Here is a 72,089-nt window from a genome sequence, read left to right as displayed (position 1 = left end):
AGGAAGTCGTTGCTTTGGGTTTGATGTCGACTCTTGAAATGTCATCAAAGAACCTGCTTCTCACTTCTGAGGTCTATCCTGTATTAGTGCAAGCAACTCAGATCAGAACCAGCAGAGGACTCGTCAGTATTTATGCACTTTAGCTCCAGAAATAAAGACTCTGTGCCTTTACTGCACTTTTACTGTAAGACGCTTTTCAAAATATGCAAAATTCAGCATTTTGACAGCTTGGGATGACTTCATTTATTCAGTGTATACTTAGATGTGAAACGTGCAGAAAGGTTCCAAGAAGTTTCCCCAATTCTTTGATTTATGTTTTAATAATGAGCTGCAGATTTTGCTCGTCACACGTTGTGGACAGTCAGTCTCTACATTTCATGTCCCGTTTTATTCTAATATAGACACTGAAACAGTTTAATCTTCTCTGAACACTTTATTGGGTTGAAGTTTGTAACAAATCCCATTACTAACCAGGATTATAAACTACTTAACCAGCTAGGTTGGGCAATTTAAGAAACACAAATTTTACTATATTTTAGATTTGGAGGAGATTTAAACAAAAAAAAGCGTATCCAACCTTTCTGATTAAAACTTTGTCACCACAGAAGCTAAAAAAAACCTATTAGAACGTGTATTGGGGGAAAGTGAGACCATTTTCTTTCCTTGTTCTTGTTATTAAAATATTTACATTTTATATACGGTTTGTTTACATATATATATATATATATATATATATATAAACTCTGTGATTCTGTCCTGGCATCAGTGAATGTAATATCAGTAAACAGCACTTTATTGGAAGCTTTCCTGTTCAAAACAATAAAATGGTGTGATGTGATTGGGCAGACTCTGTATTTTGTTTGTCTTGAGTGGAATCTACGCTGTATTTTTTAACTCAATACAGTTATTTATATAGCGCCAATTCACAACAAAAGTCGTCTCAGTCTGACTTGTTCTAAAACAGATCCGATTACAGTCATTTCATTCAGATTATAATACAACACACTGACATACTTTATAAAATGTCAATTAGTTAAAGTTATTGATATGAGGAAGCCAGTAGATTGTGTCAAATCTTCACTTCATTGCAATCCCCCATCCTGAGCAGCACAGAGGTGACGGTGGAAAAAAAACGACTCCCTTTTTAACAGGAAGAAACCTCCACCAGAACCAGAACCAGAACCAGGCTCAGGATGGGCGGCCATCTGCCTCGACCGGCTGGGCTTTGAGAGGACAGGAAAGAGACACAAACACAGAACGGTTGGTCCAGGTGTAGTTTGTATGGGAAGAAAAAACAAAGAAAAACATGTTAATGATAGAAATTGTTACATATATAAATATGAGCGTGAGAGTAAAGGCAGCAGCCTTCAGGCTTCATTGAAAAGGAGATCTTGTGATCTCAAAGGGACTTGTCTGGTTAAATAAAGGTTCAATAAATAAAAAAAAATAAAGAATGAGGCCCATAGCAGCGTAACTAAGGGATAGCTCAGGAAACCCAAGCCGACCCTAACTATATATGTCTCTTGTTTCTTTTACTCCTTGCCAGTTTGTCGTCTCCTCCTGCTCCCATTCCAGTAACTTTTGGACGGAGTGGAACTCCAGAAATGAGGATAATAAAAACTCTGGGTTAGCTTACCGCAGATTGGAAACTTAATTTTTCTCAACTCAAAGCTGACATGCTTAGAGTGTTCATCTGTTTTTGTTCCTTACTGCTTCCTCGTCATGCATTTGAGTCCTTCACCTCCTTCCTCACCATGGAATATGAGACTGTGTTTGTTTCCAAAGTGTCATCATTTAAGTTACTCTGTCATGATAATTAGGCAAAACCTCAGACTGTAAACAAAGCAAAACATAAACATTTTAACTTTGAAGCATTGACTAACATGTCCAATTAGCTTTAAGTAATGAGAGCTTTTGTTTAGACTGTACTACAAACCAAAACAAAAACTAGCACGAGTACATCAGACATAAGTCTTTCCTGTTGTATCATATTTAATGCAAAAAAGGAGGCAGAGCTGGGTTTCTCTGCTGCCCTTCAGAACTCAGCATTCGTGTCAAAGAAATAAATCGACTTGTGTCCAGATGGATGCTCTGCTAGGAGACTGTGGAAACCATGAGCTACCTTCTTTTCTTAGGAAAACACACACACACACATTAAAACACGCATACACAAGTATTTTCAGCTAGACTCCCCACCACTTTAATCTTCACAGTTCACCAAAGCCTGCAGTGATGCCCAGATACCACTAAGATAAATTATGGAACAATAAACAACATAAGGGGTCAGTTATGCTCCCCCCCCCCCACGGGACCACCCACACAGACACTCGCAAAAATGCGGAGTCAGACAACTGCTGCAAATTCTCTTAGCCTCGTACAAGGGAAGAAGCTTTTATCCAACCAACAGTGCAGACCTCGTGTGATAAAGAGATGGAAAGATTTCCATTCTCGCAGCGATAATAGTTCTTAAAATATCAAATCAAACCGATGAAAAGCTGGTAGCAGGAGGCAGTTTGCTTTCATGAAGCAACTCCTCATTTCTCAGCACCCAACAAGCAGTTATTTCTTTTTCAGTTCAGTTCCAATGTTGTCTTGATCAATTCCTGAAGAAAATATTTGGGGTTTTATCTGCTAATGTTCCGATACGACCAAGGAGTCATGAGGTGTGCCTTTCTCCTGTTGGTCCTGAGGATGTAGTGTACAGCTGACTTTTAAACCTTTATTTTCTGCAAATGATGCTGATAAATTCTGTGAAAGAGAACCAAAACAAGTTTAAGAATAAAATTATGAGCTGAGGATAATCTGCTCAGGGAGGACAATTTCCCTGCATTCATAAAAATTGTCTAAAATGTCATTGCCCAAAACAGATGCATATTTTTAAAAACCTATATTAAATGTTTCCATGTTGAGGGGAGCAAAATTATCTACAAAGTAACAAAAGTAAGTTGGCAATCAAAATCCACTCCTCAGCAGTGCTAGGAAAGATAAAGAAGCAAGAAAACGTAATAGTTATCAGACGAATGAACAGCTATTTAAGACAACTAACAATGAGTTCAATTAAAACAGCAGCTCCTGCTAACCAGTGTCTTAAACACTCACTATTAAGAGATCTATGTGACAAATTTGTCAATTGATGGAAGGAATTAGTAGCATAGATTGCATTTAGCCACAGCTTCATTTGTTCTCCCAGCTATTGACTCCCTGCTAAGGGTTATATATAGTCCACTCTGTTATCTGTGCCTCCGATTGTACAATGAGACCAGTATCCTCTGCCATCTGGAAATACAATCTTCCACAGGAGATCAATAGCATCCTATTTCCCCTGCACTTGTCAATGATTCAATAGAATAGTAGTATGAAACGGACTTCTGTTCGCTTTTTAGTAAAATTCAACGTTTATTCGATACTAAACGCGGGCCGACCTCTGCTCGTATTGATGCGTGTCAGTTCAGTGTCCTCGTGCCGACCTGATCATTTGTTGGGATTATTGTGAACTGCTCCGAGAATCAATGTTCTCTTACAAAGAGGATGACGGGAGCTCGTGTTTGTGCGCCCTCAGCAGAAAAAAGGAAAAGGTAGACTTACTTATTGTGATCTATGCCCGCTTGTCAACTACAAAACGTACACTTCACACTGCGTCACCTCCTTATCACCACAAAGCAGGGATTTTAAGGAAGGAAGAGGAAGAAAAGGGGCTGAAATATGTTGCTCTGAGATCTGTTTGGCGCAGGGATGGTTGAGGGGGATGAACAGAGAGGAATGCTTTCAAACTAGCCTTGGCCACACTGCTGCACCTGACCGAAGTGGGATAAAGTCGGCTGCACTGTACTGGGTTTGACTGCCTGGGGACACGACTCCAGTCAATGAAATTGACCTGAGGAGGAGGCGGCTAAGCAAATGTGAACTGGATTTGGGTGAACTGTTCAGGGCTTATTAGACAACATTGATTGGAATTTGTATGTCCTGGACAACCAGTATGTAGGTGGAATTAACTGAAATAGTTTGGTTAAAAGTTCAAGGCAAGGTACTTCAGGCCAGCCTGCCGTTAAATTACACACAAAAATCTGGTGAAAATGTGACATGAGTGGAATTCTCACTGTGAAGCAGTTTGATTAAATAACCTTCAAGGTTATCATCCTGGAGACATGAACCTAAAGACCGTGTACTACAGGCTCAAAGCAAATACTTTTTTAAAATCATGCAGGATGTATTCTCCAATATAAAGGAAGGAGAGCTTTTTAAAGTGCTGTTGGCAGCACGTCGCAATAAACATTTCTACAATGTTTCTGTGAAGTTTGATGACTTGATGATGATGTGACAATGTCACTTATTACAGCTGGGAAAAGTAGCATTTTTCACTGGAATGGCTGGAAAATAAGCACTGGCTCTGTAATTTTTCAACATAATTTATCATTTTAAACTGAGCCAATAGGAGAAGAACGAGTAGCTCAAATGATAAGCAAGTTTATGTAGCAAAACACATATTCATTGACTAGGTTCCATCCATTTTTCAAACCACTTTGTCCTGTTTAGGGTTACAGAGTGAAAGCCTATCTCACACTGAACGGATTACCAGTCCATCACAGAACGGAGACAAACAACCTGACACTCACAAGGTCAACTTGGAATCACATTTCTACGCCAAAAATCTTTTTCAACACAAGTAAAGTAAGGCCAAGTTCCTCGCGCTGATGCTCTTGTATGAGTCAACGCTGCGCCTGGCTGGAGTTACAAGATTTCTATGCACAACTAATTCAGAAGAAATCAATTTCATTTTTATTTCACTGATTTGAGGCAAGCCCCTTAAATTCCCTACTTTAGCTAAATAATGTGGACGAGTATGTTGCGTGGGAGTTGTTCGGGCATATATTATGTCTGCTCCACCACCAGGGTCACAAGACATCTTAAAAAGAGGGTGATATACATGTTGCTGACAAAGCAATAATAGAGATGCTGAACTGTTGTCTTTTTCTCTCTCCTTTCTTCCATCTCTCGTGTCTTCCTTCCTTCCTTTCTGACACAACCCAATGAAGAAAAAGGGGATGGGGGAGGAAAAGGACAACATCTATGACAAACGTTTAGTTCCTTTACAAAAAGGGTGCATCTGCCGTAAACAGGGTCAGCAGGGGCAGCCCGGCTACTATGAGGTTTATCTTGTGGCCTGATCCTCCTCCTTTGTGTCAGCTACTATCTCTACAATGGAACGCTAATGGGAGGCTTGGTTTTCCCTAAGTGACACTGATTAATGGCTGAGAATGCTGGCACAGATCCTTATTCTCTCTATTATCAGTACGAGCCCGTACTTATTTGGCCTTAAGTCTGAAGTGAAGCGTTCCTTCAAAGGAATGCTCTTTTTTTGTCTTTCTATAAGTTGAGTTAAGGTTTTTATTAAGAGCTGAGAAATATATTGGCCAATTAAAGCTGATCCAATTGATTTTTGGCTCCATAGGACAGCGGAGTTGGCTGAAAACAACAAGCACATCTTATCACCTAATAAAGTTTGGGATATAACATAGTAGACAACAAGTTGCCCATTTATGACTGCAGCAGCATTTATTTAATGATGGCCAATGGTTATCAGAACAACATTCAAATTCAGTCTTAGATTTGGAGGTTTGGTTTCGTTTAGTTTCAACCACTTCCTGAGGGAAATCTTTTCGACTGCATAATGATCTCTTACATTCACCATAGCTTCTGACTGCAGATCATTTGGTCATGGACAGATCGCATGCAAGTACTAAAAAAATTACAAAGTTAAGTGATTATCTGTAGGTTTATGATGTCAAGAAACACTTTCACCATTATGGGATCATCTGATCAACTGTTATCTTGAAAGTACTTCTCAACACAGCTTTGAATGTTTTTTTTTAAAGTTGAAGAAATACTACAGCATTCAATGAGTTACTGTTACTGAGCCTTCAATGTATTCTGTGTCCACTATTTATTGTTTCTTTTAGTGCTGTTTGGAACAGTTTTAAGAAGAAATTTTGCCCCAAATTGAAACTAGTAAAAATAAAAGGCAATTTCTGAGCCTGAACACTAAAACGATGAAGTAAAAAAAGCTAAATCAAGTAGCATAAAAGGGGTTATTTTAAAGTGCAGTTCTGTGGAAAGGTTAGGATAAAAATAATAACTTACTTCTTGTAGATAGCTCTTTGATCTCACTTTAGAGAAACAGAAATGAACTCTGACTGAACTGATGAGCTAACGACTAGTTTGAGCATGTCTAAAGTGGATTGGTGCCATCTTAAAATAACTCCAATCTCAAAACCTTTACAGCAAAAGCAATTAAATAAATCTTCACATTACCGTCAATCTCACCTTATACAGTTGGCAGAAATATTTTATTATACCTTCTGAAAGTGCTCCGTGCTGCTCTGGAAGCATTACAAAGAGCTATCTACAACAGGTAGGACACTAACTGATCATAACCTTTCAGCAGAACCCCACTTCAGTAGATTTGAACCATTTGAACTGAACCGTTCTATGAGTTCATCTCTGTAATTGACTCACTTCATGGTGGACCTGAATATGATGATACGCTTTGGTTTATAGTTAATTATGCAACAGCAGCTAACTCCAAAAGTCTTGGGGATGTTCTGATTTATATATTATTATATAAGGTGAGTTACAGTTTGCTGATATAATGTACAGTAGCAGGTAAGCATATATTGTGTTTAGTTTCTGATTTGTCTTTGTGCTAAAATTTATGAAATGAGCTGCATAACATAAATAAGAAGGTGTCTAACCAAACAGAATGACTTAAAAGCTTATTTATGTTGTTCATTTTAGTAAATACAGATGGTATTACTCATAACGGTTTTCATTCCCAGCACTCGAGTTGTGTGTTATGTACGCTCAAACACCATATTGGCGCTCTGGGAGCCACCACTCATTTTGTCTGGCACGTATCCCTGTTTTTGTCTCTCCGTTTCCCCACATTCTCATGCTTCCCAACCCCCTTAACCCAAAACCTGATATTAAAAAAGGATTACTTTTAAACAACACGGGTAACTTCCTAACATCCTAGGAGCTTCCCCCCCCATTACGAAGACTCTCCCTCCCGCTTACCTTCCCTCTGTGTTGCTAGCAGAGATTTGGAGGGGTGACAACAACAACAATGGGGGAGGGTAAGGTGGCTTTACCAGGGAGGTAGAAGTCCATTTCTTTCTGTCTGCCTCACTCAGCTCCTCCATCCTCTGCCAAAAGAGATTTGGAGAGCGACAACAACAACAGTGGGGGTTATTGAGGAGAAGAGAGAGAGCAGTAGTGTGACTCTCCAGTGACCAACTCTCTGCTCGGGAGGGAAACAAAGGGAATACAATGAAGGCGAGAAGGATGGAGGTGGTGAAGTGGAGGAAAGGTGAAGCATTAGAAAGAGTTGCAGAACAAAAAATAGAATGAAACGTACGCTGAAAACCTTAAAAGTGGATACATCTGACCCACTTTGAATGTTGCTTATTAAACAGACAAAATCACCTGTTATGCTCCTCACACACATACAGTATGAGGATTTATCCACCATAAAGCAACTGGGATTATTTAGAAAATCCTCTGTTCACAGTAAAATGTCTGTAAAATGTTTCTCTATGAAAAGATTCAGTTTTAATCCAGAATATAAAATGATCCGAACCAATTAGTGACTGTTTCATGACTCTTGATGTAAATAAATATGTCTGCCATTAGAAGAACTTAGGAAACACAGTAAAAAGTCACATTTCCAAAGATCTTTGGTTATTTATTATTTGATTTCTCTTTAAGTTTTATCAAAAAGAGATACTTCTTAAAGGTCGTTTGGGTTTTCGATGGCTGTATTTTTTGCCAAAACCCGGATCGTTTCTTGACTCAAACTAGGATGTATTGATGTCTGAACTCAATAGTGTGACTGCTAAGTCAGCATTCATACTATTGTTTACCTGTGTTATATTTTTCTGTTCGATTTTTGCAATCTATGTCTGCATATTTTATGCTATTTTATGCTAGTCATAGGTCAAAATGTTCAGCTCATTCAGGAAAGGAGATGGGTGCAATGACTTTTAGTTGTAACTTTTCTACTTTTCAAAATATTTCACTTTATTGTTAAAATATGTTTTGCCATAAGAAAATACAATGAGTGCTCTTCAGTTCCATCCAAAACATCAGCACACTTGCTCTGTTTTTGCTTTCTTATGCTACTTTTATCTTTTAGCTACTTTTGGCTACCTTTTTGTTAGCCTTTTCCTCCATTTGGCTTTTAGCTAGCATTTTGAACTTTTTAGCTAGTGTTCTGTGTTGTTTTTTAAAATTTAATCCAGTTTCAGCTTCTTCAGCAAATTTCAGCAAAGTCATCTACGCGCTCAGCATTCACACTGCATTTTTTTTTTACCAAAAATGCTGTTTCTTTATTTTATTTTGCTGTCTAAACATAATCAGATTTTGTGGCTGTGATCAAATGTGTTTCCTTTTTAAGGCACACTCTTGAGGAATAACATGACAAAGCTACATCATCAATGTGACCAAACCCACCCATCTTGCTTCTTGCACAATCCAGATCTTAAAGAAACATTTACATCTGAAGTTTGGGGACCACGGCTTCTCGTGAAAAGGATATTCTAAAAGCAGGTGACATGGAGAAAACAGAAAGGAAGGAAAAAGGCTAATGCCAGTTGAATGCAGTACATTTAGGCACTAAGCTGAAACAGAAATAAGCCTTCATGTGTGACTGAAAAAGGCAGCACTTTGTGGTGGCTGGATAACATTAAAACAAGCATAAAACTAAATAAATCATCACAAGGAGAACTGTCAGACTGGAATGAGAAAAGCAAAATAACATTTACTGTGGATCCCACAAGATTTAAACATGATGTTAATCATATTTGTTGGAAGTGTTTCATGCTTCTCAAAGGAAAAATCTTCATTTACTGTTATTAAATCCTTATTTTGGCACAAAACGCTGTGTTTGATGCAGGATTATACAAAAAGCTTTAAACTAACAGCTGATAAAGTCTTGTTTTTTTGTGGCAGATGATAAAACTTTGTGATACTGTCGTGTTAGATTTTCCATGATGTTTGCCCAGTTTTTAGAGAAAAAAAAATTACTCGCAGGAAAGCAGCAGCTATTTTTTCACCCTTTTTTTATGCAAAGCAACTTTCACTGAAAACAGACACACATTACATTAGCAGTTCTATTGAAAACATGTTTTTTGAGTTAAAATAAAAAAAAGAAGGAAGGAGGTTAGTGAAGCCAGAGGAGAGGAGCTGAGGAGGAGATGTCGATTCATCCTCTATCTGTCATGTTTTTCTGTCTCTATGCTGCTATTCAGGAGTCACACTGACCTCGATTCACTGGCTGCTAACAAGGGCTGCAACACCACTCACTGTAACACAACACTCTGGGACTCACACACATGCACGTATTACACAACGGCAACAGAAAACCTTTTCTTAATGCACTTCTGCCCCTGCATTTCAGTTACACGCAATGTTTTTCAAGCATGTTACACAATCCTTTCTTTATCCCTCACATTCTGCAGTGAACTCGCACACTAACAAGCACATACCAGTCGACGCGAACTCTATAGCACGTACTCAGAATTGCAAATAATCTGGATATACATATGCATAAATGTTTCATATGGATGGCCAAATTCTTTTCTTGGATCAGACATGAATGTGTGCGCTCCTTTAGCTGTAAGGACACTCCCCGACACAGTGCATCACAAACCTGAATGTCAAACTCCAACTGTTACTCGAGCTCAAACCTACTTTTAATCCGCAAATACTGTGACTTACCACTGCAGCACCTCAAGAAATAATTCACAAGGACTGTTATGCAAACACTTGCCCACATGCCCATAGGCAAGTAGTTACACTGTATATGCTGCACAACAAACGCCTCCTTTCACAAACAATATTTTATGCTTCCTTCTTTGTTTTTTTGACAGCCCTCTTTCTTTTCCCATCTTCCTCCACAAACACACACATCCACTCTACTTTATGTACAGCGAGACAGCTGCCAAGGTTCTTACATGCATCTCACTGGCATTTATAATGCGCGCATTGTGGCCAAATCCCCCTGGATGAGGAGTGGGCTGAAAAGCGTCTCACTGTGCCTGAGGTCCCACCAGATAAGCCATTGTAAGCCTTTCAGTATGACAATATAGGCTCTCCGTTCTACAAGGCAGGATATGGGTCATTGGGTCAACGGGACTAAGTGCTGTGTATTAAACAGGAATTATGAATGTGCGTACCCTCTCTTCTTCCATATCTACCACAGATAATCACCTGCAGATTATCCCCCATTGAATCCTGCCCTTAATCAAACTCCTCTCAGGGAAAGTAGACGATGTATGTTGACATGTTTTGGTGGTGCCCTAACACGAGTGGGAACTAAGTGTCCAGCTGAGAGATGACCACGAGCAAAACAAGCTATCAGATGTGGGTTAAATGAACAAAACCAGGTATTCAGGGTCAAAGAAAGTAGAGGTGACAGTGACATGGAGATGATTACTGACTCAAGCAACCTCTTTCAAGATAAAACAGAGGTATTTCAGATTAACAAAGAACTGATAAGTTTGTCTAGCTTATCATTTCTCCTTCTTGTTCACTATCTTTCCCTTTTCCTCTCTTTGCCACCACTTTATCTCTGTAGTTGTCAACTTATGACTCTTTGTAGATGCTTTTGAAAAATGTATATTTAGGGTTGTGAGGTTTTACACAAGCCATATGTTTTTAGGATTTTTTTTTTTTCAAATAAATAGGTAAATATGTTGGTTATTATTATTACTTTATTTGTTTTCGAGTTGTGAAGTTGCCCTTTAGCCCTTCTGTACATGTAGCTAAAGCCAGCTTAGCTTATCTGAATATAATGATTGAAACCAGGGCAAAGCAGCAAGCTCAGCTCTGTCCAAAGCTCACTAATATGTTATATCCCATTTGTTTAATCCCGTGGAAAGAAAATCTAGATGTTAAGCCATGTTTATTGGAACTTACATGCTACAACAGTTAGTCAGTGCAGCTAGGCTAACAAGCTGCTAAGCTAATACATTAAGTTACAGCAAAATAAAAAAAAACTTTTTCTGTCACAATTTGTTTAATCCATTATTTATGAAAGTGTGCTGTAATCATTGGTGGTTCTAAGCATGGCCATAGTCAGGACTTTGAGTGGGCTTTTTTAGGAAAAATGGACCTTTCTAGCAGGGGATATGGGGGCCGCTTAGGTCCCCATTGAGGTCCAGGGCCAATGCCCTGGTGGGGGGCCCAGATAGGTGAAGTATTCAAATGTTTATCAAATGAATATTTTGTAAAATAAAAAAATAAAATGTGGAAATTATGTACTTAACAAAATAAGAGCCTAATCTCTTCCTGTTAGCTCACGATGCTCCAATCCTCTGGTCAACAGTTGGACCTTTTTCAGTACTGCAGCTGGTACTGTACATCTACATGTCCCGCATTAAAAATAACTTCACAAAGACATGATAAAGACATGTTACATAGTTAAACGTGTTGCATATTTTACCAAGTTCTCTTAAGATGTCGAACAAAATGAATATGATCAGTGTTACGAGACGACTATATAAACCTAATTAACCTAAACCATTTTCATGGGCAGGTAACCTTATTCCTCCTTTCCCCTCTTTACTTCGGCCTTCCTCCCACCTTCGTATCTCTGCATGTGACCTGGTGAGGTGTAAGGGTCATAGTGAGGGGACGTTAGGGTGTTGAAGAGGAGGCAAGTTCAGGATGTCTGAGCCCTTCTTGTTATAAGCAGCCCCCCCCCCTTTCTGCCGTCTCTTTCAGTAGGGAACAGAAATGAGCTCCATGGGAGGGCGCGGTGCTCCGTTGCAGGCGTCTGCTCGCACCACCCCACCCCAAAAGCTGAGGAGGGCCAGCTAACCATCTGCGCCCTTTGTCTAAGAAGGGGGATAGCTACCCCATTTCTTTTCTGCACGCCCCTTCACACACATACACAAACAGGACGTCCTGCAAAAAAAAAGGGGGGGGGGGGACTTAAAGATTTTACAAGGTGGAGGAGATTTGACCTCTTTCTGTTTGTCGATTATTCTCATCCCGTTCCATCAGAGAAAGAAAGGGGGATGGAAAAAATAAAAATAATCAAATTCCATTCTATTCCTCTGCAGCCACTTTTGTCCAATTTTGTCCCTCGTCTCACTAACTCAGCGTACTATCAACTTTTCTCTCCTCTTTCTTCTGCTTCTCCAATCACTCTGGCACACAATGAAAGGCTGTGTCTGCCTGAGAGTTGCTGATTGACTCTCCAAAATTGTCCACATAGCCTGTTGTCTTTGTCCAGACACTTTTGGTTAAAAAAAATTCCACCTTCCCTAAAATGTGATTCTTAAATTCTCGAACAAAGCTACATTTCTCACAAAACTTACTTTTAGTACGTTGCAAGGACCCAGTTAAATACAACGATGGGGGGAAATGGTGGCATTAACAGGTATCCCATTTCTGCCTTGGAATTGGGATACAAAAACTCTTTCCTGGCTTTTTTTTAACCTCCTTGGGAATAAAATATCCCAGAGCAGGCTTTATGATCAAAGGGCTGAACAAGACACCTCAAATCACTATTCACAGGCCAAAAAAAAAAATGGTAGATGAAAAGGGGAGAGCTGTTTGCTTTTGATAACACTCACATGTCCAGCAGGGAGACATATTTAGACTGCCAAAGAACCACAACTAGATTGCACAGCTCAGCCAAAGGGAGTTCCTCTGCGTGTATTTGTGTCCCCGTGAAGATTTGTGTCGATAAAACCAGACCTCATACATAAATAATTTTTAAACATGTGCTTGCCTGGCACCAGCAATCTCAACGCAGCTGTAAAGTTCTCACTCACTTCTACCCATACACTCACTCACCCCCATCCAGCCCCATTGTCTGAGGAGAATGAAAGACCTAGTTTTGGCTGTAGAGGTTGGAGGACCCTCTCCGCCACTCTTTCCCCTTTGGCTGTCATTGTTTGGCTGGGCCTCTGCTTTGCTCAAGGCTTGTCCTGAACCTATTTACCCAGAAACAACCAACTGCTAGGGTCACCCTTTCACCAGTGGTCAAAGGGAGGAGAGGGACAGATTTGTTACAGTTCTCATAAAGGTTTTTTAAATGGATAATAAAGTTTGTTTATTTGGCACTTGCACATTTCATGGAAATAAAACCCTCTTTAGCTTGTGTACGTGGAAAAAAACACTTGCAAAAAAAACTCTCTTGGTGGACATTTTTATTCTAACAATAACACCTTAAGCTGTGATTTTATTTTGTTAACTACTGAGTCAAAAATACTTATTTACCTGGAAACAGGTTGCAATATTTAAGTGGTTGTTGTTGACTCAATGTTCTCCTCCCAGATTAAACAATCTTCTTCCCTGCAGATATGCTGATATCCTGACTCATAAATCTTCCTGCTAGTTTAAACCAAACCAGCCAAACCTTTCAAGCGGTAGGTGACTAATTTCTGGGACAAAGGGTATCTGCCCATTTTCTGGCCCAATATGTATGGTCTCAATTTGCTTCTAATGCCAGTATTTGAGGAGGTAGTGCTGCTAAAAAAAAACCTTTTGACCAATGCTAAAACACAAAAAGAGATGGCTTCAGTATCTCAGAACATATTCATCAACACCAGGTACCAGCTCTGCATCATTGTCAAACTCATTGTAGCTTGAATGGACTGGACTGATTATACTACCTGTGCATGAAAATTTTGTTGGAAAAACAAAATTCAAAAAACAAAATTCTCAGGAACTGAAGAAAAACAACACAATGTGCAGAGACTCCGCAAGGAGGACTAATGGGGTTGTATTCTTCCATCTCTACAAGATCTTTTTGAGATTTACAGTCAGAACTGGGAGTCAGTCCAACAGTCATCTTTCATGTAGCAGCCTATCAGCTGAGTGCAGTGTTATCAATAAGTAAAAAATTTGAGTAACGGGTCACATATCACATCTAGGACTGATGAGTTAAAGTACAAGCTGCCAACAGAATCCATCAGAGCTGCCTGACAGATGGCTGAAAATCTTGGCATCCCTTTTCTTTACACTATTCCTTAACAGCATTTTTTTCTCCTCCATTTTGCCATCACAGACTCCCATTTAGATTCCTTTTGTGGGGGATTTCTAATGCAGTTGAGCAACAATAAATGATGAAGTCCAGTTCAACCTCCTGGGAAGGTTAGAATAGTTTCAGGGAGGATCCTTGTGTGGATAGATGTGTGTGCCCCAGAAATGACACTTGATCTGTATCTCAGTGGTAACCAAGGATAAAAACACTCATTCTCCTGCCTCAACTTTAACTCCATTACTGGGCTTTTATCTGTGTTCTCCAATATATCCTGTTTATGTGTTTGTTTCAGACTGGAGATTGAGCAGCACAGTAAATACTGTGCTTCCGTTTCCACTTATCCTAACTTGCGTGACCCAGGCATCCTGGAACACCCTCTTCGTGGCAAGAAGGGTTTTTTATTTTGCTGACAATGACTCTGAAGCATTAGACTTACAAGGATTTGGCTGCTGCATTTGTTCAGGGATCTGTTTATGCAGGACATGTGTATAGATGTGTGTGTGTGTGTGTGTGTGTGTGTTCATGAATATCTGCACAAATCTGAGACAGTATTGTCAGGATTCATACTAAATTGGTTGGCGTGTATAAATGTTTAATATGTTTCCCTTAAGGTTTAAATGAGGTTCTTTAGCCATTAGTCAAACCCAACACCCCCCAACATTTTTGGGCACACACATACACACAAAAGGGTGCTAAATGAAGCATTTAAGCTGTCAACTTGATGAGGCCTTTGCGGGAGTTCAGCTGCACGTCATGATGTTGTAGGGAGGCCTTTAAGGTCCACTTCGCCGCACTTCCATGATGATTTATTTACTATTATGCTCCTTTTCTTCCTCTGAGCCTCATCAGAGAAACAGAGGGGGTAAAATATGTAGCTTTGAACTGCCAGTGTTTGTCTAAATGTGGTAATAAACGTCAAGCCCACACACATTTGAATGTTACAGTTTGATTACACACATTGCTCAGTCAGTGAATCTCTTGGTTAAAGTGCATTTATAAGGAAAGATGTTTACCAGAAGAGCTTTGAGGTATTGGATGAACAGGTCTCGCTAGTTTAGCAGGAAATTGAATGCACTTTCTCATATGACTGCAGGGAAATGCTCATTGTGTTAATTGGATTAGATTCATACCTGTTCTCTACAATCAGACCAAAGCAAGCTAAACACATTTCACTTTTAGTCACGGATGTATTTCAGTTGTATAAAATGCTGTTAATGCTTCAGTTTAAAGCTGTGTACTTCGTGGAAGTTTGTACAAGTGAAGACTAATTTGCATTAGATATAAATTTTACTTTTATATGGCATCAATTGAGAACAACTATGCAATCAAAATAATGCAAACATGTTTTTATTCGCATATAAACATTTTCAAACTGGTCTACTGGTTAGTAATTCTCTTTTTAATGTTACAAGACATTTAAAAGAAATGTCTTGTGAATTAGTTGGGTTGCTCTCTTTGCATTGAATGGGAGTGCATATAATTTGATTTTAGTTATAAAATCAATAAAGATTCACTTTATGAAATGACTTACTGTATGAGCAAACTTAACCACTGGTCACCTTTAAATGATGCATCCAACTCAGGTATCAGATGTTCAAAGTCCTACTTTTCCATCTGCGTTTTAACAGAGACTCAGCAAAAAAGACAAAATGTCAGTGAACTATAATTTAGTTTAGTGATTTCTCAAAACTTCAGCAAATTCACACACATTATTTACAGTAGTTGCAATGTAACCCCATGTAGAAATCATGGTTTCGAAGTCTTGATTCATTACAGTTTGGTCCAGCAGAGGGAAGGTCTTTTTTGCACTAAGGATCTCTTGCGTTTACTGTTGTAACCAGAATTGGGCCTTAAATTGTTTCTAATTTCCATCCAAACATGTTCTGTTGGAGTCGGACCGCCAGATGTGGGCTTGTGGGTTCAGAAATCAGATGACTTTTCATCTTCCAGATACTTACAACATACTTATGTTAAAACAACACTGAGGTTGCTTGGTTCACATCCGTACCAAACCAGAAGACGCATACCAAAAACAGAAAAGTACAAATACATGTACTATCATACACCTATGTATGAGTCTTCAGTACATCAGTAAACTCAGCGTAAAGTAAAAACTATTTCATCGTGAAGGTGATCATTAAGGGGAATAATATGTGCAGTCGATCATATATAAAATGCAGTTGAACTGGCAACAACTGAGTCATTTACAATTTAAAACCCTCTCCAATCTGCTTGAATGCAGCCATGCTTAAGTTGGATCTTTTATTCTGCGGGACACCCACACCGTACACACAGACACCCAGCACCTCCAGGCAGCATGCCCTCTCCTGCTGGGCCCCGTCTTATCCTAATGGGATTGCCATGGTGGAAGTCTCTCAATAATGAAAACAATGAAATCAGCAAAGACCCAAAGAAAGATTACCACTCCTCTCTCAGGCAGCATCCCCAGCCAGACTGCAAACCTCCCCCCCTGCAGCCTGACAACAGACAGAAAACCACATGGGGGAACCGAGGGGAGGGAGACGAGGACGTTCGCAGACAATCCCAGGGGGGAGGGAGGTGAAGAAGTGCAACATGAAGGAAAAAAAAAATCAGAAGCGTTTGGAAGGAGAGACGAAGATGCACAAAAGGAGGATGAGATAAAGGTGGCTGGTCTGCTGACCCTGTCAGATCAGTCGTTTGTTTCAGCCAAACCAGAACATTCAGAAGGTGAACAGAAGGACTTAACAGTGTTTATTTTCCTTTTCATTACTGCACTGCACGTGTTTTATGTTTTAAATTTCAAAGATAAAGACCATTATTTCTTCACGTATTTTTTTCTCTAAATAAAACAACCTTGTGTGGTAGTACGCTTCACGATTGTCTATTTTTCCTCATGAACTGAGACGAAAATACCACAGGTGTTTGTTTCCCCCAAAATAAAAATGTCCTCAGCAGACCAGACAGAGAAAATAAACGCAAGCTGTAAGTGGAATTGTGGGATGTGTGAGCAGCAGAATAGAGGAGTTCCTCTGGGACAGGAAATGGGAGCAGTGACAACAGGAAGCCGGCGTGAAAACGATAGAGGGCGGATTCCCACAGCATCTCCGTTTGGATCGTTGTGTTCGTCTTTGCCTCTGGCTCCTCTGATCACCTCTCCTTCAGCTTCTGTCTCTGGGGGTCTGAGGCCTCTCACAGCTACAAGAAAGATGAGAGCAATATAAGTGTTAAGTGCATTTCTGTGCGTTGGATAATAAAGTCTTACCGTGTGTTGACAGTGGGGGTTGTTTGAAAATGATTTGATGCTGATTGTGTTTATTACTTCCATCTGAAGGCAAAAAGCAGAAGTATGCGTGGTGGTACTTAAATGTACTAGCATACATCTTTACAACGTATTTGAAGCAATAGCTAATACAGTTCATCACATACAAACCAACTTTAAGAACATTTATTAGGGCACAATATAAACCATTTACAGATAAACTGAAAGGGTTAGCAATCCTTGAAAAAACAATCATATCACCCTTTTAAACAAAGATCACCTCATGTTGAGTAATGACTGAATTAACTCTTTGGTTAAACATTAAAAATAACATTATGTTCAGTGTGACATGATGATGTAATAACTTACACAATATGTTAGCACGTGTGTTGTTAATGACTTTCAGCTACTATCATGTCGGGTTTAAGCTCAGTGTCTGTAAAACTGACTGAGTTATACCCATTTTTGTGTTGCTAAGGTTGCTGAGCTGTGGTGGCCATCTTGAATTGGGTTGACTCCAAATGCTGTTCAGCTGTAGTTATACATTGAGTGATTACTTTCTGAGAGTTTTATTAAAATCCATCCTATAAATGATGAATTATTTTTGGGAACAGACAGACAAGCACACACATGCACACAAACAGGGGCCAAAACACTATCACCCACCTTTCAGCAGTGAACATGGCAGTCTGATTGTTCAAACTATTCTAAAACTGTTCTTGATAATCTGCATTTACATATTTGTATTTTTGACGAAATCCCATAAAAGAATAATCCTCCTGACTGTTTGTGTAAAATCTGTTCCTGTTTATCAGAGAGACAAATATGCATTGTTGCCATAAGGCTGCTAACAACATTTCGGTGTGTCACGCTGTTGCACTGAGTGACATGTTTCATCACCAAAAATTGGAACAGAAACAAATTATGAGTCAAACCCAGAGGCGATATCTACTGTCGATAACTCAGAGCATCAAACATTTATGAAAACTGCTTCGTTGAGGACAGCAAAACAACATCTGTTGATGTTTGAACAGTTTGTATATTTGTTGTTGACATTCTTTTACAGAATTATGTCCCCGGTTCAAGCATAGATGTTCCTCCAGACATTTGGTCAGCTGTTGTTTATGGTGGAAAGTGACATTTTTTTGTTTCTGAGTTCTGAATCGATGCATGCAGGAGCTTTCGTGTTAAGGGCAGCTTTAGGGGCAATTTGAGTCATCCTCAAATTGTTCTGGGGGAATGGACAGAAAAGTACTCGTGCTGTAATGGCACATGCAGTTTTATAACATGGAAGTCTGCAGTCAGCCTTGAGACAGAGTGATTGTTATACTTTTGATGTGCTGATGAGCATTACTGAGTCATACTGAACCTTCAGGTGGCTTCTCTTTGGTAAAAAATGTGCTAAAGTATGTGTTTGTCCCACTGATAGGATTAAACAAGCAACAGGGATGAGGTCAGGTCTCTTCCTTGAGAAGTCCCTTCACATGACTCCCATCACCGGCCCCCTCCCTCCCTCCTGTGCAGCTCATTAGCTCTTTGAACCAGCTGTCTCCCTCTGTCCTGTGCACACCCTCTCTTTCTAATATTCTTCTGCTCCTTCTTTCCTCCTCTCTAATTTGCAGAGGAGATACTGCCCCAAAGCCTTCCTGGCTAATTTGGCAACGTCCCACATCAGAGGGACACAGGCGGGTGGCTCCAAGGAGGGTTGTTTTAATATTGCAGGGGAGTTAGGGTGCCACACCTCCAGTGGAGCTGCAGGGAGGCACAGAGACAGTCGTCTGAAGTCCCTGTGGATAAATGACAGCTTAGCATCCGAGGTATTTTCTAATTGGTGTCTCATAGATGGGCCTGCTGAGAGAGAGGACATGTTTGATGTGTGTTTCCTGCACACTACCTGTCTGTGAAAATGCCTTTCACTGTGTGAAATGGATCCCTTCAACTCTTTATAAACACTTCCACATCTGAATGCCTATATTTTCATAGGGGCTGCCTTTACCAGTGTGTGTGCATCACACTCAGCCTCTCTGCGTGGAACTTCTTCCAAGCCTGGGGGACTGTGTGTGGAATAGTTTGAAAATGTGAGCGTATTTAAGTTATCACTTGCTCTCTGCTTATAGCTGGCCTTCGAGGTAATTTCTGTGCCGAGAGGTTTTGCTTCCTCTTTTATTTTGTGCTTCTTTGTGTGCATGTGCTGATGTGCCATGACTGAGCGTCTATGTATATAATACATCCATAGACTTATGCGCTTGTGTGCACTTGCTCTCCAGATTGGGCTATTGTCACCAGATGTCAGTGCCTGGGAACGTAGGCAAACAATGGTCACTAAGAAGCAAAAGGCAGTTGCCTGGGGAGGGGCAACAGGTTTACGTTTCACCCACCATCTCTTTTCATCAGCATGTTTGGGAGAGAGTGGGTGCTGTGGGTGTTTAGGGTGTGTTCTCCGAGCATGAAAACACTGAAGTGGTAGTTTAAAAAGGGTGGAAAATATGCTCATGGGAGAGTGCCGTGACAGGAAGTGAGAATTGAGATTGAGAGGTGCAGTTGTAGCTGCATCAGCATTGCTGATTTGAGGAACAGGGCAGGGTGTAGCTGTATAATGTGTTGTTTTGATACTGTATCAAAAGGAAAAGCTGAGAATATCCTGGAATGGAGATAATACCCAGAGAAGCATTTCCCCAGCGGCTGCACAGTTCATACCAAACAAAAGAAAAGCCTGACTGCAATCTTGATGGAAGACAGATTAGTATCTCGGACAGAAAGCCCTAACAAAGCAGAGAACCACACAGCTTGTGGCTCTTGGGAAAGTAAGCACGCTGACAGTAGCACAGCCTGCCGTGTCAACACCAGGTCAACAGGAGTGGCTCCAACAAAAAACTGCTTTGTCACTTTCACCCAGACATTTTCCTTGGAGAGAACTGTTCATTCTGTCTGATTGATATCGTTTTGAATGGGCACCAATTAAACCAGGCACCTGCGCCAGCTTGCTCTTCTGTTTCCACGGTCGGTTTTGTAAATAAGAGCCGTCTGAAACGCATAATTTTTTTTTGCCATGTAGCTAGGACAACCAAAGCAGGGATTTATGGATTTGTGCGTGCAAATGTAATGAAACCCTGCGACAGGTTCACATGTAAGCCATGAATTATAGCTGTTGATCTGTGGAAGGGAAGAGACAGTGAGCACGAGTTGTATTTACTGTTGGTGTGATCAGGCTCGACCTCCCACATAGAGCAAATACCTTTTGTTTCTAATGAGAAGAGGACATAAAGATTAACAATGAGAGTCTTGTTAAGCTCACTATGCAAAAACAAAGAAGGAAACTTGCTTTAGAGTCATTTATGGGAGTGCTTCTCTGCAGCTACAGCTCACTTGTCTTGCATCTTTGACCAAACCATTAAAATCTCTGCACAAAACTTTTAATTTAGTGGTATTTAATGTTATGTTACTGTTTTTTTTTTTTAAGCAGAAGTCTTTTTCCTTCAATTACAGTTTACGTTCGTACTCAATCACAATATGAAAACAGCGTAGTTTATAGTCAACAGAATTGGTGAATGGAAAGCAAAAGGGTTTCTCTGATAAGCTTTAAAAAGGTCAGCAGCATGAATGGCGACTCTCCAAAGCTCTGTTCATCCTCAGTTTGAACAAAAAGGTTATTCTGGACAGAACTGGATGATTATAAAGCTGATTTTTGTACATTTTATTTCCAACTATTACTCTTTTTTTTTCTTTCAACCCCATTAAACATGCTTCTGATTTTTTTTTTCTTCGTACCACTCAATCCAATTTCTTTGGTTCCCTTTTACTCCCACTCAACCACCCTGAGTGCCAAATTTTGTGTAGTTGACGTTATATAATTACCCATGATCAAGCTCCAGCTGAAATGGTCCTCTGGGAATGATGTAAATCCGTGACATTTATGAAAATGTCAGTGAGTTTTCAGGGGAAGCAATAGGGAGTGGTAGAAAACCATTATAGCGAACCATTTTATTGTGGCAATATGTCTCCCATTCCTGTGTTATTGTCTTCAAAAGATTTGAGAGTTTCATTTAGGGGGTTTATTTTGTTAAAACAGGCAGTCTACTGAGACTCAGTAGATGAACTCGAAGCAAAATGGATTCTGCAAGATAAACTATTAAATTAGCAAAAGAGTGTCTCATGACAAAATGAAACTAGAGTAATAATATATATTCAGATTGGGCCTTATTGGTGAAATAATTAAGGAAGTGTTTGCAACAGTTGTTCAAATGTTTTAAAAACATATGGTGGCAGAAAAAGTAATTGCCAAAATAACTTGGATCTGTTGTTTGTTCAGTTCACAGCGGGTTAGGGTCAGTGTTAACCAGCACCAAGTTGGAGGAATCAAATTTAATTAAAAAATGATTGCTTTGGCATATTTATCTATTACAATAAATATTTTAAAAAGCAGTCTTAAATCCAATCGTAGATAAAAACAAGTACTGACTGTGTGGTTTGTATTTTGTTTTCATTATGCTCTTCAGTTGGCCTGTTAATATTTGTATCCCTCAACCAGGAACAGTTGGGTTGCAAGTCTCTGCCAGTTTTGTTTTATGGCTCTGAAACTTAAAAATATGGGAACCACTGGTATGAAACATCTGGGACTAAAAAAAAAAACCATGGATCTAAAAGTGATGGCAATCGATTGACCAATAAAGTTGAGATGAGACGAGTTGATACTTCAGCTGTAGTCTCAGGAGTTCCTCTGTAGCCTGCAGCTATTCAGATAATGGTAAAGAATATTTTAAATATGTGATAAGAAGCTTAATTGTTATCAAACAATTGATTTAAGTACCCATATTGTGAATCTTATCTAATGAAAAATAGTCAGTTTTATGAACCAACAAACTTATTAGGGGTTGGTTGGGTGCCTGTATTAAGTCTTCCTGCTATTTTAAAATTAGATTTTCTTTGACTATAAAGACAAGCTAAAGTCATCCGGTTATGTTTAGAAAATAAATTACTTGGTTATGATTTGGGAACATAATGTGCTTTGGCTTTAACCTCCTAGGACCTGGCGTCCACATAGAAATGTTGTTCCACTTTATTGGAATAAAATGGAACAACATTTTCTGCTGAGTGGGCTGAATATTCATAAGTAGATACAGTATATGTATGTTTATGGTTGGAAAGGGTCCCTTGAAACTCAAACAACTAAGTTGATGTGTTCACAGTTCAGTTCACTTTTGTCTTGCTGCACAATTAAAAAACAGGGCATTTGAAACAGGGGTTTTTATGCTTGAACCCCTTCTAGTCTTTCTGACTAGAACCAGGCAGTTTGTGCTGTATTCACATGTATGTTGAAGAAGTATGCCAGCATTTCAGAACCAGTGTCAGGATATTTGTCTTGTGTCTAAAGCTGGCTTTCTCCCAACCAACTAACATCAAAACATTAATTATTCTCTGTGACTCAAGGCTGCTGCCATTTAAACAACACAGTAAAGAGCAACAAAAGTGCAATATTTCTGTTTGTACTGATCATGTGAAAAAGGACTGGTAACATCTATCTAAACTGCAGTTCATCTCTTCTGAGTTTGATGTTGTTCTTCAAGGCAGCCGGATTTTTGTGAGCTACTGGAGGACACATAAAGAAACCATCTTCCACATTAGGTAAGGTGGACCATCTAACTTGGCAAAGCTTTGTCTCCATCCAGATGAAACTGGGGAGAGGAATCACATCAGCACTGAATAACTGGAATACAGCTATGAAGTTTTAAATTTCTCAATTTGGATTTTTGACTTTGTTCTGGCTGAAAAAAAAACACGAGTAATGAAGATTTTTGATCTTTTTTATTTCGTAAAAAATTCGTAAAAATTAAACTGATATGATTTGACAGATTTCCAGTAATCCAGCTCCTTTAGTGTAGTTTATGTAACTTTTCTATTTGTAAGGTTTCTTTGTTTTTTTTCCAGAACAATTTAAATACCTCAAGGTGGGTATTTTGGGTATTTTCCTATTTTTTTTATTTGCATTTATCATTTTTAGCAGCTTTGCTGTTGTTGTTTTTTGTTTGTTTTTTACAAGAAGCAGATGGAGTTAAATTTAAAGAACAAAGTAATGTAACGTTAGCATGCATTTTGTTTATTACAATTCTTCCCTAACCGATGAGCCACAGCTTGTTGTGGTCAGCCCCTGAGACCTTAAAGAAACGTGTCTGACTTCCCCTGAGTTCAGTGTTTGTCTTTTCATGGTTTGTTTTTGCACGAGCATCGCCTTCAGAGTAAAGAATCGTGGCGTGGCCTTTAATCAGAGTAATAGTGTGAAGAGGAATGATCTGACTAGACTGTGTGCCTGTAGGACATCCATACCCCTAAGCAACGTCTCTCATAAATCTTTACCTTCCCACTGCTACAAGAGCTGCCTACTGGGACACATGACTCAAGCTTTACTTCTGCTTCTCTGCAGCACATGACCTATCTGACCTAAATTCTTAGTCTAAATTAAGTCAGTGCATTCGAACAAAGTTATCCTAAAGATATATGCACTCTAGGAGCACAAAGATAGAGCTCCAGACCATCACCCAGTAACCTAAAATGGCCAATCTGGGCTATAATCCTAAAGAGACTGAAACCAAGTACTTATCAAAGTCCACCTACCCCGACATGTGATGCTCCTGGCAGTTTTCCAACTCAGACGGGTTGCCTTCGTCTGCAGCTACCCCTCTCTGAGGTTGGAGAGGTGAAGGGGCAGGGAAAGGAGGGACCTTCAGAGGTTCCCCCGTGCGTTGGACTTGAAAGTTTCTGTTTCTGTGAACTTTACATCAAACGAATATGGGCTACTGCTGCCTCTTTGAAGTGGCAAAGAGGGGGTTGGATTGCGAGGGAGGGGAATCAGGACTTAACATGGGCCTCTGCCTCGACGTGTTCTCTGTCAAAATGGACTCTGCTGCAGCAGCTCATCAAAAAGTCCACAGGAAATGGCACGAGATCAAGGCGCTGAGTGTATCTCTGAGCTACCTGTTCAATCACATACAGGTGGATGAAGTCAGATCCACATCTGTGGGCCCCTTTCTGTCAGGACCTTTTATTGGCCCCTGTATTTTATGGAAAGTCACTTTAGATTTGTTGTTTTATAAAAATCTAAAATACCAAAGTATCAGCTAACTCAATGTTAAATAACACAGCTAGCTCTTCATATACATGATCAATGACAACTAGAAGAACTCAGAGAGCGCAAACCTCCACCAAGACCACAGTGTGATTAAAAGAATTAAAATTGATTAAAAGATCATAATCTGGATCAGCAGTGAAACTGAATCCATTGTTTTTGGTGACAACCCCAACATTTCCTGAAAATTTCATCTAAATCTGTTTATTAGTTTTTACCTGATGTTTGCTAACAGTCAGACAGACAAACCAGCAGACAGAACCAAAAACAGAACTTCCTTGGCAGAGTAAAGGAAGGAACAGAGACAAGCTTTCACAAAGGGGTTACCTGTGACCGTGACCTTTGACCCCAATGAACCTTGAAATCAACAGGCATCATCTTTGACCCATGAGGTGTCCAGCTGTGCAGTTTTACATTCCTACATGACACTGTTGCAGACTTAGAGCACCAGGTCAACTGTGATTTTGACCTTTGACCCCATGACCTTGAAATCAATGGTGATCACTCTTGACCTAGAAGGTGTCCAACTGTGCAGTTTAGTTTCCCTCTGTTACATGGTTGCATAGTTAGAACACAAGGTCATCTGTGACCTTCACCTTTAACCCCATCACCTTGAAATCAACAGAGATCACCCTTGTCCCCTGAGGTGCCCAGTTTATTCATTCCTGTTATACAGCTGAAGAGTTAGATCACTGGCTGATCTTTACCTTGACCTTTGACCTTGAACTTTAACTGAATCACCACCAAATTGAATCACTTGTTCCTTGTACCATGTTTGACGTCTCCTGAAAATTTCAGAGGTCAGCATTGCTTAATTTTAAGTAAAGAGGCACTCATTTCCTAGCAGCCTATACCTCTACCCATACACCTTCCTCTTCTCAATGGCCCTTTATTTGAAGCCCCAAGGGGGTAATGGTTAAAACAGTCTGCTGTGTAATGAGACGTAAGCCAATATGTCATAAATTGCACCAAAGTCCTTTTATGTAAAAAGATGTGACATCAGCATGCCCATGTCACTAGTTAGCTTGCAACAAACTTGGGCATATGCTATTTTCTGTGTTTGATAAAGAAGATAAACAGAAACACAAAACACCTAAATACATGACGCTAGACATCATAATGGTTGCTGTGACAAATAAATCTGTTAATGGAGAAATACAATCCTATTTTTATTGTTTACATTGTTTATTTGTTCATACTGGTGTTAATAAAAGCCATCTTCTAAATTAACGTCCCAACCGGCAGCGTGAGCTAGATTACATCTCAGGTCTAAAAGGCCACATATGCTGTTTGTGTGCTCTGAAATATGACTCACAGGTGGCTCAACGCTGACAATAAACACTATTAGAAACTGTTTACTTGTCAACAAGCAGGAAGGTCTGTGCAGGGAAGTTCAAGGAGAGACTGAAAAATGTCAATAAGGATAGACGGACGTTTCAGGTTATACCACCCCTTTTTGTTTTTGTGCATCCAGTCTTTCTTTAGACTTCATTAGCTGCCTCCCTTCCTTAACATGGTCAGGATTTCAGAGGAACATTGGTTCTAGCTGAGCGCAATGTTTCTTAAGTCATTCTGTTTTCTTTAAACAAAATGTAAAATTTCTTGTTTTTTGTCCCAAGACAAAATTTTCCACTCATCATTCTGAAATCACAGCAAACCTAAACTAAACTCTAAAATAATAAATTTAATCTCATTTAATTTAACTTTAATTGTTCTTTTATTATTGTGTCACTAAACCAAATGTGTCACAGAAGACCATAAGATCAAAACACAACCCTAATTAAAAAAAAAAAGATGTATTAAATACAAATAAAAGCAAAACGTAATAATTTGCAAATCTCAGAAATCCATATTTTATTCACTATAATAAACATATCAAATGTCAAAACTAAGAAATTGTACTATTATTTTTGGAAAAAAATAAGGTAAATTTTAATTTTATGGCACATCTCAAAGAAACTGAGACTGGAGCAACAAAAGGCTGTAAAACTAAGTGGGATAAATACAAAAAAAACTTGAAAGAGCATTTTATAACTAATTCAGTTAACTGGCAATAGGTCAGTAAGAGGACTGGAGATAAGAAGAGCGTTTTACAGAGGCTGAATCTCTAAGAAGTAAAGATGGGCAGAGGTTCACCTCTCTGTGAAAAACTAATGGAACAATTTCAGAGTGTTCCTCATTGGAAAACTGGGAAGACTTTGAATATCCCATCATCTACAGTTCATAATAAAAGATTTGAAGACTCTGAAGAAATCTTTGTGCAAAGGACCGAAAATCAATACTGAATGTGTTTGATCTTCGGGCCTTCAGGCGGTGGTGCATTAAAACCAGGTCTGATTCTGTTCTGCTCAGGAACACTTCCACAGATCACTGTCTGAACACACAGTTCACCCTGTTGTCTACAAATGCTGCTTAAAGCTCTATTAGGCAGAGAAGAAGCCAGATGTGAACACCATCCAGAAACGCTGCCATCTTCTCTGGAGCAGAGCTCATTTAAACCACAGATGCCTCTATACTAAAGAGGAGCGGGACCATCAGGTCTGTCATCAGCGCACTGTTCAAACGTCTGCCTCTCTGATGGTATGGGGGTGCATTAGTATCTCTAGCAAAGGGCAGCATACACATCTGGAAAGGCACCATCAGTACAGGTTTTAGAACCTAGAACCAGGTTTTATGCTCCCATTCAGCAATAAATCCTGCAAAGAAGTGCCAACACTGCTGCTGAACAGCTAAAATACTCCATCAGACAAGAATGGGACAACATTCTCCTCCACAAACTCTGCAGCTGGTCACCTCAGTTCCACAGACTGTTGTTCAAAGAAGAGGGGATGCTTCACAGTGGTAAAATTCAAAATCGCCTCATTTAAGAAAAACCACAAAGTAAAATAACTTAGCTTCAAGATTGGATATTTTTAGTGCGATCCACACTGAATGAATTCTAAAATGCATTCTGTTTTTATTTACACTTTGAGGTTGTGCATCAGTATAGTAGAAGATTCATATGAATATGTATTTATTTAAATGTTTACAGGATTTTGCCTGTTTAGGCTTAAAACAGACACTGGGCAGACACATATATCAGCTCTTCTCAACTTTTACTGGAAGCTATTCGAGCAAAAGGGCTCCAACCGGAAGAAGGTAAGGTTATGCACAGAATGATATATCTGTTGTGAAATTAAACAGTGATGTTTAAATGTATGGTTTGGTTTCCAGGGGGAGGGGGAGAGGCAGGCGCAGGGACCATGCGGACTCCTCAGACACCGAGGGGGCCGGGCTCCTGGTTTTTCCCATGCACCAGCATCCACTGACATTGGCCACCGCTCCACATTACACACCCTGCATTCATAAAAAAAAAAAGAAAAAAAAAGAGGAGAGAGAAAAGAAAGAAACGAGAATCCATCTAAAGAGCAGCGTCCTCTGGTCCAGCTGCCTCTCTGAGTTTCGCTCCCAGCGCTGTCGCATCAAGGAGGAGGACCGAAAATGGCCAAAAGTGAGAGGCAGAGGAGAAGTTTGAAGAGTGAGGAGTTCTTCTTCGATTCCGAGGCGTCCCTCCTGGACCAGCAGGACTTCGAGATGTCCAGCTGTCCCTTCAATGACGTCTTCAGCTCCAGAGACTCCCACATGGAGCAGATCAACACTTTTTTGAAAAACGTGCAAGTCCTGCTGGAGGCTGCTAGGTTTCTTGAGAGCGCCGAGCGCAAGGACGGAAGTGAGTTTTTGTTTGTGCTGCGTTTTGATCCTGTGCGTGTTCATTAACATTTCAGGGGGTCGGGGAACTTGGGGTGGAAAAAAAATAAATAAATAAATAAATAAAAGAAAGAAACACATTAACAAGACTTCATTGTCAAGAGTCTCAGACAACAAAGGGCTGAGTTCATTCAAGAAGCACCACTTGCCTGCAGTCAGCACAGAGGGCACTAGACAAACAAGCGATTTATTTATGGGAGAGGAAGGGAAAATCTGCAAGCTTTTAATAAAATGTGGACCGTTTTTAATCTGCGTTTTTTTTTTCTCCTGCGTAATGGCCTTTTTCTTTTGCACAACTCTCAAGCCAGGATTTCTGCAATTGCCCCCGCAGAACAAGTTGGAGCATTTGTGTGTGTGTGTGTGTGTGTGTGTTTTAGTGCGTGATGGGGGAACTGTTTGGCTCCCGTTCCCGTTATAATAAAATCTGATCACATTGCGGCGTCCTCCTGCTCGGTGTGGGATGATGTCATTGTGCCCCCACAGACTCGGTCGAGAGAGAGAGAAAAAAAGCGAAAACTTTACAGATAAAACGCTGTAAGCTCAATAAAATACTGAATCATGCGTGCATGAAGCATATCAATTTAATATCTTTAGCCTTTTATGCAACTGTAATTAAGTTATGAGACTTTTTTTTTTGCTACAACTGCAATGCAATCTGCCCTTTATGGACATAATCCCGTTACTGGTCTTTGTAGAAATGCAATATAAATGAGTCGTTCTAAATAAAAATCCCCTTGTTTCCCGTGCAACCGTTAGCCACCCTCTTTCTCTTTCATGTGCATTTGCTGGTTACTGCTTTAAGTGTTGGTCGCGTGGATTGGTGCGCGTTGGAAGCAGCGGGCTGCTCCGTGCGCTGATTTTGCATTTCGTTCGCGTTTCGTGGGAATTTTTCAGCAGTTCTCTCGGTTGTTTGCTTCCTGCTATTTGGGGGTGTGTGTTGCTGAGTTCCACATGGCGCGAACCTCCCCTGCGATTGGTCAGGCCCTGGCTCAACCCACGACGTCTGTCAAAGCCGACCGCCAATCAGACGCCAGCTCCTCAACTACGTCACGTGTTGCTGGGCCTGGCTTCAGCTGCAGAGTAACCGCCCACTCTCCCTGTCCTGTTTGGGATTTGTAGTTTTTAAAATTATTTTACATTTTGTTTGAACTTAGCAATAAAGTTAGATAATTTGAAACATTTTTATATCCATTAATACTTCAAATAACTATTTAAATCTAATTTAGTAGTTTATTTAATATTTTGTTATAATAATTAAAACAATCCCTGTATTAATCTTTTGGAATAATAATCAATATTTATGCATATTTTGTGTTTATTTTTCACTTTTTCATATGCCCTCTAAAGTGGCAACCATCCAAATAAATCTAGAGAAAAACATAACAATTAAAAACATATTAAGCGCCACACTAATTAAAATAGTTTGTTGTGACTCCTTAATAAATAAAACCCTAAAGTGTGTAATTCTACAATTTTAGGTTCTATAAAATTACTTGAAGCCTAAAACAGGCCTACAGAATGTTTTATGAATAATGAACACGGGCTAGATTGTTAAGATCAATACATGTTATGCCTGTATTGCGGCGTTGATCGAATGCACAAAAATACTCGGTTTCCCAGAATGCACCGCGTCTAAACCGGCCTCTCCTCCCGCTGGGTCCCCGCCCCCCCAGCTGAGCAGCTAGGTAAACAAACAGCACAGCAGAGGAAACGAGCAGAAGCAGGCACTTTGCTGGCTCTCAGCTCCCAAAGGAATTTTTTTTTTTTTTAGCATTTATATCAGATTTTGTAAAAATTTGATACCCTATTGAATAAAGAAATACTACTTTGATACATTGATTTTGACAATATTTTTTTAACAAGGAAGACTTAAAAGGATCGGCTACATAGCTTGCTAGCTTGCAAAACTGCACTTCTTTTTTTTTTTCTTTTCCTTTTTCCTCCCCATTTTTTTTTCTTCTTTTCGACAAATACCGAGCTGGTAAAGACGCCGAACGAGATAACACGACGTCGTTTTTTATTTTTACTTTAAGTGTTTTTATTTTTAGTCAAACCGTCTTCCCCCAGCCGTTTAAAAAAAGCGACTCGTCGCGCGCTGTTTCCAAAGCTAACGTCCAGCGCTGGGTTGTACGTTAACGGCAGCCAGCCAGCCAGCCTCAGGGAAGGATGACAGCCGTTCAGCTGATGAACATCCAACGGTTACTGGAGGCGGCGGAATATATAGAAAGAAGAGACAGAGGTAAAGACGTCCTCGGACGTTTACGAGTTTATGCTTTCGACAACTCGGTTGAAAAAAAAAGAGGGCTGAAAAGGGGGAAGTGTTGACATCTCCATTATGCGCATTCCTGTCAGCCCGTACTTGTGTCGTAGAGCTGAAGTAAAACTTGCCAACTCGTTTGTTTTCGTTTCTTTTACCCCCCTGCAGAGTGCGAACACGGATACGCTTCGACTTTCCCGTCAAATCAGAGCACAAACTACCAGAGGCAGAGAAAATTCCGAAATAAGAAGTTCAGCAGTAACCACAACAGGTAAGAGACCGCTCTCCGTCCAGACGCGATCCTATATGCATGGCAGCTGTATAAATAGATCGGTTGCTAATTATAGGTGTCTCCTATTAAACCGTCTTTTGCGCCTCAGTTTGTGGGATGATGAGTGGACCGCAGACAGCATGTGATCGCTGCCAACGCGTTTGGTAAACACATGAGCTGTTACTGAAGGCTGCCTGGGAACACTTGCTGCTCAAAGACTGCTTTCTTAGGCTTTCATAGGTAAAACAGGGTGTTGTGAGATTCACGGCGACAGTTTTCTTTAGTTCTGCTCGCACTGCCTATTTATAATGTGATCAAAATAGCACTGACGAGATTATTAGTGCACATCTGTTAGCAAAATAACTCAAAAACTGGAGAGTTTTGAATGCAGCTTGCAGAAAGTGTTCACTGGTCACGCATTAATGTTTGGAGTCGGGCTGATTCAAGATGGTCACCACAGCCAACTGGCCTTAGAAAACACAAATGGCTGTAACTAAAATCAGGTGTGGTAGTAGCTGAGACTGATCCCCGACATGGAATCTGAGCACAAAGATCCTAGTTTAAAATCCTGCCGTTAACTATTTGGAGTCAGCTTTTTTCAGTTTGTTTAGATATCTCACAAACTCCTGGGCAGGCTTTCGTGACACCTTCAGGAAATCGTTGGATGTGCCACTACAGCTGAATAATTTTTGCAACCAAACACAATTCAAGATGGTCGCCACAGCCAACTGACCTTAAACAAAAAACACACACACAAAAAAATAGCTGTAATTTAGTCAGTTTGACAGATAATGTGCTGATATCTGGTGAGGTTGTAGCCGAGAGTCACTCACAACACACACTCTGAGTGTGACGCCTCACGACTTTGTACGAGATCGTGAATAACATTATTTTCAGGGTTTAAATAAAACAATTATGACTTTGCTATTTTGTAACAGAAGATAATCTTAGTCTAAAAGCTGTTTGGCAATATGTGTTCCTTCAAGAAGTGCTAGGTCTCTAGTTTGTAACTTTTGCTTTCTCAGAATTAGTTCTTGACGTGCTGTTGTTCTCCCATGTAAAGTGTTTTGTACGCTGTAGGTTAGAGTTTTAGTTTCTCTTTTACCCGAAGCAAGACATGCTGCTATTTACGGCCTTGATGTCTGCAGACATCCAAAGGTGAATATGTAGAAACCTCCGCTGTATTAATTCTCCTCCCCAGTCCAGCGTTTTATAACGCCGTGTGATAACGCATCGCAGCAATTATCAGCCTCATTTAGAGGAGCTTGTGTTCCTATAAAAAGGAGACGGATCTTCCAAGTTGAGCTCCACCGGCGTTGTGTTTTCTCTTGGTGCCGTGCTGCTTACATAAACCTGTCCACTGACAGTCACACATCAAGCACAAGCTCCTCTCTATTTCTCTTTCAGCCTTTTTAATATTAATATAGGAGAGAGCCACAAACAGGAACTGTGCATTACTCATCACGAGGACTGAAACACTGCCTCGTTCTGCATGGCAACAGTCATCGTCTGATAAACCTGAAGTCTGAGGCAATATGCAATGCCCTTCAGATAATTTGGATCTAATGGGGACGTTATCGTTATATAAGAATGCCTCAACAGGTCACGTCTTGGCAGACCTGGTCTTTCAGTGTAAAATGAAATCCACTGATAACCGTCAGCTTCACATGTTGGGCCTTGAATCAGAAAACAACTTTAAGAGTCAGTGAGGGGTGGGGGGTTGGGAACAGAAAATGACAAGTGGCACTCAGATAGGATTTGTTCTTTAAAGGCCTTGTAACACAGAGAGAAACTATAAATTAGGCTGTGCAGAAATAATGTTTGACGTTGCCTTTGTTCTCCATGGGGGCATGTTCACAAGTCGCCCTGTAATTTAACACGTTTGCTATGTAACACCCCTTCAGAGCTGCATATTGTGATGGAGCTCATTTTGTTCCCACTTCCCACTCCTTCCAAACTAAAAAAAAAAAACAAAAGCATTGTTTGGATATCGCCTCGGCTGTCAGGGTTAACTACAACAAGCACTTGGAAAAATGTATTTATTATTGCCAGACAGCAAAAGGCCAGGGCGGACGATCATGTATTGGCCTGTGTGTGTGTGTGTGTGTGTTTGTTACCAAAATCTATTATGAACAGCTGGACTAATTGTGATGAAAATTGCAGAAAAAAATAATAGGATGTACAGCCACTGTACATTTTTTTTTTTGAGTCAACTCAATTCAAGATGGCTGCCACATCCAACAGACCCTAAAACACAAAAATGAGCTAAAATTTGATGTGTCAGTAGTTGAGTCATTCACAAGTCGTACTCTGAGGCGATAACTCGAGATGCTTGACCTGTCGTACCATCGTTAAGCCATAACATTATGGCCTCTGAAAGGTAAAGTGAGTCGCACTGCTCGTCTTGCTTCGGAGCAGAATCTGCTGTGACACTCAGCGTCCTGACATTCACTTTCCACATTTATATTTAGCGATCTTTGAGTTTATGATCATATATTCTTGATAATATTTAGATAGAAGCTACAGTTTGGTGTACACACTCGATTCTCGGTTGCTATCTCGCTTCAGTTCCAGCTGCCTTCTCAGAAGCGTGTTGGGGCTTAAAGCCATGGGCTTATCTGACTCTGTCCTCTCCGGCCTACCGTTTATAGCAGGGATGCTTTATCTCGTTGACCCAGTCTCTGTGTGTGTGTGTGTGTGTGTGAATACATGCGCACACACACACGTACCATCGCATGACTACAGGCAAACGCTCAGCGCTGTTATGTCTGGCCTTGAGCCCGTTTATAATCTATATTGCTTTGTTGACATGCTCTACAAATGCAGATTTCTGATTTAGAAGGCAGAGAAAGTGTTTGTGATCATAAAAATGTTGAGGAAGTAATCATTTGTCAAAATGAGAGGCCATACAAAGATGCACTTTGTCTTTGTGTTACTTTTGCTTGATTTTTGGGAGTTTGTTTCAAAGCTGACTTGCCTTGTTGCACAGCAGGAAAATGGCTACATATTAAAATCTGTGAGACGGATATCAGTGCTGAAGTTATTTCTTGTCTTCATAAAATAATTTCGGGCTCACACAGCTTTCTGGGATGCGTTTAAAATGTTGCGAAACACACTGCTCGACATTCAGCCAGCGCAGCCGCCGCTGAAACAGCCCCCCCCCCCTTTTCTTCGTTCTTTAAGAGTAATAATCAGCTGAAAAACAACAACACATTTTTGTGAAAAGTGGTTTGGATTGGAGTCCAAAGTGGGATGTGCGTTACCAAGCAACACAGATGCAGTGCAGGCAATGTGACAGCTATTGACACAAATTATGCAAATTATGCATGTATTCATCTTCTGTTTGGCTAAACACTTGTTCTGACTCACAAACAGATGCGGACTTCTTCAGTAGACCATTAAAAATATAATTATATGTGAACAAGAAGTGTGCATTGAACACAGACTGGAAACTTACATTTTATGAATAAATGGCAGACTTTTGGAAGCTTCAGTTCATTTTTTTTATTATTTGAAATGACTGGAGTTGCCAAACAGAAGAAACGCTGGTTTAAAAATTGATCACTTTGATTTTAGTGCGTGTGGCTGAATGTCAGAGTGCAGAGCACAGCCATGCACGAGTACTACAGGGATGCAGAGTATGTAAGTTGAAACCTGTCTACAGGACACGTGTGAGCACTTAGGTAGTTGTTGAGTTTCAGGAAATGGCCCGTGCCTGTTTATGTGCTGTGATGGCAGCGATTCAGCTTGGCCATAGATGATGTCCTCTGAAAAGAAAAAAAAAAAAAAAAGGTATGGCAACACATGCCTCAACCTGCAGTCTTGCACATTCAACCACAAGAATCACAATCCCTTTGTTTTATTGGTGTATGGTGCTTTTATTAGCTTTAATATTAACAAATAGAAACGACAAGGTTTCAGGGCCAAGTTTGACTAATTAAACCTGCTCTTTGACTCCATCTGTTTCGGCTGTTCTTATTGCGTTTTCTACACATTGCCTGAATCAATATTTCCCCCAAAATAGAAGTTTTATCAGCCGAGATCAATGTTTAGAACAAGATTTGGAAAATAATTTGCTTTGACACAGTGTAATATTGCACGTATGAGCAGTGTGCCTTACTCCGATTAGGTACAGTGCAGTTTATGTGGAGAGGAACGTTGCCATTTAAGAATCAGAAGGAGGCCTTGTCTCCCTTCAGTTTGTTGCCATACAAAGACACTCTCAAGGACCAGCTGATTCACTTTACATTAATAACAGAACACTGAACTTTGGCTGCTTGTGTGTATGTGAGTGCATGCTGCCCAGCAGCACGTGCACACACACACACACATACTGTAGACTTTACGCTGTGCTCAGTGAGGACATAAGTGCCTTCAGTGTCACACACACACGTCCTCTCAGAGATCTGCTGTGCATTATTGAGGAAGAGGCAGTGTCATGCCACCCTGCATGCCTGGATGTCATTTTAACGTTTGTTGACATGAAGTCCTCAGAATGCTGGACTTTACTGCTCTCTTTACTGGTTTTCATCATGTAAATCTGAGCCGTGTTTGTCCAGCCAATTTAATAGCACAAAGTAAATATTACAAAGTAGATACACCAGATCTGAATTTAGCTTGAAGTGTGTGTTAATGTGAACATCTGGAATTATCTGACGGCCTCTGTTTTCTCCTGTTGCAGGTCAACACATAATGAACTGGAAAAGAACAGGTGAGTTTTTTACATTTCTCATTTCTCATTTCTAACCCAGCACGGGCTCCAGCCCACATACACACCCTACTCTTACGTAAACAAGTGCAGTCAGTTTTGCTTTCATTTTTGTCACAACAGGCTTTTTGCCATTCCTTAACTAAAGACTTCCTCTTCAGCAGCTATTTAAAACTAGAATTACGGCAAATACTGTCCAGGACATCCTCCCTCCTTTGTGCGCCTTTCCTCTGTTATGCAACAGTTTGGTTGCTGAAGTTGTTTTTGCATTCAGTGCGCTCCATGTCATACAAATATCATTTTATCAGCCTGCTTTCAACTAAAAGTTTGTTGCCACCATCAATTTTTTTTTTTTTTTTTTTTAGCAAAGATGTGTTAAACTTGCTGGTGTAGACATTCCCCCAGCAAACAAAGCTAAAACTAAAACTCATGTGGTAAGATCTTATCTTGAAGCAGAATTTTTTTTTTTGGTTGGCAAAGAAGGCAGTAGCGGATACAGAGACAACCCCATATCTGTAGAAAATGTCTGTTTGGTGGTTTCTAAGCCTCAACACGGCTCTATAAAAAAATCATACCTCTACGTTTTAGATGGTATCTATTTACAAGAAATGGAGTGTTCATTGAGACTGAGGTTTATCATTTTTAACCAGTGATGTCCATATCAGATTGAGATTGACAGCTACATTGGGTGTTCGCTGCTGTTTGTGCTCTGACGCTGCAAGCTTCAAGAGTCAAGCTGTAAAGGGTTTCCTTTGACACCATAAATAAAAGTGTCTGGCCTTAAAGGATTTATTGTAAACAGAAAAAAAAAAACCTCTCCTTCCATTTCATTATCTTGGAGTGTGTGGGTACGATGAAGGGATGTAGGAGGCTGGATCAATTCAGTGTAATTACTTATCACCTCAGCCTGCTTTTCTCACCATGCTCCCTGGCAGCTTCCTGTGAAAGGATGGGAACATTGGAAGGAGATCCAGTGAGTTAAATATAGACCAGAGTTGATGTGTCATTTTGGTGCTCATATGCATAGCCAGCCATTCGGCTGATGGCCTCGGCAGATTGCGGCACAAATGCAGGGCTGTATTTTTCAGTGTCCTACCCACACAAATATATATCAGAACTAGTGCCAGCTCATTTGTGTAATCCTACAACACTGCGTGGACACCGTTTTTTTGAGAGTCCCTCCACATTCTTGCTGCTTGTCTATGTTGTACGGCCCGTTTCTATGACCATTTATGGCCTATAGCCACGTCTGACAACCAATCCACACTGATTTATCCAACTGTAGGCTTTATTCCAGTCGGCTCTGATTGGCAGAGGCAGCACATCATGGAATTAGGACTGCTGCAAAGTTATTAGTTAGTACAATAGATGATGATTAATTTGAAAAGTGGTTGCATAATTCCCTCGTGTGTAATTGATTCAGAAGAATATAAATAGAAGCTGCCGTGGTGGTTTGCTCATGTATTTGTGCATTTAACAATGGTAATCTAGTGGTTTGTTTCAGTTCCGTGTTTGATCAACCTCACTATGTGAACCAAGGCAGAGCAGGCTGAAAACGGGCCAATCTGAACTGTAACTAATACAAATATGGATACTACATGCTTATTTTGTTCTAGTTATTGTTTTGATCTTAATATAATGAGCCCTAATATTGTTGCTTAGTAATACAAATTGCCATGAGCCAAAGAAAAGACTTAAAAATGGCAATGGTAATCCATCTTTTAGAAGCACATTGAAAGTCAGAATCATTTATAATCCCCCTTCTTTGCCAGCAGCTAATCCAATTCCCTTACAGCACGTGCCCGACTTTAGGTTATGTGTATCAGGCATAGCTGTTCACCCAAGTGTGTCAGGCTTAGACCATGATCCTACAATTACAGCAGCAGCAGCTATTGTTCCATCTGAAGACCTGACGGCAGCTTTTTCCTGCACTTATCAACCCCGTGTATCTGCCGACAACGAGACGTTTTGCCTTGCATGGCGACCACGGGTGTTGATAACCTCTGAAAACGTGTAGACTTCACTGAGACAGCCGAGACCTCGGGTGGTGGATAAAAGGGGCCAAAAGCAAGAAAAAAAAACCCCATTCAAACACATTCCAGATACTAAGCCTGAGCAGTGGGACCAGATAATGTGGCGGCTTTGATCATGTACCTCCTAACAACCTTATTTAACTTCCACATGCCACTAAATTCCGCTGCTTTAGTAGAGTTTGTCAAGAAATAAGTTGAAGGCTCATATTCCCACCACTTTGATTTCAAAATCTTTTGCATCATAGTCATTTTAAACATGCCCATAGTAAATTCCCAAGATCAAGCTGTTGATTTATCTTCATCCTGAGTGTATTAATGGCAGATTTTCATGGCTTGGTGTGCAGTAGGTTTTTTGGTCCTGTGTTTTCACCTGCCATGTGTACAACATGCTTTAACTTAAATCCATAATAACAGCTCATTCAATTAGCTGTTTTTTAGAGTTTTTTCGTCGTTTTATAAAAATTTGTTTTTATATTTGGCCTGAAACTGAATTATACTTCAAGTGGATTTTCAGTTTTCAAAGGGGAACTTTTGTTGTAGAAACTGAAGGTTTTTGTGTATTTATTTTTTATAACCAGTGGGCTATAAACTCAGAAGTGTTCTTCCAGCCTTGGGCTTGGATGAGCAGTCCAACATGAATAGACTTGAGTTCCTTTTCCTGGCTGTGCTGATGCTCCTGAAAGAAAGTAAAACTAGTCTCTCTGTTGTCCTCCCAGTGAGTACATCCTATTCTCCGGCTCTGCCTCAGGGACTTAAAACTGAACCATTTGTTCTGACCAACGTGACAACATGTAAGCTTTCCTTGCCTTAGAAAAGCAGCTTAAGGGACCTGATCTTTGGTTTGTTGAGCCCAGCTTGAGCAAGCACACGTGCTGTGGAGCATTTTAACTTCCCTCTCTGTGAGGCCGCCCGCTCCTTGTTCTTAACGGGCCTGGCTCAGCTTTGGCTTTGCTAACGACTGTCTCGGAGGACAAGGAAGTAATTGACAGGCTAACAGGATGAGTAGAGGGATTGGTCAAACACACCAGACTGAAGGAGGCCTTGGAGTTGCACGCAAGCCTGATCTGTAGTCCTGATTTGTGTTCAGTGCTATGACTACCACAGTGAAGCACGATCTGGTATTCAAGTAGGATATTGACACCTGCCACGTCTGATCACGTCATCAAGTCTGATGAGGCCATTCTGTTTTGTAAAACATTTACTTGACTCACAAGATGATGAACATAAATACTTTGTTTATGCTGTGTACCTAGGAGTCCACAAATTACTATAAGACATGTCACGACAAATCACCTTTTCAGGAAGTTACATAATGCTGGAGCTGGATTTTATTGATATGTGTCAGCAGCACCTCCCTGCTGGGTTTTCAGATTTCTTGTAATACTTAAGACTTTCAGAAATCCTTGTTGTCCTGGTCTTAAAACAAATTGACCTGATTCTCAAATTAGTTGGCAGAGGTGTCTTCTGGTATATCTATTAACATGAAAGCACTGCTATTATAAATGAAACTTCTTGTTGCTGAGTTAACAATAAATTATTTTTTACTGAAAGACACCTGAAAGTGGCAGTTTATTAAAACGAAAATGCAGTAGTGGGTTTTAACTGCAGGTCTGTTTTTATTTACACCGTTTCTGTATCAAATTCTGTAACGTGAGACTGAAACCAGGTGCTTACAAAAGCACCTTTTGTGGAATTCGTAGCCAAAAAAAAAAAAAAATGTGCAGAGCTGCACAGCCCTGTGAGCACGTTGTGGCATCCCCACTGGCTTGCTGTCAAATTGTGAAGGACAGCGTCGAACCAGAAATCAGCCTCTTGCTGCCTCAGTATCTTTCCCCACACAGATGTTCTGTAGACAGGTGAACAAGAGGCCCTACAGAGGTGATGGGATGTCACCAATCAACTGATAACCCATCAATCACATCTAACCCTTGACTCGGGTTGCTGTTGTGCCTTTATCATGCAAAAGTGTTTATCTAAAGCATTCTATTAAGGAATAGTGTAACTATATGGACTTAGTCAGCAGCTTTAAGCTGGTAAACAAAATGTTCTCTGATTTAAAGCTTGCTTCAGGTTTTCAGGAGGTACTCTAATTCATCAGATTTAGTAGGGACAGTATGTTCAGGCTGTACCGCAGCACAGCATTCGGTTCCTCCCACACAGGTTTTGTGATCTGGCCAACCTGTGCTGTTAACATGTTACCACACGGAGGAGGCTGTGGTCACATACTTTCCCAGAAAAACAAGTGCTTCCCCTGTCTTTCTTAATTCTTTAATCACAGGTTGGTGCATTGACCTCGTGCGAGAATCACTCACATGAGGCAGAGAGAGAGGGGGAAGTGGAGAAATGAGGTGCTTCTTGAAGATGCAAGGCTGTCTTGCGTTAGGCTAAATCTGACTCTGGTTTCTATTTTTAGTCGCACAGCTGGGGAAAAAGGGGGAAACACCACTGCTCGTAGACCAATCATGGAGGTTATCTTTTCACCAATGAGAGCAGAGAGCCGAAACATCAGGGAGAGAAGTCCCCGCCTCTTTTTTCAACAGCATCTATCTCGAATACTGTCTCTTCGTCAAAGCCTTCATTGTCATTATGTGTAAGTGATAACTGAGTCATAACACCCAGAGGCTCTTCCGGTGAGATTCAGAAAATGTGTTTTGTGCATTAAAGATTACTGTAGAGTATTTGGATTACTTTTCCCCTTACTCTCTGTGCAGTGTATTGAAATGCACAAACAACCGTAGGAAGGTTGTGTTCTGACAGGACACCCCCTTTACATACTGTTCATGCTCACCCCTTCCTCCAGCCTGTTCCCAGAGCCAGCATCTGGCTGGAACTCATGAGCTTTTAAACTAGGCACATTTTTGGAGTTAGGCCATGTTGGAGTTTTAATCCAAACTCCAACTCCTACTCCTCCAGTTAGAGGAAGTTAAAGGAGAACATTAAGCTTATGGACGGGTCATGGAGCTTGTAAACGCTGGGATTCGAGGAGAGACCGTAAGTTAGATGTTGCGTGTCAAAACTCCCCATAAAGCACTGGACAAGATGGAGATGTTTGTGTGTTAAATATAATGCACGTCCGCCTTTTCCATCTTTAGTCCCCCTAACCTCACCCCCCCTCTCTTCTGCCCCACTCTGAGGCTCCGTTTCTTTGTCTCGCACCTTCTTTCTTTTGCTCTCCGTTCCAAGCTCCGTCAGTGGAGCAGATTAAAAAGCGGCGTGCACGTGTGAACTAATCCGTGCGTTAGTGATGGGTTTCAGCCCCAGAGTCTCTCGGCCCAGCCACGCAGAGAGCACCCCCCCACCCCACCCCACCCCACCCCTCGACTCCAGCAAGCTCTGCACATGTGTGTACGTGGGCACGTGCTTATTTGTGTGACAGCTGTTTGCGGAGAGTAAACGCTGCATTGTTTTCATCTCTTTTCTCTCAGTCGCTTGTGTCTCTTTTTACACCGTCCGTCCTCCATGCCTCCTTTTACTCTGTTGCCATGTGTCACGAGTGTGGGCCTCAGTGGGGTTTGCGTGACAGCAGCATGGTTTTGCCTAGTAATTAACTGCAATTCAATTTATTTACTGCTTGTGGATTTGCGTGTTGGGTCTGTAAATGTCTGCGTCGGTGTTTGAACTTTCATTTCACTTTTATTGCTCCCATATGAATTTCGTTTTAGGCTTGCTGTCAGTTGGAAAGATCTCTGCTGCACAGTGAATCTCTTTTTGTTTGGGATTGAGGTCACAACTTCCTGAATTCTCGCTGGTCTCATTCCCATCCACCCACATGCCACAATGCATTCTCACCCCTCAGCATTTTTTTTTTTTTTTTTTTTGCTTTTGCTTTCAGCCCCAACCAGACAGTTGGTCTTCATCTACCAAAGATGTTTTCTGAACTTTTTAGACAAAAAAAGTGGGTAAAGTACTTATCAGTAATCTATAAAATCACTGTCAGTGAATAGAAAAGCCAGTTTTTATCATATGATGTGATGCATTCATATTGAAACAGAAAGACTGGATGCAAATGGAGCAGATTTTAGTCATTTGCCATCTCCAAACCCCACAGAATTCCTGATGGACCGACTCACGTTTGTGCCTATGGCTAGTTTCTGGGCAGATTACACAGTCGGAACACTCCTCTTCCTCCCCCGCTCACTATATATCCCTCACCCTCTACATCTCACTCTGACTCTCTACATCCATCCCATCTGTCCACATTTCATAGAGTAGATGAGGATGGCACGACAGTGGATGCAAGACAAAGAATGTTCCAGTTTCGCGTGAAAAAGCTTGAATGTGCTGCACGAGCCAACAAGTCACGAAACGAAACTTTGAACACAGTATTTACAGCTTTTTTTTTCTTTGTCAGTTGTTTTTGTAACAAGATTCATAGCTCTTTTTAGCTTAAAGACACCGGTTTTACTGGTAAGTTCAATAATCTACATTCACGTAAAGCCTTTTAACTTTAATTTAGGTTCAAAAAAATCCTTTTACAGAGAGTCTCTCATTGCATACAAACACTTCTACAGTTCCTCTTATTTAAAACTACATATTATAGTTTTAGGGCTGTAAATGATTTTATAGGTCAGTCATAAATACAAGGTTTTCCAACATGAAAGTAAACATGGCTTAATGAATTTGCTTTTCCGATAGGGATACTGTCAACACTTCAGTTTGGCTCTGTCTGCACAGGTCGTTTATAGCGCCGATGATAAAGCTGCAGTTTGAGCTCGTATGAACGACGCCAGCTCTGCAGCCAGCCTGGTGCCTCTTTAATGACTCTTCCTGCAGTTAATCTAGTGAGTTGTAGCTTCTCTTTATGGGAAAAACGTGGAAAAAAAAAGTATTATTTAGTCACGTGCCATACTATGACCTCAGCTGCAGCCAGACAGCAGTCATGTGACAAACCGTAGTAGGAAATGAGAATATAACCTTGCCTCTTCAAAGAATGCAAGAAAGGCATTAAAAACTGAATCCTAGAAAAAGGATGCAAATCACTAAACAAATACATTGAACTCTTGTGCTTTTTATATAAATACACAAGATAAGATATATGGGAAAACCTTTGTTGTGCACATGTTGACCTTATTTACATTTAGTTAAACGCCAAACCAAATGTGGCTTCTTCATTTTATTATATTATGCTATCACTGTAAAGAAATGAGGCAAAAATACCCCAGCTGTCCATGTGAGATGTTAAATGTGCTTAAAGACAAAGAACAAACGTGTCCATTGATCCTGTGAACGTTGGAGTACAGTTATCTGCCATCAACACGATCTATTCAAGTCCTAAAGTCAAAGCTGAGGATTATGAGCGACAAATATATAAATTGGCGTCTGGCTGGAGACTCTGAGACCTGCCCCTCTCCATATATATTACATGAAACCATCTGCAGAGTGTGGATCTGCTGTGCCACATGTTATACTATGTATGACCCGAGAGACAGAAGTCTTTTTTTAATTTTTTTTTTATTTCGTAGTGACATAATGGATGTGGAAATGCTGGAAAATAATTCTCAGAGTGCTGAAAGAAAATTGAAACATATTTACCCACGTCTTTTGATTGATTTTAACTGTTCTGTGTTATAAAGTGAGACCATAAGTAGTTAGTTGTCACGACTTAGTCGAGTTTAAAATACTTGCCGTTGCTTTAAAGAAGCCTAAAGATGGAAGATGAAGAGTAGATTTTTCTTATGAAGTCAGATGATTTTTTCTTCTCTAATGGCCCGTAATGATGTCTTAATTTCCTTTCTTATGTCAATTTAAAGGATTAACTCCTAAAGCAATCATTGCTGATCTGTAATTAGTGTAATAACTGGGTAAAGGGTCACATTCGCTTTCTCCCTACATGTATTAGAAGTAGGTCAAATTGTGTGTGTGTGAGAGTGAGTGAGTGAGTGAGTGAGTGTGCGTTTAAATGGGTTTTAGAGAGTGGGGGGTTTGCCAGAGTGAAGCGTATTGACTGGTATCTGGGCTGGAAATGTGACCCTCGCTTTTAAAAACCTCGACCCGTAATTATGTCAGACATCTTGGATGGCCTGAGAAATTATCCATTATTTACATATTCGCAGGTTTTAAATCTAGGGCAGCTTTATATTTTTTCTTCTTCACCGATCATGCTTCGGCTCCCAGTGCTGGTTTCAAGAGACATTCAGTAAAAAAAATTTTTTTTAAATTGTCATTGTTTTAAGCTGCTTTTGTTAGTGGTGCACAATTGTAGACAGAAGTCTGCATCACTCCTCATTTGCAGGTGTTTTATGCTTTTTTGCTTTTTATTTTATTCAAGAGCACATACACAAAAACACATTTTCCTCTCACAAGCTGACATACAGTAGATTCCTGTTACAATGCTGAAACAGGGAAAAGTAAGAGCATCACAAGTCTAATTTTAAACAGATTAAAGGTTTTTAAGTGGATTCTCCACAGGCTGCTAACTGTTCCGGCTATTTTTGCTCAAAGTAACCAAAAAAGAACTGTTACCTTTTAGATACAAAAAAAACAAAAAACAAAGCCAAGCACGGACACGTTTTCCTCTCACAAGCTGACCCTCTAAAAATGCCAAAACTAATTTTGGCATCTTTAGCCAAAATTAGTTTTTTTTATATTTCCTTGAGATAAATTATGGGTTGAGGTTTTTGTGACATTGTAGTTTCTAGATCTAATCTCGTGCGTGGACATAAAATGTAAGCTAATAAAGTAGCAAGAAAAAACACATAATAGACATCAGATTAGGTTGTATTAAAGTAATTTGGGACTTCAAAAACCAAAGTGTCTGTATCTAACTGAGGAACAAGATGGTTGTTAAGAGCAGATATTTGCCTTAACATAATTGTGGAAATTGCTTTTAATAATTCAGAACCTCACATCTATGTTTATGTCAGAATATTCCCTGTATTTAGGTTGTTTTGTTTTTTATTTTAAATTTGAGGAACAAAAAGCTTCTGTGTGAAAATATCTATCACAAACCCTTTACATTTATGTCAAGGGCAACAAAAAATAATTTCTAGCAGATGTTTTGCCAGCAAAAAAGGGGAGAAAAGATTTTGTGGACAGCATATAGAAGGCAAGTCCTAATTTTTACATCATTTCTGTGTTTTTTTTAATAGTTTAATTTATTATAATAGCCCACTACACAGTTTTAGCCCAATATTTGGCATGCTGGCTTTTGTGTTGGAACGATTTAAGTGATAATTCTTGTGTTCGTGTCTGTACATGACTGCCCTTCGTTCATCAGTTTTCTCGCCCGTTCTTCCGCCACAATCACAGAGATATTTTTAAGATTGCTTCTGATTGCTCTCGTCATCTCGATGAGGTGAGAATTACAGCTCGCAGCCGCCATTATTCCCCTACACATCACGCTGAACAACGATTAAAGCCTTTGTTTTTGTCAGTGTGCTTCTCTGAAATAATTGCATATCATACGATATTTAGCATGCGCACTGCACTGTGTGCTCCTGTCAGTGTCCTGCCAGCAGCACATGCACTCTGCACGTGTGGATGATCCAAGAACAATGGGAGCCGAGTGGAGAACAGTTACACATAGGAAGCGCGGGGGTTCTGCTAGGAGTTGTGCTGGGATGCTTTTCCATACCAACAAGGACAGCGTATAATTTCAACTGAAACAAGCTAAAGAGTTGTGGGATTTGTTTATTAAAAAAAAGACGTAATGTGATTCAAGTGAAGTCTTGTTTGAGGAGCCGGGTAGATGCGGAGGAAAGGTGTGGTGCAGTGACCCAGGGCTGGCTGGCTGCTTGCTCACATGTCAAAGCCAAAAGGCAGAGCTGCCTGCCTGTGCACCCATCTGGGGCCTGTCAGGAACACGAGCCACGGCCACACACACACATACACACAGTCCCAGGCTTGACAGCAACACACATGCCTACATACTTCAGTGAAGTGCGTACTTTGGAAGCAGCTCACTGTCTCAGGAGGGGGCCTGCCATCCTTTCCTTAAGGATACAGCAGAGGAGCACATAATATTATAGCTGATACCGTTTTCTGTTAGTGTCCACCAAATCAACTGATTGCTTTAGCTGTTCGTGTACCAACTAATGGTTAGCTTATTTTATAACCAAACACCGGATTTTATATTATCCTCTTTGAATGTGTAAATCTGTCAATAAAATGCATGGAAACAAAAGTTCATCTTTTCTGTCATAGATGTGGAATGAAAATGTGCCATCAACATAACAAGATTGAAAACGCCCATTTTGTTCAAATTTATTTACAGTACAGCGCTCGAATAAACCACACTGCAACGCGGCTCATCTTACTGCTGGTTGAAGGAGAACTGAAATCACCTGTAAACTTCTGTTCCTGAGGCTGTGAATGTTATCTTTGTGAGCTCCAGGTAACTCCCCTGCACATGTGGGAGATTAGCAGCTTTAGATGTGGGTTTCTTTTAATAGCTGCTTACGTTACAGATCGATCTGTCCATAGATGCACTCTGTCAAAGAGAGTGTGGGATTTAAAGGGGCAGCTGTTTGCCCACGTCTACCTACTAGGCATGACAAAAAAAAAAGAAGGAATCATCTATTAAAATGTGTTTTTGGACTCTCAGTACTCTTCAGCCTGTTTTTTCAGGCTTTTGTCATTCTGTTTGTGACACGTTAGAAGTCCTGGTAGCAACAAGCCATGTGTTCTGTAACCCGTTACAGATGGAGAGCTCTTTTGTTTTTGCATCTGTCTAAATGAGCAACAAAAGTTCAAACACTCATGGCGGACACTTTTTCCTCACCAACGCCGATTTCCTCGTTTGTTGAACTAACGGCGAGCCATCGAAATACCCCGGGTTCCTGTAATGCCACATCCTTTTAAAACACACACTCAACAAATCCTTAGCATTAGCAGCCAAGGACGCAGAGTTATATGGCTTCACAGTAAATCCATAGCTGTTTAATTAACCTGCACCAGGCTTTTCTAAGAACTCTGGAAACAAACCTCTGTTGCTGGTTGTGTGGCTCCAAGAGGGCGGAGGAAATAAATAAATAAAAATAAACAAATAAATTGTGCCTGCAGCATGCAGGTATTTATGGTCACAAGCTTCAACTCATATTCAGGTTTGCGTTTTTCAGCAGTGGGTCTACATCAGGGGTGGGCAGTCCTGGTCCTCGAGAGCCACTGTCCTGCATGTTTTACTTGTTTCCTCGCTCCGACACACCTGATTCAGTGTTTAAATTACCTCTTCATGTTCTGCAGAAGCCTGTTATCAGGTGTGTTGGAGCAGGAAACAAGTAAAGCGTACAGAACAGTGGCACTCAAGGACCAGGATTGCCCACCCCTGGTCTAAATGATAAACAAACCTCTTTTAAGGAAGCCAATCCTGTGTTGGGGGGTTATCACCAGGAGCTTCTGACCTCTGACCTCTTAGTGAAGCACTTAAAAGTCATCCAGATAGGGTGGTGCTTGACTCCGTCTGTAGGTCAAACCTCCTCAGCTAACACGCCCCTCCGAAACAGGAAGACTTCGGATACCTGGTGTCAGGAATAAAAACTGAAGACATCGTCACGTCGTGGCTTTTTGACTCCAGCTAAACACTTTGAGTTTATCTACTATCTGGTTAGTGGCGGTGATTCACCAACAAGTGTGCATTCTTTTATAAGCTACGTAAAGAGCTGTGGCCCTGATGATATAATTGGGGGAATTTATTCACAAGAATGAATCCTGAAATTTGTGGCCTCCTGAAGCTTACAGTCAGCATCCCATGGCCAGGATATCCAGTGTGAGTTGCAAAGACGTGCCTTCTCCCTTGTCCTTCACAATTACATACCTCTCCTTTGGCACGCCCTCCTATGCTTCGGGGGCTTCTTTCTCATCTATAATTATCAGCGTGCGACACAGCTGGGTGTGCCGTACACACAGAGATTAGTGAAAATGCCAGCACACATTTTATACTCGTGTCCATCAATAAGAAGTATCGCCTCGTGCTGCCAACAAGTTGTTTTATCCTTTTTTTAATGCAAAAAGAAAAGAAAGGAAATCAAAGTGACCCTAAAGTTGCCTCAAATACAGTAGAACCAAGAAACCAAAGTGCTGAAAGGGGCGAGGCTTCTCGTCCACATCATCTGGGCGTATTAGGGTGTTTGTGGTGAATCACCACACCAACAAGTGACACCTCATGTCACACCTACTACTTGTGGTTTTAAGGGCTAAGACCGATAATAAGTCACTGCCAAGGTCTAAAAAGTTGGTGAAACTCCACTGTACCTGTTCGGTTAGCATGCCTCGGCTTCCTCTGAATCTTTTATCATGTCAGTGGATGAAGTCAAAAGGAGGACGAAAAGCAGGAGAGCTTGTAATTGGGGGGGGGGGTTATCTAGGGTTGTCTGCTAAAATGGCTGCTTCGGTCTCAGCCCGGTCTCCGGTGTCTGGAGTTAGTTAATTTTCTGCCTGATAGCCTGGACTTTCAGACAGACAGGCCCACACATGACTGCTGCGTCCTGCTCATCTCTCACAGCTTTATCAGGCTGTCCATGGTTATCTGGGGAAGACGTGTTTGTGACTAAGGGGGAAAAAGCAGCTAGTGCCTAAGGAGTATAATTAGTAGAAGTGACTAAGATGTGTACACGTTTATAAGAAGGTGAGGTTTTAAAACTATAAAGGGTATGTTTGTGTCAGGTACACAGTTGTTGCTCTGTGTAACTTAAAAATATGTTTGTGCCAGGTCTTTAGCTATAGCATCACAATAAATAATTTATAGGAACATTAACCTTGAATTGTTAAAGAGACTTAATGCCTTTGTTTCTCCATAACCATAAATTATTATGAACACAATCAACGGAAGCAAAACCTCTTTAAGAAATACTCTTCAATGATTTGTGTGGAGTCTCTCCCAGGTGGAGATGTGCTCATCTCCCAACCCCCACCCCGCCCTCTCAGCTGTAGAGGGTAGGATGTGAATAGGTGCCAATTGATATCTGCGTATGTACAGATGAAAGGTACAGATATACATTTCCGTGGGCCAGGTGGGTTGAATAGGGCTGATTACACAGACAGATGACCTGAGCCAGACTGATGGGCATCATGCAAACCTTTTCTCTCTGTGTGTATGTGTGTGTTTGTGTGTGTCTTGTGACTTCCAAACTTGTGGCACTGCAGACCGCATCAGATGTCTGCCGGCGTGTTTAGTCTGCAGACATGCCACATTTGTTCACATACAATAACCCATACAGTACTGGTGTAATGGTTGTAATGGCTTGCTCTTATCAGCGCCATCCATGCTTAACCACCACACACACACACACACACACACACACCTTTGCACACAGCCAGATATGCTCTGGCTGGCCTTTGCACGCAACCACCAGTTTAAAAGCAGCAGAGCGTAGCAGAGTGCAACATTTGCATTGAATTCCTGCTCTGATCCTTTGAGCTTGCCTCCTTTTGGGTTTATTCCCAAGTCTGGGTCACTGCGCTGAGTCTACAGACTCCTAATGTCTCTCTACCTTTTTTTCCTTAGGGTAGCTTAAAGGGCAGGCCCTACTAATGGATCCCTGATTGGGTTAAAGCTACAATTATCTCTCTTTACCTCTCAAGTTGGGTCCATTAGCTGGATAGATAGTACCTGTGGCCTGTCTCCAGTCGCAGAATAAGGTAATGTCAGTATGATGGAGTGCACTAGCTGAGCAGAGTTCAGAATATGTCATTACACAACAGCCGCCATCGCCCTTCCTCCCCCCACTGAGTGAAATTTGTAACATAGACAAGAAAGAGTTGCTAAAGCTGGACACAAGAAATATCTACAGCACATAATGCATCACCTCAAGGTTTACGTTAGAATTATATGTGATCTTCTGCGTTGTGAGGCACAAAGTGTAGCTGTTGGATTCTTACAAAGGGGAAATAAAAGTTGTTTTTATTAAGCCTGCATTCAGAAGATGACAAACCGCTTCTTTGATTTGTATCTGTGCAGCTGTAGGAATTTCAGGAACCTTCAGACTCTTCATGTAGCATGGTAGTAGTTATCAGACAATCGAAACAGCCTGAACAACTTTTCAGGTACTTTTCCAACCGGCCCCCGCCCTTCCAGGATTTATTTTAAATGACATCGCCTGCACAAACGCCCTGGCCTATTGTGCATTTTTATTTATCCAGCTATTCTTTTTCTTCCTGTTTGTCTTTCCTTTGTAGACGAGCTCACCTGCGGCTGTGTCTAGAAAGGTTGAAGGCCCTCATACCTCTGGGACCTGACTGCAGCCGCCACACCACCCTGGGCCTACTCAACAAAGCCAAAGCACACATAAAGGTACTTCTACTAATGTTTGTTGTGTGTTAAAACAACGACACGCTAAAAGAGGGACAGACAATGAAATGGACTCAGGGAATGTTGTGATGATGCACAGGGAAAAGGAAAACTTAACAAAAATATATTATGTAAACGGCAATTGAAAACATGATGATAAAATGTTAATATTTACTATATTCACTCATTTAAACATTGGTCCTTTATGCATTGATAGTCTTCATGACTTCATTCAGGCGTGCCAGCCAAAGTGGCATAAAGAGCCACAAAACATGCATTTTATCTGCCGTTCATGTGAAATTAGAAAGTAAAACAAGTTGGGTATGTCCCTAAAGTTCTCAACAATTAAGACATAGATGCAGAGAGGTTTTTATCGCCTTTAATTTTACCTCACCAGAGTGAAGGATTGTGGGTATTTAACCAATAGCAGCTAGCTTGTGTGTAATCTTTTAAACACTTAACAATTCAGAATTCTTTGAGATAATGGTATGCTTTAGTCTAAATAAACTAACCAGTGCCAGCAAAGAACAATATTAATGTTTTTAACACTTTATTTAACTTCACCATCAACTAGATTGTTGTAGTTTCTGCAGCTAAGGAAAGAAACAATAAACTATTTCTGCTGAGGTTGGACGTCTGATCGAAGATTTATTCACATCTACGTTAACTGTGTTCCAGTTGGAAGTTGGAAAATTGGTGGGATTTGCTAGTAGCTGTGACCAGGCTAACTATTATTAGCAGAGTGAACCAGTAACAAAGTACTTCTCTGCATTTTCTGCTTCCAGATACTGCAGCAACATGCTAAAATATTCGTGTAAATTATTCGTGTTGTGACTAATTTGAGGAGATACAAACTGCCAGAAATGTAAATATGTAGTTTATAACTACACCTTTTTATGCTTGAGGCAGCCATATTGGATTTTGAGGGTTGTGAGCAACCTTCATCTTTGCAACTTTGGGCGTATTCCAGGCTTGGAACTCAGATAGTCAAACTTCTGAGTACAGGGGGAGTTCATCAGAAGACACAACAACAAGGAGTCTGCTCGGCAGGTTGTTCTACATACTCCAAAGACTGCCCCTTGTGGCAGCATTAAGCTACAGCATGTTTGTGCAGCTCCACCGCAGAACAGGTGGGCCTCTTCTTTACTGCAGTTTGTCTGTTGAGAAAACCCGGGACCGTGCAGAACTCTGAGTTATTTTTGACATACGGTTTGCTCAAAACGTGTCTTATTTCCACATGAAGCTGGTGATCACGCCATCGTGTTGAACAAAACAGCGGTGGCCGCAGTGAGAGAGCAGAACTGAAACCTGCAACTCAAACATTTATAAACAGTTTTATTTAGTTCATTTGTTTCTGATGCTGACGAAAAAAGACTAAGCACTGTAGTTATTGTAAGTAAGAGAATGGAGAAAGGGTTTGTTTATTAGTTGTTTTTTGTTTATTTATTTCATTAATCAGTAATGTGATCTGACAGATTCCTTCAAACAGCTGATCATGTGTCAGAATAACCCACGTATACTGTGTGTTCAAGCTTGGGTTATTTTATAGGGTCAGTGTCATCTGTTTAATGGAAAGCCTCAGCTTTCATGCCACTGGGTAAACGGTGCACCTGCAGTTTTAGTTAGAGATGTGCGTGCGCCGGGACAAAATAGGAACTAGGCTGGCCACTGGAGTTAGCGACGTTTTTAAAGATTACACAAACCGCAAACAGATTCTGCTTGGCATTTTTCCATCCAGCTGCAAAAAAAGTGGCGTACGACTGCCTCAGACTGAGCAGCCTCCCGTGTGCAAAGCACCACTCGGTGTGCCTTCACGTGTCGAGGGGAGGAAGCATAAAGCCAGCACTGTTGTTCCCCACCCGCCGCCCCGCTGCACTTCTGCCGCTGTCAACTGGAGTCCCTCCATTGCTTATTGATGGCCTATTGTTTTGCTCCGTCACGCTCGTTAGCGTCGGCTGGCTGTGACACGAGGGCTGTAAGGTTAGAGCACCACTCTGCTGTGTCAGGCACTGTCATGGCCCTGGCTTGGATCGTAATGACATAACGTGTTAACGAAGGCAGAAAGTCAGGAAGTCGATGTGAACGCCACACGAGTGGAAAATCATTTCCTGGGTCAGCTGGAGGAAAATCCAAGGACAGAATGTGATAACTGGTAGTGGGGAGGGAAACTTTGTTTATTGTTTCTGCATTTGTTATTTGACGTGAAAGGAATTTCCTTACATGCTAATTACCACCCAGCTTTAATATCTCATTACTTAGTTCTTCCTCAATTCATCCTGCAGCTTCTCTCCTTTTTTCTGTTTCTTCTCCCTATTGTTCTCAGTTCTTATGCCATCCTGTTATTATTTCATCTCAAATGATTATAATTTGCCTCTCTCCACTCCTTACGTATTTAATTTACATGTTCTATTTTCCCCAAGCCAAAAATCACAATCCTTGCTTATAAAAAGAGGCTTATACTGTTTCAAAATGATTACAGTCGACCACAGTATATTGTTTTGTGCTTCCATAAACTGATAATTATGTTCAACATTTGTAGACGCAGTATTCAGCATATTCAACTCAGACATCAGGCTCAGTTCAAGTAAATAAAAGGTTGACTTCCTGACTGCAGACCCGGTGTAGCTGGAGGAGCTCCATCGGGTGAAGCCACCCCGAGGGTTAAGTTAGCGTCTCGCTGGCCTCTGACTGTTGGGGACTCCAACTTGACTCAGTTTCACAAGAAAATACTTAATTCTTTCTGTTGCAGCTTCGCTGAATTCTGTGTTTGCAGCCAAGCGACCAGCAAGTCACGCGGCTGCATTTTGCGTGACCGGTTTTGGAAAATCGCAGATTATTTTTGCAAAACCGTATTCTTATCCGTGCACATTATTTCACTGCCTGCCCGCACGTCGTATCCACCTCGGCCCACTTTATGATTTGATCTACCGGTGTACACTTTTGAAATGAAAAGAGGCAGATGTGGACCAGTTTCTTATTAATAATTATTTACGATCAGCGTGGTTTTTAGACCTGAACATGCTGTCTGTCGGAGAAGAGCTTTCGTACATACAGATCTAGCGCTCTTGACATGGGTTGGCGACGTCTGCGACAGAATCGAAGGGTTCGAGACTCCTGTGATGACCATGTGACTATTTTTAGAGAAAATTTGTCACACACATTATTGGTAAATGTTCAAAATTGGTAAAGGACAAAACTGCGCCTCTGGAACTCGCAATGAGGAATCTGAGGACCCCCGTGAACTTTGCGGGACATTCCGGTCCTGGTCTGCCAGCAGTCGCAGCCCGGTGAGATCCTGCCAGTAGCTTTGGGTGAGACCGAATGTTTCTGACAAGGGCAACAACGGTCACAGCTAGGCAGTCCACACAGTCGTAGTGTGGGCAAGGTGAAGCAGAGATACTAACCGACTTTCACATCATTAAAGACCTGCACCAAAACCACAAGGAGGGAGACGGAGGACAGAGGGACAAAGCTGAACTGAGCATGCACACAGCCAGACTGGACTTTAAGGGGGGTATAATAGAACCACTGTAAAGGGAAAAGAGGTGCTAGATGTGTGACCAGGCAACAATGAGACATTGTGCACCTCTTAACTAAACGTGTTGTTGTGACAGAGGATTGTACTACCAAGTGTTGTTCCAGTCAAATACTCACAACTTCAGTAGAAGCTTCGAAACAAATCTAGAGTTAGCTTTAGATTGGTTTAGGTTGGAGAAGTTTCCTTATTTTTTCCACATACTTATAGATTAAACAGCTGTAGAAGCATATATGTCAATCAAACAATAGCCATCAAACTTCTGTCTGTCTGGTGTTCGACGCATCTTTCCAAATCTTTGCATTTCTTTTGGCGATCGCACAGAATCCCTGGTCCCAGGTGACCCCCAGTGACCTCTCCTCTGTCCCCACCTCTCTTGTCTCCCGACCAGAAACTTGAAGAGATGGACAGGAAGAGCCAGTACCAGCTGGAGTCTCTGGAGCGCGAGCAGAGGCACCTTCAGCGTCAGCTGGAGCTGCTGAGGGCGGGCGGCGGTGCTGCAGTCCAGAGCAGCTCAGGGGAGGGCGAGAGGATACGCATAGACAGCGTCGGCTCCACCCTCTGCTCCGACCGCTCCGACTCCGACCAAGGTGAGCGAGCCTCCAGCCCCCTGCTGCTGTCAGGTTGGACCAAGCAGGAGGTTTCAGGGACCCAATGTTAGGATAGGAGACACTGAATGGGCCTGAAACTAGTTTAAAATGCAAATATGTCCTGAAAGAGTGTTAATAAAGTCACAAAAACATACATTTCCTAGAATAGTTTTAACAAAATCTTGAAAAGATAAAGTACATTGCTTACAGTACAACATTATTATGTGAATCCATGTTTATTGGAAGAAAAGTACAGCAAATCTATTCTTACTTATAAATGATTCATCTGTTATTACTTTGATTAATTTTTCCAGATTTTTCTACAAAACACATCAAAGGTGTAAGAAAAATAAATATGTAGCACAGTGCACAGAAGGATTTTGAAGGTGGAAAAAAAAATTCTAAGAATTTCTTTCTTTGTTCTCATCTGTCCACCTCTCCCTCCTGGGCTGCAGAGGAGATCGAGGTCGACGTGGAAAGCACGGAGTTCTCCCATGGAGAGCTGGACAGTGTGAGCACAGCCAGCACCAGCGACCTGGACGACCACAGCAGCCTGCAGAGCATGGCCAGCGACGAGGGCTACTCCTCCTGCAGTGTCAAACTTGCCTTTTCCTCCTAAAGCCTCCGCCGCCACCTCCACCCCTGCCAAACCCGCCTGCCCTCCTGTTTCGTTTTTTCCATCCAGCCTCGCCATCCCCTGCGACCACGGCTTGAATAACGCCGACCCCTCTCCCACCCCACTGCCACCGCCGCCGGCTCCTCTCAGAGCCGTTTAGTTTCAGCACATCCGCTCCCTCCACACCGGCTGAGCTTTGAGCCGCCCCCGACCAGCACTGGTACCACACACCCCCCCGGCGTAGTGATGCGAGACTGCCAATGGGTTCTTTGAAAGGGAGATCGGATGCTTTATGTATTCACGACAAACACAAGTAGTTAATTGGACTTATTTCTTTAAACCATCAAATGTTAGAATTTTAAAAAGATGAACAACCCCTAATTTTATTCCAAATGCACTTATAATATTGAAGTTATTCTTAAATGTGGGCATGTGCAGACCTGATCCTTGGAGACGCTCTGCTGTCGGGCTCAGCTGATTTAACCACGGGGTGAATCTTGCCATATCAATCCAGCTTGGCCTTGAAAAAAAACCAAACAAAAAAACGTCCCTACAGCTCGAAATATAATCTTCGTCTTATTGTTTTGTTTTGTTTTGTTTTCGTCATTATCTTTTTGACACCACAGAGGCTCGGACTCTTAAATTGGTGCTATGGTGACACAAACCGACAGACGGGGCAGCAGATCCGATCCACCACCGCCAAGATTTTTAAGCGAACGCGGCACGTCTGCTGCGATTTGGTCTTTTTTTTTTTTTCCGTTGGGGCCGAGCGTGGAAAGGAAGCGGCCGCCGATGTGGAAGACACTTAAAACAAACAAACAAAAAAACGACATTCCTGCCCAATGTTGGTTCTTAGAGCATTTTCAAGGAGTGAAAATTGTAACTTTTGTGCGTATGTGCGTGTTTTCGGTTTCATTTTCTCCCCCCCCTCCCCTCCCCTCCAGACAAGCAGCTACAACAAGCTACCCAGCACTTGCCTTCTTTAGAGCTATCCGTAAGAAAAAAAAAAAAAAAAGGCACAAACTGAGAAGAGAAACGACACAACAGCAGCAACAAGGAAAAAGTCCAAACAGCTACAAACTTTGGAATAGATGTCCATCCTTTTTCCAGCAGTAACAAGCAATAACTCGTGTAGTTTTCGTCTTCAGTTTTAACTCCTCGTTTTTCCTTCCCCCTCTTACACCTAAAGACTTGTGTTTGACCGTCCAAAAAAAAAAAACAAAAACAAATCATTATTATTTTGTTTGTAAATAAAAATAGCTTAACAAATGAATTTTTAAAAATAAGTTTATTAAAAAAAAAAAAGAGAGCTCATGGATAGAAGTATTGCCTCTGTTGCTGTTTGACTTGTGTTTATTGTGCTTTTTAAATGACATTTTTGGGACGATTTTTAGCGCCGCGTTCACTGCCGGGTCCTCGTCGAAGTGGCAGTGAACGCACCGTTTCTTTGCTGGTTGAAACATTCGTTGGGGTTTTTTTGAGTTCTCACGCCTGAGAGGGAACGAGATGTTTGTGTGATTTCTTTTTCTTTTTTTTTTTTAAACACCTGAGCAGCTCTTCATCCCGTAGGAGTTTCGTTGGAGGATGCAGATTTTATTTGGCACTGCTTTTTAAAAAATGTTTTGTTTAATTTATTGGATTTTTTTTTTCGCCCTCTCTTGTGGATGTGGCATTCCTCTGGTGGTCCAGCGTTGAAAAACGGGTTGTACGATGTCAATAATTGCCACCCTGGCTTCGCTGGCATTACACTTCAACCACAGCTTTTCTTTGTTTTCTTTTCCCCACCGTCATATCGTTCATTCATTTATATGTGAAAAGAAAAAAAAAACAAAACGAACCTCACCACCATTTTGAATATTTATTTCTCAATCCCTTAAAGAGCACAAGAATCGGAAAAAAAAAAGTTAACTTATTTTGGTTCCGTCTTACTTTCCTCCTATTTCATGATGAATATTCCTCATTCCTTATTTGAAAATTGTATATTTTATGGATTCTTGTTATGTTGATTGATTTTCAGGGTTGGGGGAGGGAGGGGGGGTTAGGGAATAAAATAAAATAAAAAATGTAGCCATTTTTTTTTTTTTTTCTGTTTTATTCGATGGACACTTGAAATGTACTCAGCCCCTAAGCTGCTCCCGGTGCTGAGCCTCACCTGCTTCGAGTCACGGGCCTTGTTCAGATCCGACTCCCCGGCAGCACGGCTGGTGCCTTGCTGTCAGAGGACGGGGGGTGGGTGTGGGGGGGTCCGAGCCGAGGGGAGTCGCCTCTGCACAAGACTGACAGCCAAGACGTCGCTGGCGAACACTGTGCCAGCTCCTACCCAACCTCCTCTCCTCCTGAGGAGTGTAGTCTCTGCTGGGGTTTGCTTTAGTTGATGAAACGCGTCTTACATTTAAGAAGGTTTGAAGAAAACCTTTTGACCGTAAAAAGAACAAAGCTTTGGTTTACCTGAAGGATGTGCAGTTTGACACGTCTGCTGAGGTTGTTGGACTTGGCACCGAATCAGAAAGTCACCACTGTTGGTGCTTAAATATTAAAAATAAATAATAATAAAAAAATGCCAAAAACACCTTGGTGTTCTCTTTCTCTCTCTCTCTCTCTCTCTCTCTCTCTCTCTCTCTCTCTCTCTCTCTCTCTCTCTCTCTCTCTGAGGGACAGTTTACGTTTTATTCAACCCTGTTTGATTTAATGACCTTCATCTTATTGTTGCTTTATGTGTTGTTTTTTTTTTTGTTGTTTTGTTTTCTTCCTGTGTTGGTTTTATGAAGCTGCACTGCTGACAAGTTTAACAACAGATGTGTTTCACTCCCTGCTCAGAGATCAGACGTGTGATCTGGACAACACGCCGTGTTTGACCGCTCGGGGGGACAAATCAGAGCGTTTGGAAACGCTCTGTCTGACGTGGCAGAGTGCTCTGATATTGTACTCCATGATGGCTTAAAACAAACAAAAGAACTGGTTTGTCTGTCTCTCGTGTGTGTGTGTGTGTGTGTCATATTATTACTAATGGCTAATCCTCAACCAGTCTGCACACATCTCTTTAGGCTCCTTTTTTTTCGTTTTTAGCCTTTTGGGAATTGTTTATCGTAAAATGATAAAGTCTATCCAGGGTAGAGTCGACTGCAGCTTGATAGTCGCTTTTCGGTGCAGACTGGTCCTGGATCAGTTTAGCGGGAGGTCTGAGTGAGAGTTTCTGTCCCATGAGCATATCTTCATAAGCTGACGTTCACAAAGCTATATTTTTCACGTCTGTGTTCGAGTTTGAGTTCTGGTTGTGCGGTTTTGGCCGGAAGTGGACCATCCCGAGTGGACCGGGTGCAGTTTTGTCCCGGCGTCGGGTCTCCCGGGAGGCTGACGTCAGCCAATCAAGTCGCCCACTCAAACAAACAGTCCTGTGTGCAGTAGGGAGCCTTCCTGTCGTTCTCAACCTGTGGCCGTTCTTTGTAAAACATGCACTCTGACGATGATGATGATGATGATGATGGCGAGAATGACGATGACGACGGTGATTCTTGTTGTGTATGTTGAAGATGCAATACTTACAATAAAACCACCAAGATTTTCAAACCGAAAGGACTGAAACGGGCTGTTAATACCACAAAATGTCTCTATCCTGAATGTACTGTAAAGCAATGGCTCACACTAAGATAAATAAAGTTTGTGAATTCAAAACTGGCGGTTTCCAGCAGCATTTCAGGGTTTTTATTTCTCTCACTCGCTCCCGTGATTCCCACAGTTCACAGAAAAAAATAACCTTAGATGTTCACATCAATGACGTTTCTATTAAAGCTAATAAGTTACATGTTCAGACGGTTGTTTTTTCTTTTTCATTCAGATGAAATCCAAAGAAAAACAACTTCACGGGAATTGTTCACAGCGTACAGATGAATATATAACTCATTCTTCAAAATGGCTGCCACAGTCAACGGATCTTAACATTCAAAATGTCTACAACTCAGTCATTTTTACAATTATCCACCTAAAAATTGGTGTGGTAGTAGCTGAGAAGAATCCCCAACATATGTTCTGAACACTAACAGATTGCGCCGGATCTTGGTTTATAAATAATCATTTTTACTCAACTCTGTCTGTTACCTAAATATCTCATGAACCACTGGCCATATTTGAACAAAAACCTCCTGGATGTACATTCAAGATGGCTGACAGACACAAAAAATGGCTAAAACTCAGTCAAATGTACAGATGATGAGCTAAAATATGGTGTGGATGTAGCTGAGTTAGTCACAACACGTGCTTCAAGTTCTGCTTCTAGTCAGAGATCTTTTTATTATTAACTGTTTAAGTCAACCATGTTTATCTGTTAGCAAAATATCTCCTGAATCCACTAGATGTGTTTTTATGACACCTTTAGAAAGGAATTGTTGGATATACATGTACAACTGATTCACTTTTGGAGTCAGTCCACTTAAAGATGGCTGCCACAGCTAATTTATTAACCTTTATTTAACCAAGCAATCAACATTAGCTAACACAAAAATGGCTAAAATACAGTTAATTTTACAAACAATAAGCTGTGAGCTTTGTTTTCTAAGGTCAGGGGCCTGTAGTTCGACTACTCGCAGAGATACAGCCAGCGGATATTTCCTGAAAGTTTCATTAAAGTCTGTCCAGTTGTTCGTGATATTTTGCTAACAGACAGAAATGTTTGACTCCAGAGAGAGTATGTGTTAAGGATCAGACCCAGTTACTACCACACCAGATTTTAGGTTGACTGAGTTATTGTCCCCTTTTTTTGTGTGTTTTTGAAGGTCAGCTAGCTGTGGCGGCCATCTTGAATCAAGTTGACTCCCAAAGTTAATCAGTTGTACTTGTACACAAAGTAATTACATTCTAACATTTGTCCAGTAGTTCATGAGATATTTAGATATCACACACACACACACACACACATACAGACATGGGCAGAAATATTATCTTTGCCTCTCAGTGGTGGGAGATAAAAATAAGTTTTAGACATTTAGACATGTAACAGCAGTAAGTGATCTGACGGCCATTTTGCAACTGGATCCTAAGAGCAGCTTCCGTCCGTCCGTCCGTCCATCCGTCCATCCATCCATCCATCCATCCATCCATTCTCCCTTGGTTTCCCATCAGGTGTCGTATTTTTCCCCCAAATTCTCCCCACTGCTTTTAAAACAACATTTATGTTGTAAATCTGTTTAAGATCACATGAAATGCCTCAGATCACAGCCCTCTTGGGACCATTAAAAAACTAAAAAGCCTTCCAGCAGATGACATGTGAATGTTCTTCATGTGTGTGAAAGGATCAGAAGGCAGATTTAGAGGCTCGGCTCCCTGCGGACGAACAACAGGCATTTTTTTGGAGAGGCATATTGGAGAGCAGAAACATGTGAGGATGAAGATGTTTTCCTCCCTGTGACAGAGAGAACTCACTGTGACTTCAGACAATCTGGGTTTGATTAAAACTCTCCGTCAGCCGAGGCTGAGACCTCAGCATCGTAACGACACCGTTTGCTTGTGTGAAAAGGCTTGTTTAGTTGCAGATTCATGAACAATGAATATGACTTGTTTTAGAAATAACCAGGTCCTTTAATCGGGTTTTAATACTATCAGGACAAAGGCAAATGTGTTTAAATGCATTAAACAGGACATTCTATCTCATTGTATATCAGTTAGAAGACAAAGAGACAAATCTGTTATTTTCTGTTCATAAAATGTCCTTTATCAGAGCTGTGCAGATTATTTGGAACATTATGATAAAAGCTTTTATTTTGACAGAAACTATCGTCATCAGCATCATATTCTGTGAAATGCTGCCATCTAGTGGATTCAGTCAGTAGTTTCTGTTCATCTGAGCAACTAAGAGCTCATAAGTCATTGCTTTTCACCTTTAATGCCTTTTACAGGGTAAAATATATAAAAAATAACCTTTCTACATGTTTTTTCATAACATGTAATTTTCAACACATTTTCAATAATCCTTAGCAAATATTTCTGCCATGTTTTTGTTTATTTATTCACTTTATTTTTTTCTTGAATTTTGAAGCAGTTCGTTTCTCTGAAAAGCCTGCATGTCTTTGAGGTCGGAGGAGAATCTCTGCTATGATTCTGAATCAGATTCAGGTTTTTAGAGTGTTTATGTTGCTTTATATGAACTGTTGTTTCTGTAAACAACTTAATGCTTTTATTGAAAGCTTTATTTGAATCTTTTTTTCTTGTACTTCAATTGAAAATGGTGCATTGTCATTAAAAAAATAATAAAAATAAAAATATATGACATGGTATTATGGATACTAACCCCTGTGTTTAAATTAAACACGTATTAAAGCTGTATTTTCTCTAAGCTGCTTATAAATTGATGACAGTTTTTGGCCAGGCTGATAATTTAAGTGTCTTACTTTAAGAAGTGGTCGTCCTCAGCCTTGTGTTGTTTTTCCCCTCCGTTTCGGTTCTGAGGTGACGGAGCCAGAATCACTCTGATGCATCAGGATGGCCTTGATTTTTAAACTGTAACATAAAACATTCAGGTACTGGACAGAAAGTGAGTAAAAAAAGCAGCCAAAGTCTAAAGAAAGACTTTGAAAACCTTCAGAAAATCTGAATTAATATTGATCAAGTGTCAGGATTTGGGTTTCCTTGTGTTTTTGTATTCAGTTTATTGCTTTTATTGTCTTCATGTTTCAGTTTGAGTTTATTGTTAATTTTATTCAGTTATCTCTGTTATCCTCGCCTTCGTTCAGTTCTTGTTCCTTGTGTCTTTGTTTCCTGTCATCATTCACGTCTCCTCAGTCAGTCACTTGTTTTCCTGCCACGCCCATCTTCACCTGATCCTAGTTGTAATCATCTCACCTGGGCCCACTTCACCTAATTACCCTCTGTTTTAAAACCCGGTCTTCCCCTCCACTCACTGCTGGTTTATTGTCTGGTTGTCCCTCTCGTCTTGTGTCTCAGGTTTGGATTTTGTTTTGTTTCATTTTGCTGCCATGTCAGCCTTTGTTTAATAAATTAGTTGGGTTTTTTTTTTTGAAAGATGAGTCTGCGCTCTGGGTTCGCCTCCTTCTCCACTTCAACATGACATCCAGACCACTTTAAAGAGTTACTGTGTAAAAGTCTGACTCCTTGGAACAGAAATGATAAAGGTATGAGGAATGACTCAAGACTTCTGCACAGCGCTGCACACCAGCAGGTACAGTTAAGATGTTTAATCAGAAAATAATCTCCATGCTTTTAAAAAAAGAACTACATTTCTTCATTTCATGTCAAACTGACTCAGAATATAAAAACATTATCTGAAGATGAACATGTTTACTGTGGTACATTTCAGCTGATGAGCATCCCAGAATACTATTTCTTCGAGCCGCTGTAACTCAGAGCATTAACCACTAGATGGCACAGGTTGATTTCAAATGATCAATGATTTGCTGATTTTTATGCCGTCTCCTGTTCTGATCGACCCAGAAATCCCTCTGTGCTCTGTAATAACAACAGTTTTTACAGTACAGCTGTAGTAAACGCAAGACAGACTGCTGTTAATCAATGTGACGCTTTATTTTAGTGACTGTTACTGCACTTTGAGCACAGCGTTCCTATGATTTTGTTAATTTATGTAAATATATCAACTAAACTCTTTGGGTCTTATTGAATCCTGATTTGCTGAGTCAAAAAACAAAAACAAGCTGCATTCTGGCCTCCTCCTTTTCTTCACGTTAATCAAAATATACCATCAGTAGAAACGTGGAGCATGAGCTGCACAAAGGTTCAAAATCTAGCAGATGTGATTGAAATAAATTAGGGGGGGGGGGTTAGTTCTCCAAGGCTCTAAAAAGAGTCAGCTTTAACTGCATTACAAATCAAAAAAAGCAACTTGAGCTGTGAAAAAGTTGCAGTTCTCGAAGGAATGGAGATCAAAGTTTAAAACAAAGATGTCACATGATCTGTTAGTGCTCAGCGTATGTGTTAGATATGACTCATCTACCACCACACCAAGTTTTACCTCAATGTCTTTAAAAATGACTGAGTTAAAGCCTTTTCTGTGTTTGATAAGATTGGTTAGCTGTGGCAGCCATCTTGAATAGGGTTGACTTCAAACATTAACCAGTTGTAGATCTACATCTAATGATAACTTTCTGAAAGTTTAATTAAAATATTAATTCTTCCTTTTCACTGGACAGCAGAGGTTCATCCAGGTTCAGTTATGGTCCCTGATTCCACTTTTCTGAACACTCAGAACAAGAACGTTGGAAGACCAACGTCAAAAAAAGGAAAACAGGAAACGAGGAAAGTCTGAATAAAAGCATCGAGGTCAGAAAAGTCTGCTAGAATCCAGAATTTAAACACCAAAGCGCTCGTGTTGCAGAAGTTACAAAATCAGAGAAAAAGGAACTAAAATATCTGAGAAACTAAATGCTCTTCTGACCTCAGCGTCATGTTTTCACTGCAGAGTTCCCAGAAATGCCCCCAAAAATGACAGCTGGTGACTTCACTGAACTGTGCAGGAACGCCGTGGTTACAGTTAAATGTGCGCACGCCTGGTTTGAAAGTTAAATGTTCAATGTTCTTTTTATAAATAAACATAAAACATTAACACTCCTTGTTGTAAACTTAAAAAAAAAAGATTTATAGAACTTGTCTCAACTTTGCTTGAAATTCTTTTTAAATTTTCTGCCTTTTCATCTTGATTTACTTCATGTTTTTTTTTTTTTTTTTTTTTTTTTTTTTTTTTTTTTTTTTTTTTTTTTTTTTTTTAATTTCTTGTTGTTTTTATTTTTTTAATGACATTAAGGTCTGGAGTTTCTTGATCCAAAGGCCGTTTCTGGCCCTCGGAACATATTTTGCCTGTGTGTGCTGTAGAAGAATGGGCTTTTTGTTTCTGGTTTTTTTTTTTTAATGTTTTTACTTCAGTTGCTTGCGCTTGAGTCGGGGTCACCTTCTCCACCTAAAGTCCTTCAGTCCTGTAAGAAGACAAACAGGAGATTGGCTTTTTCAGGGATTTTCTGCACCATTTATGTTTTTCTTTATGACTCACTGTGGATCCCATCTTCATGTTATTGTTCAAGTCCCCCCCTCAGTTCACTTATGAGGGGGAAAACACAGGCACTGCACCGAAACAGGAGCAGCGGGGCTCCTCGGGGGGGGGGGTTAAACGAAGGTAAACTGAACCCTGGCAGTGGGGCTCAGTGTGAGGGGTTCCTCTGGTGGTGTGTGTGACTCACCCTCCCCGCTGTAAGTGACATCAGAGGTCCTATCAGAGGAGGAAAGCAGTTGTCCTCCCCTGCTGATGGGTGAGGGAGGTGGGCACAGAACAAACCATCCATGAGTGGCAGCACGGCTTCAACCCAGAGGTGTTTATGCAGAACCAGGGAGGCAGGTGTGGGCTGTGTCATCAGGCAGGCAGATAGACAGACAGGCTGCTTGACGTCACGCGCTGAACAGGCTTTGGGCCGGACCAATCACAACAAAGCTGTTCTGTGCGTCTGAGAGGAGACCCGGCCGGCACATAGGTCTCCCCCTCTCCTCACGTAGGCCAGCCTTCCCAGTGAAAACACAAGCCTGGATGGAAATTCTGTGGGTTCTGACCTGTGACGAAACCAGACAAACAGAACCTGGGAGTTCTTTGGACACGTTTTATATCAGCTGCATTCAGAAACACAGATATTTGTTTCTGAACAGAGGATTGGGGAGCATGCACAGGAATCAGAAATGTCCACAAACAGCATGACACATCACTTTTAGCAAACGGTGCATCTTTACTGACTGATTTGGACACAGTATTAAATGAATGGTGGAGTTTGCTTTGTTCTTCTGTTCTATTTTCTGCTTTTTAAATAAACAAAACTAGCAAAAAAAAAAATAGTGCAAAATGCCTTTGTGGAACAAATGCACGATCTGTAATCTGAGCATCATTTGTGTTTGTGTACGTGTGAAGCAGCTTGACAACATAACAACTGGTCCCCACAACACGCTTGCGCTCCCAGAAATACATTTCCTGTGCAGCAGGTGCTGAAGCCCGAAGAGACAGGTGGACTCTTTCTAAGGCAAGCTGTTGTTACCATCTGAAGGAAGCCTGCAGACTATTCTGAGGCGTGCCTGTCGTCCTTTTAAGATGCACTACACACACACACACACACACACACACACACTCTCTCCCCAATCTTCCCACTCAACTGACACGGCTTTCTTCACACCCACCCCGGCAGCATGGGGTACCCAGTGACCCAGAGCCCTTTCCGAGCCTATTTTTGAACTGGTTTATTTCCCAGTTGGTTTCCTTACTTGGTGCACGACTGCTGAAAATTCATGTTTAATTTCTTATGCAAGATGGTGAAAAAAAAAAAAAAGAAAATTAATCATGCCAGTTGTCTAAGCTTCTGAATAGCTCCTTACAGTTAGTGGTGCATTGTGTGGAAAACAAAAACAAACTTAAAACATGCATACCTTCTGATAAATGTGTAGATTTATTAGATATGTATGTTTGTGTTTGTTTGTCTGAACAGTAAAATGATTTTAATGACATTTTTATAAAGCAACCATTGAATGTACATCAATAACTTCCTAATGTTTGGAGCCAACTCAATTCAAGATGTCTGCCATGGCCAATTGAACTTAGAAAACACACAAATGGCTATATAACTCCGTCAATTTTACAGATATTATTCTAAGAATTGGTGTGGTAGTAGTTCAGAATCCTTCACAGGACATGCTTTAAGGGTTACACTTTGGGTGAGATCTTTGCTGAAAACCTTTTAACATTCACTGTTGAAATTAAACCTGTTTGTCCGGAAGCAAAAACATCTCGTGAACCACTGTGTGGACTTTATTGAAACTTTTAGAAAGTGCATCAACAACTGATTAATATTTGGATTTTAATGCCATTCAAAATGGCTGCTACAGTTAATAGACATTTGCCAGCACTAAAATTGCTATAATTTCATAAATTCTACAGATATTGACTTAAAATGTCACTGAGTTATTCACAACACATAATCTGAGAGGGAAAGCCCATGATTGCTCCTAATGTTATTTTCATGGTTTGATCAAAAAAAGCAACAACTCCATCTTTTCCTAACATACTATAAGTTGATTTGAGCCTAAAACTTTGTCATGAAAGATGATGGGTGATATGCATTCCTTCAAGAAATGCTAGCTCAGTAATGTTTTTTTGTGTGTGTCACAGCATGTTAATAAAAGTAAGCATGTGGGGGAAAAAGCTGAATTTAGAATCAAACAGAAAATGTTTGTTTTCTTGTCACCGACCACAAAAACCTGATCTTTTTCTGACCGTTTCCCAGAAAAGCTCCCGTTTCTGTTCGGCTGAGCACCACCTTTTTAGAGATGAATGTTTGCAAAGTAGCACTTTGCTGATGGAGTGACGTGTCGTTTCCAACCGTCCTGCCTCATAAACACTTGTGCGGCGACCACCACTGACACATTTTTGGTGACACAAACACACACAGACTCTGATTTGGTCACGATATCACTCAGACAGGCGGCTCTTGTTGGACACTCGAGGTTAGGTGGGTGTATTTATGTAAGAGCTGACTGCTTACTTCTATTTTTTATTTTTTTTTGGGTTGCATTTTATTTTTCACTCTTTTTCTGATCTCTCCTTGTGGTATTTTTATCTTCTTTGCCTGTATCATTTCAGCCTGATGTCCAGCTCCTTCATTTCTCTGTTGTTCTGCAGCGTGACTCGTCAGTGTTTGTAGCCTTTGGAGAGGTGACAGCTTTTGGACCTTGCCTCAACCTTGCCTCAGTGTGCCATCCTTGACTGTCTCTCTAAGGGAGGCCCATTAGGACAAAAAACATTCTTCCTCTCACATACCAAATCCTCTCATCTAAACCAAGCTGAAGCTACCTGGCTGAAGTTAGCATCTGGCCTGCAGGAAGCCCACAACTTGCTGAAGGATGAAAACAATATCCCTTGTGTGTGTGAGTGTTTGGTGGTGTATGAAAGAGGAAGAATGTTTTTTGTCCTAAGTGCCCTCCCATATTTTCCCTCATCTTGTTGCTCCATTCTCTATAAATGAAATGAGACAGTAAAACCTGGCAGTGTGTCAGAGTGTGTGTAAATGTGTGTGTGGAACACTTTTACATCAGAAGGTCAGGGCTCTGATGCAAACCCAAAATCAACCTTCCCGTCTGTTCCTTTGCAGAAAAATGAGTGTATTCTGCGCTGGGACGAGGGATTAGAGAAGCAGTGAGACGCCCTTTAAAAGGTGCAGCATGCAGAAAGCACACAGCCAGTCGGAGCAGCTGCCCTGGAGATGTCTCAGATATTAATCATCCACACAGGTGTCTTCAAGTCAGACTTTTAGGGCTTGGTAGGTAACGTACGCAACCGTAAGGCTGCTTGGATGGTGAGCAAGCATCACTTCACATGATTTATTTTAACATTCACTGAACAAAAAATCACCAGCAATAGGTTTATTTCAGTGTTAAACATGGAGCAATAAAAAAACCAATAATTCAAGCACGCAGTAAATGTCGAAGAATGCGCTGTGGCTTCAAACGTTTCTTCAAAAGTTAGATGAACTTAACTTTTTAAAGCACACATGAAAGACGCTTCAGTAACTTGGCTTAATATTTAGCTATCATTTTTACCCCTCCCATACACTGTGCGTCACAGTTTGACCACTGGATTAACCACTTCACAAGCTCCAATTAAATGTCCAAAGGTTTCATTTTTAATTGAACTACGATGAAGCCCCAGGTTCAGGAACGCTATCATTGCCCCGACAAGGAAAACTGTAAGTACACTGATTGGAGTTCGTGTCCTGTCTGGCAGTGTGGCACTCTGAATTGTTGTCTGAATGCCAAGGTGAGGCCCAACAGATTTACTTTCACAAGCCGAGCGTTATGGCTTTTGCCGTGATGCTCCACTTGATATATGTATAAAACTTCATTAGGGATTGTTTTGGGTTGGAGTTCTAACTGGGCATAACCGCCACAAAATGATGATGGGACTCCACAGCTATGGTTTGTGTGACGCCCGTGGCATTGGATTAGAGACCTCTTTGCCCTATTTAGTCTATTGTTTGGCTCTGAGCAGTCAGAGAAGGAATTCTGGGGGAACCCTACAGGGATCCAGAGAAGCTCAGAACAGTCAGTGTTTCAGACCTTGTGTCCCTCATCTGAGGGACATGAAGGTTTGAATAAAAGCTCAATGTCTTTCGGGGAGAGCAATGAACCCGCCTGTACCAATACCAGTGATGAAGCTGCTGCCTCACACCTGTTACTCCAGTGGATGATTCAGTATTAGTTGACAATGAGTGATTGCAATGGGTGGTCTGATTACATGGAAGATGTCAGCGCTGGGGTAGGACTTTATATGTCAGCGACACATCATGTGTCTGATGCCGTGTCTGTTTATGTAAGTTACTGTTCATGGAAACACAATTCTATTGCACTGCATGGTGGTCCCTTCTCAGACAGGGAAATCTCATTGTGCATTTCTTTTTATTTTATATTTGTACACCAAAATCTGTAAAGACGACTTAAAACTTCTACAACTGGCAGGAAACGAAGCTTTTCTTGTGATTTGAGGCGCAGACGTCCAACCTTTGTCTAATAAAGAGCAGCTGGATTGCGTTGACTGCAACTGTTCCAGGCAGATTTTGGTGAAATCTCTGCAGTGGGTTTCTGGAATGATCCAGCTCCATGTTAGGCTGGTAAACAGCTGAGGATCAAACAATGCTTACATCAAGGTGAAGGCCGTCTTTTCCAGAACCTCCACCATGTGGGTACTGTCACCAAGGCCAGATGGAGGCGATTTCTCAGGAACGGGAGCCGGGCAGGAGGCGTCCCTCCACACCGGTACCCACTCCTGGTCCCAGCCTCATGCTGCAAACGTGACTCACGACTGCAGACAGCTGGCTGGCTCAGCTCCTCAGATACCATCAGGCCCTGCAGCCACGGTGTGGTGGAGGCGCTCCAGCTGTCTCCTCACCTCTCCTTTAGTCACCCTTCAGGATGAGTGCCTGTCAAAGGTAGGGTGGAGCTCAGCAGGTGAGCTGAAGAATAAAAGCAGTGTTTGGAAGCCTCCAGTAGTCCGTCTGTGGGTGAAGGACACCATGTGTGAGGGAGACAAGCAACTTTTTCCAACAGAATGCTTGAAGCTGGAACACATGATGCATAATCACAGAGAAAAAGAGTTTATTAGTCACTGATGTGTTTGGTCATCTATTGTAGAAACATCAACCATGCAGTCAAGTCTAATCTCTCAGTCCCCTCTACACTGCGAATAAAGCTGGGTTCACACCATTTTCAGCTGTCTTAGACCAAACCTTGAATTGGTGATCTGTGGTTGTTCAGTTGTTCTGCTAATGACGACCAACGACAAATATCAAGCAGCGTTGTGCAGCGTGACTTCTGCTGCCACCGGCATCTTCCTCCCAGTCATGAGCGAGTCCACACCTGTCTCTTTTTCCTCATCTTCTTCTCTTTCTATCCCATGTTTGAATGTAATAATTAGAGTACTTAATTTCCTTTTTCTTGATGATCCGATAACTCTGTTGGATTTTTGTGACGTACTCAGTCCTCTAGCGACAAAAAAGTCCCACAATCCGGCATGTTTTCAATCTTGCATCATACAGGGTGACGTGAGTTACTATTAAGAGTTTAGCATCTTAAACTTGCGCAGTGCGGCGCGTTAATATCGTTTACGACGACCGGACATTGTAGTGTGAGCTGAGCTGAAGACGGCTTTGCATCTTTCACATTTCAAACACAAAGTTTAGAATCCTTCCAGCATGAAGCAGCCTTCTTAAACTCAAAAAAAAAAAAAATGACTGTGTGTTCACATAACAGATAATTTGGCAAAGAATCAATTTTAAATCCTATTTTCAGGCAGTTTGACATTAGCAGCCAATCAGAAAGACATAGACTCAGTTCGGGGTTTTCATTTCAATCTGCATAAATCGTCAAACAGCTTAAGTATTTCTGAAATATGTAATTTTTATGTAGGTTTTTTATTTTTCTTTACTTGTCCATAATGTGAGTCAAGCTCTGAAGCACACTGCAACACGACAGAAGTTTTGTAATGGACCTTTTCTTTACTTTAAGAGGACTTTTCTTTCAAACACGGCGCTCGCAGCCTGTAAAACTAATGTTTTTGTTGACGGTAAAGATTGGCGCTCAAGCTGAGATAACCGAAGCGAAATTACACAGGTCATCTTTTCTGTCAAAAGCTCCCTCCCATGAAAATTGGCCTCTATGAGAGTTTACAGTTTGAGTGCTTCTCTTCATTATTCAGCCGGGGAAAATAAGTCTTCTTGTTCGTTTATGAACATCTATCATTTTAATGCAGCTATAATTCATCACAAAGTTTCAGTGTCCTTGTGTCTTGATTAAACTTACATGTAATATGATGGCTAAACAGCTGACACGTAAACATGATATTTATCTATTTCTGGTCTTTAGTTTCCAGTTAAAAGTTTAATCTCTTTCTGTGAAGTTATAGTATTGCGAAAAGGGAAGCAAAAAGAGGAAATTCCGAATGCATTGTATAAAAATATACTTTTACGTTTTACAGTAATAGCATAAACAGACTTCCGCATAGAAAACGTCTGTTCCCATCACGAACATTGAATTTGTTTTTAAGTTTGAGTTCTTATTTTACCTCCTAAAAGTTTAATTTAGTTGGAAAACAGCTTTCAAATTATTCAAATGTATCAACTTCATGTGCAGAGGAGTTATGACCCTATTTTGTGTTGCCTTAATGAAAATAATTTCAATAAATGTATAGTGTATAAATTAACATTTGTTATAAGTCATGGCTTGTAATTCTGGTTTTATTAAATTTATTGTCTTTATTTTAACTTTAGTTTTTCAGTTGATCACTTCCAGTCAAACAACTCTTTACTGCATGAGTTCCTCATTATTATTGCCCGCAATAACAGCACAGACAAGACATGTCTGTTAGCGAAATATTTCAAGAACCTCTGGATGGATTTGAATGAAACTCATAAAGTAATGATTTGATGTACATCTAAAACTGATTCATTGGTGGAGTTCACCTTAATCAAGATGGCTGCCGCAGCTAATCCACATTACCAGGCACAAACATGGCTATAAGTTAGTCAGGTTTACAGATATTGAGCTGAAGTTTGATGTGGTAGTAGCTGAGAGTCATAATCATCAAATACTCTGAGCACTCTGGTGTGTGATATGCTTTGGGTCTTTAATATTTTATAAGAATCTGCTTTTTTTTTTTCATTTTTTACATTCTTTGGCTTTTCTGTTTTCACTCACACCTGGTCCTGCTTTCGAACTTTTACACCTGCATCCACTTCTGCACCCCCCCCCCCCACACACACACACACACACACACCCTTAGTATATTTAGTACCTGACGTACTTTTTCTTCCTTCCTCAGTCCTTGTAGGCGTCATTGTGTTGTACCTGGGTTTAGGTTTTTTTTTTTTTTTTATATTATTATAAATAAAACTTGATTTCTTTGCATATTCTGCCTGCCTCTGGAAATTGCACACGCACATGCGGGTCCTTTAATTATCCAGCACCATTTTTACGACAGCATTTCATGTGAACTCATTTATATTTCGAAGCGACAGCGAGTGACTTTCAGACTGAGTTTGAGCTCAGTTTAATGTGAGATGAATGGGAAGTAATCCTGCTCAGAGATCACATTTTTCATTTTTCTATGATATGATTCCAACCTCATGACAATCATGTTGAAGGACAGCTTTGACATCATAACAGTGACGGTTTAAAACTCTCAGGAATCAGCCACCGAGGAGCAGAAGAATGAGATTCCTATCAGTGTCACTCCAAATGGTGCTTTAAAAATTTAGATTTAGTTGCACATTTTGAAAGATGTTCGCCAAAAATGAATTGATTTCCTTAAAATGCCTGCTTTATCCTATTCAGAAGAGATCAAGAGAGAGGGGGGGATTCACTCTGAGCAGATTTATAATAACACTGATGATCTGAAGCAAATAACTGGCACCATCATGTTTGGAGGCAGAATAAATTATGGCTGCTGGAAGAACTCCGCTTGCTGCAATGCTTAAATACATCTGAAAGGAGACAAAACAGAAGCAAATCAGGGAAACAGCTTTATCAAAAGGAAAAAACCAAACAAACATGTCACAAATATCCTGAATATTTACACATACAACATTCGGCCAACAACACAAAAAGTGGACTTAAACGTTTTATTTTTTGATATTTACTGACCTTTAACACTTGTTGATGTAGAAAAACAACAAGCTCAAAGTTTTGTTGTTTAGAAGTGAGTGCAGATGGCTGTCAGACTTGCCCTAATCCTCGACTTATTACTAGTGCTCATAAAAACAGGCAGATTTTAAAGCTGAGCCTGTTGTGTTTCTTCTTATGGTCAGAAAACTAAATGAGGATAAAACTGACTTCCATATTTATAAAGAAATTATCATATATATATATTTTTTTCTGAATATTTCTTTATCTTATCTGACATTGGAGAACCTGTGTTGTTATTATTATTATTATTATTATTATTATTATTATTATTTATGTGTAATGTCTTCTTATCCACTTGTTATATATTGTTGAGCTGTCCATATAATAACTTGGCTATTCTTAACCACTTTCTGTGTCTTTCTGTGGTTTGGTTTTTGTGGATATCTGATAAAATAACCCAAACATAATTTGAATTGCTTCATTCAAAAGAGGCAAACATATATTTCATTTGTCCTATTTTTTATTATCTTTCATATTAGAT

The 72,089-nt window shown here is 40.7% G+C and overlaps 1 protein-coding gene across 2 annotated transcripts; it reads left to right on the top strand.

Moving 5' to 3' along the window:
* The first annotated feature begins 27,734 nt into the window (after positions 1–27,734).
* mxi1 (max interactor 1, dimerization protein) lies at positions 27,735–56,262 on the top strand. Of its 2 annotated transcripts, none has more exons than XM_017425688.3 (6): positions 27,735–28,120; positions 30,584–30,686; positions 35,368–35,397; positions 49,539–49,653; positions 53,577–53,775; positions 54,231–56,262. In XM_017425688.3, the coding sequence occupies exons 1-6, from the start codon at positions 27,892–27,894 to the stop codon at positions 54,392–54,394; spliced, it is 840 nt and encodes a 279-aa protein (XP_017281177.1). In that variant the 5' UTR covers positions 27,735–27,891; the 3' UTR covers positions 54,395–56,262. The 2 variants fall into 2 exon arrangements, with proteins under 2 accessions (XP_017281177.1, XP_017281179.1); XM_017425690.3 differs by lacking the exon at positions 27,735–28,120 and adding an exon at positions 29,844–30,397.
* Positions 56,263–72,089: the final 15,827 nt, after the last annotated feature.

The sequence above is a fragment of the Kryptolebias marmoratus genome, linkage group LG3 (genome assembly GCF_001649575.2).
Source record: "Kryptolebias marmoratus isolate JLee-2015 linkage group LG3, ASM164957v2, whole genome shotgun sequence".
NCBI lineage: Eukaryota > Metazoa > Chordata > Actinopteri > Cyprinodontiformes > Rivulidae > Kryptolebias > Kryptolebias marmoratus.
This window is presented reverse-complemented; position numbering and strand designations above follow the sequence as displayed.

Excerpts from the sequence above, each read along its gene's own strand:
- mxi1 (XM_017425688.3), top strand. The coding sequence starts at position 27,892 with ATGGCCAAAAGTGAGAGGCAGAGGAGAAGTTTGAAGAGTGAGGAGTTC. Across the intron at positions 28,121-30,583 it reads CGCCGAGCGCAAGGACGGAA|AGTGCGAACACGGATACGCT; the intron begins GTGAGTTTTTGT and ends ACCCCCCTGCAG. Across the intron at positions 35,398-49,538 it reads AATGAACTGGAAAAGAACAG|ACGAGCTCACCTGCGGCTGT; the intron begins GTGAGTTTTTTA and ends TTTCCTTTGTAG.